The 68,835-nt window shown below is 34.1% G+C and overlaps 1 protein-coding gene, 2 long non-coding RNA genes and 1 pseudogene across 9 annotated transcripts; 1 reads left to right on the forward strand and 3 right to left on the reverse strand.

Moving 5' to 3' along the window:
- Nucleotides 1–4,897: 4,897 nt before the first annotated feature.
- Nucleotides 4,898–10,506, forward strand: LOC147384257 (uncharacterized). 5 transcript variants are annotated; one of them, XR_015172386.1, is made up of 6 exons: nt 4,898–5,137; nt 6,412–6,533; nt 8,788–8,855; nt 9,021–9,184; nt 9,299–9,867; nt 9,961–10,506. It is a non-coding gene; the product is annotated as an uncharacterized LOC147384257 (long non-coding RNA). The 5 variants fall into 5 exon arrangements; XR_015172385.1 differs by having other exon boundaries at nt 4,902–5,137; nt 9,313–9,867; XR_015172382.1 differs by lacking the exon at nt 9,299–9,867 and having other exon boundaries at nt 4,904–5,137.
- A 1,350-nt stretch (nt 10,507–11,856) lies between these two features.
- On the reverse strand, nt 11,857–59,275 carry LOC147384258 (LRR receptor-like serine/threonine-protein kinase EFR). Of its 2 annotated transcripts, none has more exons than XM_086425384.1 (2): nt 57,442–59,268; nt 11,857–12,405 (listed from the first exon to the last, which is right to left on the reverse strand). In XM_086425384.1, the coding sequence occupies exons 1-2, from the start codon at nt 59,201–59,203 to the stop codon at nt 12,011–12,013; spliced, it is 2,157 nt and encodes a 718-aa protein (XP_086281510.1). In that variant the 5' UTR covers nt 59,204–59,268; the 3' UTR covers nt 11,857–12,010. The 2 variants fall into 2 exon arrangements, with proteins under 2 accessions (XP_086281510.1, XP_086281511.1); XM_086425385.1 differs by lacking the exon at nt 11,857–12,405 and adding an exon at nt 56,784–57,345 and having other exon boundaries at nt 57,442–59,275.
- LOC147384259 (peptidyl-prolyl cis-trans isomerase CYP22-like) lies at nt 13,177–29,754 on the reverse strand (annotated as a pseudogene). Its single transcript, XR_015172860.1, has 8 exons — nt 29,746–29,754; nt 28,727–28,953; nt 26,115–26,138; nt 23,899–23,986; nt 18,550–18,642; nt 14,615–14,647; nt 13,537–13,593; nt 13,177–13,379 (listed from the first exon to the last, which is right to left on the reverse strand). The product of XR_015172860.1 is annotated as a peptidyl-prolyl cis-trans isomerase CYP22-like (transcript).
- Nucleotides 59,276–66,739: 7,464 nt separating the features above from the next.
- On the reverse strand, nt 66,740–68,729 carry LOC147384260 (uncharacterized). Its single transcript, XR_015172410.1, has 2 exons — nt 67,110–68,729; nt 66,740–66,956 (listed from the first exon to the last, which is right to left on the reverse strand). It is a non-coding gene; the product is annotated as an uncharacterized LOC147384260 (long non-coding RNA).
- Between the last annotated feature and the right edge of the window lie 106 nt (nt 68,730–68,835).

Consider the following 68,835-nt stretch of genomic DNA (forward strand, 5'->3'; position numbering starts at 1 on the left):
TCCTAGAGTATCTTCATGCGATTAAAGGATTGGCTAATGAGATCGCTCTCATCGATCACCCAATCTCCGACGATGACTTAACCCTATATGTTCTAAATGGGTTGGGTCCTGAATTTCGAGAGATTGCTGCACCTATTCGGACAAGGGAAAAATCACTTGCCTTTGAAGAACTCCATGACTTACTTGTTGGACATGAAAACTACTTGAGAAGGATGGAAGTTGCTACACAGCAACTTGTGGCAGCTGCGAACTTCACTAGTCGTTGACCTGGGTTCTCTAGAACTCAACAACAAAGGGGAAATAACAAAGCAAACGGCCCTTCACATCAACAAAGCCAATCTCGATCTCCAAATGGCCCACCTCGAGACCAAAGACGCAACAACAACTCGGGTCGCTCCAACTCAAATCAATGGAGATTTCAACCCAAATGTCAATTTTGTGACCAAGTAGGCCACATAGCTAAGTCATGTTCACAAATACAGTTTCATGAAATGACTGTTGACTGTGTAGCAACATCTGATGCACAAGAAAACAAATGGCTCATTGACTCTGTAGCTTCTCATAATATCACTGGTGATATACAAAATTTATCCATTCATTCTGAATATGACGGCACTGATGAAGTTATTCTTGGTGATGGTACATGTTTGGCGGTTACACATATTGGTTCTTTAACCTTACCCACATCGAATTTTTTTTTTCATTTACATGATACTTTATGTGTTCCAAATATTCACAAGAACCTCATTTCAGTTCATCACTTTACAAAACAGAATGATGTTTTTCTTGAGTTTCACCCATTTCATTTTCTTGTGAAGGAACGAGTCACGGGGGTGATACTTCTAAGAGGTGCGTGTGAGAATGGTGTCTACATATTTCTGAACTCAATGGTGGCTTCTCCAACTCCAAAAATGGTTGCTAATGTGCATGAACGAACCTCAATCGATGTGTGGCACAAGCATCTTGGACACCCATCGATTAAAGTTGTTCAAAACCTTGTTAATTCCTTTTCTCTTCCGCTTACCACAAATAAGCTATCTTCTTCATGTACTTCCTGCTCAATAAATAAAGCACATCAACAACCATTTGGTTCTACAACCTTTCAAAGTCATTCTCCACTTGAAATTATATACACTGATGTTTGGGGACCCGCTTATATCACTGGTCTAGATGGCTCACGCTATTATCTAATATTTGTGGATCATTATACCAAATACATGTGGTTTTTATCCAATGCCTACAAAATCACTTGTTTATGGCATTTTTCCTCAATTCAAAAAACTTGTTGAAACAAGGTTTAAATTCAAAATAAAAAGTTTTTATTCAGACAATGGTGGAGAATTTCTAAGATTAAGCAAATATTTGTCTGAAAATGGTATAAGCCACTACACTACTGCTCCCCACACCCCACAACAAAATGGTGTTTCTGAACGGCGTCATCGCCATCTTGTGAAAACCAGTCTCACCGTACTTCATGATGCTTCTTTACCCCTCTCTTATTGGCCCCATGCTTTTCAAACCGCTAGCTATCTCATAAATCGTCAACCAACTCCACTTCTCCAAAATAAGTCTCCTTTTAAGGCACTTTTTGGTCAAAAACCAAATTATCTCAAATTGAGAAAATTTGGATGTCTATGTTATCCCCTCACAAGGCCATATAACACTCACAAATTACAAGCAAAGTCTATACCATATTCTCGGGCGCTCAGACTAAAAGTCCAAACCCCCGAGAGGGGGTATTGTGGAGGATATTTCTTTCTAGGTACCAAAAGAGGACACGTAACACCTAGGGATTTGAGTCAAGTACAGAGATACAAGGGTAAGCTCGGTGACTCGGTTACAAACCAACCATGGGTTTGGGTCTCGGTTGGAGAAAAGTAGGGAATAAATCAAAATGGATAAAATTGTTCCTCATTTGGATCATCCATTTGCAATATCAACACATATTCCGAGGTAGACACGTGGCATTATTTGAAGATGGTTCTTTTTCTTTTTAATGTAATAACTAATTTAGGTAAGGGTAATCTGGTCAATTGTATCCTAGTAAGGGTTATAACTCTTTTAAGGCTTTTTTATAAATAGGCCTTGAGGCCATGGAAAAGTGGGGAGGAAGGTAGAGACAAAAAGGATGGAAAGAGGCCATGTAACCGTGAGTTTGATAGTGGAAAGGCTCCTCGAGCCCGTGGACATAGGCACGTTTGCCGAACCACGTAAAAAATCTGTCTTCTATTTCCTTTTTTATGTTTTTATTACCATTTTGTGAATAAAATGTGAAAATCGTGATGGAGGATGATTTATCCCAAAATCGGCCTCCACAAAAGATATGGGCTCACTACATTTCTTTCTTGGAGTGGAAGTAATACCAACTCATGCAGGACTATTTCTCTCACAACATAAATATGTTCGTGACATTTTGGAGAATACAAACATGGCTGGAGCAAAGGATGTCTCTACACCACTGTCAACAAGTCAATCACTTCAATTGGTGGATGGAACAACTACAGTAGACAGCACAGAGTATAGGCGAGTCATTGGCAGTTTACAATACCTAACCTTGACCAGTCTGGACATCTCTTTTGCAGTAAACAGGCTGTCCCAATTTATGCACAAGCCAACGGTCACACATTGGACAACCGCTAAAAGACTCCTTCGGTATCTCAAGAAAATAATATTCCACGGCATCCACCTAAAGAAATCAGCAGCACAATGTTTAACAACATATAGTGATGTTGACTGGGCTGGAAACATTGATGACAGAACCTCTACATCGGCATACATCACATTCCTAGGCTGCAATCCAATCTCATGGAGATAAAAAAAAAAAAAAAAAAAAGAGAGCAGTAGCACGCTCAACTACGGAAGCTGAATACCAAGCCCTGGCTAATGCAGCATCGGAAACCATGTGGTTACTTGCACTTTTTCAAGAACTTGGATTTTCATTAAAGCAGCCATCTTCTCTTCTATGTGATAATCTTAGAGCAACTCATCTTAGTTTCAATTTGATTCAACACTCATGAATGAAGCACATCCAAATAGATATTCACTTTGTGCGTGACCAAGTTCAGAACGGTACACTTAATGTGAGTCATGTACACACTCAAGATCAACTGGCGGATTTGCTGACCAAGCCATTGTCCCGGGAACGTACAGAATATTTAAGATCCAAAATTGGTCTTACTGATGGAAGCTCAATTTTGCGGGGGTGTATTAAGAAAGGTGACACAAAGGCAACATAAAAGTCAATATCATAAAGAAATCTGGAAATAATCTACAACACTAACCAAGCCTAAAATCATGCATAAATGATTCTCTGTTTTGAGATTTGTAACTGATGCATTGCTGTACATTTAATTAGGTAGATTTGTAACTGAAGTGTATATGTCAGTTTTGATAGCAGTATATTTCCTAAGATAGATTTACAAACCTGTATAAAATGTACTCAAGATATCAATAAGAATGTGTGTTGAAATTTTCCATTGTGAGCACTTGATACTTTTATTGTTCTATAGATGGTTCAGAGTGGGCTCAAATAATTGGGCAGAATTTCGAGCGCTTTCAGCAACGCTTGATACTTTGAATTTAAAAGATACCAGTTTACTAATTGAAACATATTCTATGCTATTGGTAAATGCCTTAAGTGGAGGAACGATTTCTTGGTGTTTAGAAACAGGACTTCATCGAATAAAAACTATTCTTTCTCTAATTACTTGGGAAGTGCAACATGCTTGGCGAGAGATGACTTTTACTATCAATGTGCTTGCAAATTTTTCCTTCAATTTTAGAAGTCCTTTGGGTTTAACGTTGTTAATAGCTTGCCAATCATTGTAAAAAAAATGTTTCTAGGGAGATAGGTTGGATCTTCCTATTGTCCGAGTTTTAAATTAAGGGCAAGGCCCTTGTAATTCTTCTAGTAATACATGGGAGAGTTGCTAAAATTTGGACTGATCCTTGGTTGTTGGATAAACAGCTGGTGGAAGTGTTTACACTCTTCAGCAGTTGAGAAATCTCGTGACAGGTTTTTCTTCGTTGGATTGGCCTATGTTTATTTGGCACAAATTTAGATATAACAAGTGTGCATGTTATGCTTGGTTAGCTTTGCAAAATAAACTTATGATTGGATAATCTGATGAAATCACTCCTCAAGTTGTTTCATTTGGATTTTTGTTACTCTCTCTCTCTCTCTCTCGGTTAGAATGTGAATATGTTGAACACTTATTTAAGTCTTCTTATTCTAGTTGGATTTAGAAATAACTCAGTTGGTTGGGGTTGGATTTCTAATGGTAGAGTTGGATAAGATTGTGATTTAATCTAAACCTTATGAAACTCTTGCTCCTTGGTTTTTAACCTTTAGTGTCTTTGACAGTTTGACATCTGTGGAAAAAACAATATAGTGGGATTTTTGAGAAATTTTTTTTTTTTACAAAAAAGAGTGTTGGTGTTTTGAATCCTAGTAAAATATAATGCGGAATTGTTTTTTTTTTTTTGGAAAATTATTAATTGGGGTTAGAACTAAGCAAATCATGGAAGTTGCAGAAAGATTGGGAATTTCAATCAACAATAAATTGATTACTAAAGTTCCTTATAGATGGAAACCCCCTCATTTGGGTTTCAATATACTAAATTGTGATGGGCTATCCATGAAGGAAGATCAATATTTGGTTGGATTTTATTTGATAGCCAAGGATTCATAAGTGAAACTTTTTGATCTTGCTCGTACACTACGTCATATCGCGTTTTTCACAATTCGACAATTGCATTAAAAACGACTATTAAAGCCTGTCGTTAATTGCGACAATTTTTATCAGTTGTTTAATCATCGTTTCTACTCTTAATATACACATTATTACGTATATCAACAATATTATATCAAATCTCTCTCTCTCTCTCTCGCGCAACTTGACCTGCATCTCTGTTTCTAGCTCTCTCGCACTCATTTCTCTCTCTTTCAAATATCTGGATCACACTCTTGCTCTCTTGCATGCACACACACACTCTTTCTCTCTCTCTCTCTCGCTCTCGCTCTCTCGCACTCTCTCTCAAATTCTCTCAATCTCTTTGTCTTTGTATCTGTCTCTCGCACGCAATCTCTCTCTGCAGCATCAAGATTTAGGGTTTTCCTCAAAGATCGCCACTTTAAGTACGTTTCTCCTCAAAGATCTGCTAGAGTTTTATACAATTTTTCTGCCTGCCACTTAATTTTTGTTTGAAATTCCTCTTTGTAATCATAGTGTTTTCCTCAATTTATGGATTTAGTGATCATCCTCACCTTTTTTTCCTAATTTTCGAATTGAAGTGAGGGTTTAATCTTTTTAAGGCTTATTATTTTTCCTAATTTCTTGAGACTCAAACCCAAAAGGCCTTGTAAGTTCAGAAAATTGTTCGAAGAGAGATCTATCACTCTCTTTACCATCTCTGAGAAAGAGAGAGCACAAACCCTAACACCATGGATGGATCCTGGAGAAATCGCAGATCTTTGATTAAGTTAGTAATCATTGTCTGCAGTAAATGTTGTTGTTTTCTCAGATCTGATAGATCTAGCTCCAGTAGTTATGGTTTTGAGTATCAATTTCGTCATCTTTGATATATTTATATTTCTTCCCTGTTTTTCTTTGATGATAAAGGTTCTCTTTAGGTTAGATGATCATGATAATAGATTTTTTTTATCTTTTATAAGTAGATTATAATAGGTTCCGACCATTTTTAAACTGTCTTAATCTGGAGTTCTTAGGAGCTCTTTTTGTGTTAAACTAGATCAGAGATCCATTATATTAAAATTCGATTATTTTAGGAATTTTTTTTAACTCCATTTCGTTTGTTATTTATATAATTTTTGGTACAATGTAGGTTGGATAGATACGTACTATAATAGTAGATATATGATATTCTGCTTCATGTATTCAAATTCTTTATGCTCTGGGTTGGAAATTTAAAGGATTTCAATCTCATGAAAAAGATACTTGCCTATAGAAGATCTTCATGGAATTTCTTGCAGTCTCAAAATTCATTATTCTAGGATTGTGCATTGAGAATCATGCAATGCAAATGGATTTAGCAGATACCAATGCTTTTTTTCTTTTTAATTTTGTAATCCTGTGTTAAGAGAAAAAAATCTGGCATGTTATTGATTCTTAATCATTCTACTTTTCATTTTCTTTTTTGCATTTATATATACTGAAAATCATTGAGTTATTTGTGGAAATAATTTTAAGTCATGCTTGCTTTAGTTTTTAAGTTATTTTTTGGAATTATTATGATCCTCAATTTCCACAAGTGTATCCTTTATGTAGTGAATGTTTGAAAGTGTATTCTCTCCTGAATTCATCTTTCTTGATGTAGACCTTTTCTTTTCCAACAAGTACTTTAAGTTGTTGAAGGTTTCAGTGAACTTAAAGTTCTTCTGATTTTTTATAGATATGGAAGACCTTAAGAATTTCTCTAGAGACCAGGGTGCGATAGAAGCTAATGATTTGAACCACTGGGACATTAACTTTTGGAGTGAGAGACTTTGTGAATCAAAGTATGACATAAATGAGGTAGGCCTCACGACTTCTCACCTGCAAGCATGCGTGCATATGTGGAAAATTCCAATTTTATTATAAAACCTTCTTTACTTCTAGTAGTATTGGTAGTTCAGAGTGAAAATGCTAAGAAAGTGTTAATTGTTGATTGGTAATACTGAAAACTAGATATAGAGCCTGAGTTGCTTTAGTAATTTCTATTTGGTTTATAGGTAGCATTGAGTGCAGGCACAATGTCTGTGTTGTTGTAGCACAAACTATTTTGACTTGCATTAGTCATTTCTATTTGACCTTCCGACCGCTCCTAATTTGATGGGACTTGGCTTTGGTGACTTTTAATGTGAGAATATGTTGTAGTTATCATATAGGAAAATTTGCAACCTGTTGCATCTTATGAATTTCTACAATCAAGTTTGGGATCTTAGGGGCTTAGCAATGAAAATTTGCAAGCTTGATTGGTATTTAAATCTATGTAATTTATTTTTTGGCCTGAAATATGATAGCATATTACATTTAATTCTTTTGGCCTGAAATATGGAGAGGATACTATTGTTCTTTCTTTCTTACTTTTTTCCATGGTATAAAACTTTTTCCTGTGCCTAATCAATTTTCAAGGCACATGAGAGCAATGGAGGAGTTGTGGTCAAAATATCACCAATTACACTTGCTGACAGTAGTATTGGAATGGTATGTCAAGAACTAATATGATAGTTTTTGTGATTTTTGTTGAGTTTAGTCCCACATCAGACACTCATTGCTTTGTCTCTCTCTCCTTATAAGCTCTTGAGCCTAGACTCACTGCCAATTGGTTTTGAGTTGGACCCCCAAACGTATCAATTTTCACTTAGCAATCGTTTTTGTAGGCCACGATTAATTACTGAACTCAACATGCCATGTATTGAGAATTGATTGAGGTTAAAATTGTTAAGAATTGGACCCCCAAACTTATCAATTACTCTTGCTGGCAGTAGGAGTGGAATGGTATGTTAGGAACTAATGGCGATGGTTTTTAGCGGTCGTTTTTAGGCTAATGACTGTGGTTTTAGATCAGACTTTACTCCAATATCATCGAAGCCTATCATCAATTGTTATTTGTGAAAGATTGTAACCGTCGAAACATTAGACAACTCTCAAACCTGTGATCAATGAAATTAACCCACAAACTGCTTGTACTTTAGCTATGGCAAGCGTTTGTGGTTTAGCTCTAAATGGTTAGATAATTACACAATCTAAGAAGAGAAACTTCTCATAGATTTATTGTGTCCATTAAGAAAATAAATTTGGGTCGCAATTTATTAAAATGGATTTGTGTTAGACAACAAAGAATAATTCAAACATTATTTTAAGTTGGTTTATCAAATTCTTCTCTTTGTGTATTTGATCCTCTTTGGATTAATTTGTAGAGAGGTAGAGAACAAAAGAAATGTTGTCTATTCTGTTCTTGTTGAATGACAAATCGTTGTACCTATAAATTCACACATATCTGGGTGTTCAAGATCATACAGTAGAAAACCTATAGGTCATGATTGGACCTCTTTCCATGCTCTTTACTTTAGTTTATTATTTGTCTTCCACTGCAATGTCCCATGCGACCGTGAGCTTGAAAATCAACTGCATTTTTACTAATCAAATTGAAAAAGGCAAAAGTTATATGGAGAACAGTCCAACTTACAGCGTTTTCCATGAGACATGATGATAGAGTTCTTCTATCATCATGTCTCAATCAAGTTCTCTTTGGTAAGTCTTCCAATGAACCCAATGTAAATTTTTCTATACTTGTTTTGGTACCCAGTTTCCTGACTTCTTTGGTACTGAACTATTAAGTTACAATCCCAAACATCTAAATTTTTTTCGAATTTTTGGAATAGATTTACATGTGGATTGAGTGTTTTTTTTACGGGTGCCAAGAACATGCTACTAGATTTCAATATGAAATTCTGCTAGATCCCAATGTCAAGAAGGTTATAAATTGAAATTCTGGATTGTACTTATTTTCTTTTTCTCTAGTATACATGTTGCAAGATTTCAATATTAACAAAGTTCTCTTTTACAGCCAGAGGTACATAATTTTTCATATGTTAATTGTCCTGTTTTTCTTCTTTCTACTATTTGGGACTCTCTGCTGTTATTTTTTCCTAGTTGTGTTACACCTCACAATGTAATTCTTCACATATATAAGCAGGGATACAATGATATTCCAAGAGAGATAACAGATCCTGATATCAAGAAGACAAGTAAATGATCTACTTACAACTTTTTTTTTTGACAGATTTCAAAGATGATCCAGATTTATATGTATTCCCCAACTTGAAGTATGTTGCAATTGAGTTGTGGCAGGTAATAATTTCTTCTAACATGCTTTCTTATTTTTTTAATTACAGTTTAGAATTCTCACTGTAATTACTATTTTGCTGAATTGATTATTACAATTTACACCCTCTCTTCCTCAATTCCTAAATCCTTATTTATCAATGATTTGTTTCATTAACTCTTGACTTTCAGCTTTTGACGATTCTTTCCTTCAATGAGTCCATTGCTGCTTGGAGTTCAACAGGGTGGTAACTTTCATATTGATCCTACTCACAGATGACAAGAGATCAGACTTTAAACTTCATATTGATTGATGGTACTTGGAATAACTCAGCTGCAATTTCAGGCGTTTGAAGGTAATACTTTCAACTACCATTTGGTTAGGTAATTTGAAGGTTGATGCAACTGTTACAATGAACCATGTATTAACCAATTTGCGAACCCAACCTGCACAAATCCAACCATTTCAGTTTGCTGGATGTAGGTAGATTAAATAATCTCCTAATAAAGGCTAAAAACAAGGAAACAGCAATGGACAGATTAAAGAGTGAAGTATATTTTCTAGAGTAATTCTGTCTTAATTTTCTCTCAAAATTCCATTTGGTTTTGTTTTAGATCATAAACACAGAACTTTTCAAGTGTGTACACCAAACCCATGGAAAACCCTACCAAGATTTCATGTTGAGCAAGCTAGTTCCTGTAGTGGGAAATATTTGTGAATCCAATCTTGGAATTGAAACAGAATTAGTTGATGAAATTGCGAATTAAGTCGATGTAACCTTTGATGAAAGGTCCTTCACGTCCTTGAATATGTTCTGTTTTCTTCAAATCATTTAGTTTTTAGCCTCAAATTGGTTCTTATAAAACTGTAGGTATGACATTGCTCTCGATATAAACACAGATAGCATCAGTGGTTCTTAAGCTACTCATCGCAGTCAATTTTTTTATATCTCAAGGATACCCTTGATGGGACAATCCATTTATTTCCATGACACATTCCATGAACTTGCCTACCTCCAATCCTACAAAAATTGACAATGTCAGTCATCGTGCCCTCTACTGTTATTATAGACATAAAGATAATTAATTTATACAAATGATCCTGAACTATTTTCTTGTCTTCTTACATAAGGGAAAAATAAAGCCTATGCACGTAGTTGATGTTCCTGGGCACTCTCGCCTTCGACCCAAGCTTGATGAGTACTTGCCACAAGCAGTAGGCCTTGTTTTTGTTGTGGATGCACTAGACTTCTTGCCAAACTGCAGTGCAGATGCAAAGTACTTCCTAGTTACTAAGCATTTTCTTTTTGGGTTCTTTTTGCTTGCTTTTCTGTCGTGTGTATAGAAGCAGACTCGGTTTGTGACATTTTGTGTTTTTTGATGTGGAAAGTACCTGTATGATATCTTGACAAAGGCAAGCATTGTGAAGAAGAAGATCCCAGTGCTCATATTGTGCAACAAGACTGACAAAGTGACTGCACACACCAAGGAATTCATCTGAAAACAACTAGAGAAGGAAATGTAAGACTTAAAACTTACTTTCATCTATGAGTGGGTATGCTGGATTTTACTTATAACTTTGCTTCTTGATAGCCAGGGCATGAGGCTCAAACGAATTGTATATTCAGAATGTTAGAAACACCTATAATATCAGTCCCAGAAGATTGGCACTTTGTCATGCCTTCTCTTTCCTTTAAGGGACATTTGTTGATCTGTGAAATTTTTGTGCAAGATTATGCTTAATTTTTATCAGAGTTCTATTTTATTTTTAATTTTTTTTTTAAAAATTCCCACACCACCAGCAGTTGAAGTGTGCAACCCAGAAGAGCAGATTTTCTGATGGATGGGTTGAAGAATATTCAACATTGGGGGTTCTTGCACTCGATAAAATTAGATTCTCAATAGAATTCTTCGTAGATGTGTGCAAAGGAAGCATGGAAACATGGAATTCAGGTTCTTTTTATGAGACACTGGTGTTAGGAGGTAAAAAACATAGTCCCATTGCAAAGCTTGTCTTCTGCATGTACAGGTTTTTGGAGTCTTGCATTGAAACACTCGATGAAGCCAATGCCATTACTTCCAAATACATCACAGTGTGAAGCTTCTGGTTGAAACCATTCATACAAATAGCTTATTTAATCATGACATGTGTGCGATTTACTCGCTTTTATTGCGTTCTCATGTCATGTGGAGGGAAACCTGCAATGTTGACACATGCTTAGACATATCTCATTGTGACTATTGGATCGAGCAGGAAAGGGTTACTCTTGAGTTTACAAAGATGATGATGGAAAGAAGGGAAAATTGGGCAGCCTACAGAGTTGCAAAACGGGCAGAAAAATAATTTTTTTAATGATCCATTTTTTTAATTTATAAATTTAGAAAAATAATTTAATTTATAAATTTAGAAAAATAATTTATAAATTATAAATCTAGAAAAACAACTGTCTAAGACCGTTGTTTTTTACGACTATCTGAGACCGTTGTTTTTTACGACAGTCATCAACTGTCGCCTTTAACCGCGACTCCTTTTAAAACGACTGTCCAAGACAATCGTTTATTGCAAATATGACGTAGTGGTATAAAGAAAAAAATAAAATAAAAAGTAGAATTATATGCCATTATGGATGGGTTGCAATACATTCAAGGAAGAAGTATTCATCGGTTAAAAATTTCTCCGATTCAGAGATAGTTATCAAGTGTTTATTAAAAGAAATACATGTGCCTTGGAGATACAATAAATTGATCAATAAGATTGAATAAGCAAGAATTTTGAACAAGTAAGCTTCAAGCATCATTGGAAGGAGACCAATCAATGTGCTGATTACTTATCTAAGTTGGGTCTACAAACTTCTACTGTAATTAGATGAGATAATTCTGAAGATATATCTTTAGAACTAAATATAAAATTGAAAGAGATTTGATATATACTCTTGAGGGAATTAATATAGGGTGAGGGCCCAACAACCTCAACGCTTAACCATAAAAAAAAAATAAAAAATAAATAAATGCTCCTCCACAATGAACATGATAAAGTAGAATACACCTTATAATTAAGTAAAGGAAATGCAATAGGAAGTCTACATACAAAAATTTACAATGACATGCCTAAATAATTCTAAAGAAGTACAAAATAATAATAATAATCATAATAGAAAAGATAAGAAAAACTGAACCTAAATCTATGAGTGGATTATGCCTTCATGAAACATTTTCTTAATCATATGCAACTCTGTGAGAACATCTTTGATTTCCATTCGGTCACCCAATGACTCTGTAGAACATAGAACTCCAATTTTGAATATGGAAATCAAGCATTCTTGCATTTTATCTGTTGCATTGTATCTTTGATGACTTTCAAAATCATTGGTAACTTCATTATGATCTTCTGAAAGTAAACGTGGATCCACTACTTCCATCACTCGCCCAGTCAGTGCCATTTTTGAAAACTCATGAAGGCTTAGACCATCCCTAAAAATTTCATCTGTTGGCCTCTTTCCCGTGAACATCTCCAACACAAGTATTCCATAGCTGTATACATCTCCTTGCTTAGAGATCTCAGCACCCATGCCATACTCTGCAATTAATGCATTGTTTAATCAATTGCCTTTTAGACCCAACTCTAATCAATTCTATTGGTTCAATTCCACTTTAGACCAGTTAAATAGGTATCCATACTAACTAGGCCATCAAGTTACCACCCAAAAGTTAGGGGTCATCTAGAATGAAATCCCAACCATTGGATTTCGTAATTACATGGTTGAGATCATGTGATTTTTTCATGAGTCTATCGGATCCTCAGTTTTCTTTAATGGCCTAATTAACAATTCAGAACAAGCTTACAACTATTGGAAATACGGAAGACAATGGCTGCTTCTTTTTCAATTGCTCCTTCAGTGGTGGCAAACAAAACATTTGTAACAAAAGGAATTCAGTTTCCTAGTAGAGTCGTGTATGTTGGCCTCAACTTTTGCACTTTGATTTATCCTATCTGCAAGGAAAGAAATTGGAGGATTTTTTATTTTATTTTATGAAATTGTTCTATATAATTGCTTCAACTCCAGGGAAGAGTAAGTTGTGGAGATGTCCGGATGTGAATATCATGAAGACGTCTGGAGAGTTGTTCCCATGTCTTAGGTTTAAACCCCTTGGACTCGTATGGAAGAATACAACATTGTGGAGCAGTGAACTACCTCCAATCCTAATGAGATCAGATTATAAGTACTAAAATCAATTGCATTAATGAGCTGTTTGATCCTTCTTTGAAATTTGTGGAGCAAATGAAGGAAATTGAGTTGCTAGCTTCATCATTACTACTTGCACTCATGAGTTCTTTCCGAGAGGCAGATTATGAGAGAAATATTTTCGTTGTTGGTATAAATTACCTGAATATCAACATTAGATTTATAAACTTTTCGTAATTAGTATCACAGCGGCATTTTACATTTCCTCACATTCAGCAATGACACATGCAAGTTTAGGACGGTTGTTAGGTCCAGTGGCCACATTCTCAATCTTCCTGACAACCAAAAGACCATCTCCAAGCACTCTCTACAAGAAATCAACATACATCATCATCTTCCACAATGCCTTCTTCAAACTATTTGGGATCGACAAGTCTAAAAGGTGAAAATGGATTTAAGGGGAAAAAATAATTCATATATATTACTTCACATGGAAGTAAAATTAGAACAGGAGTAGAGCTTACCCCAAAAACTACATGCTTATTGTCAAGCCAATCACATTTCGAGAACGTAATAAAGAACTACAGGGAAAGAAAGATATAATCAGGATTAGATGAAGAATAAAGTTGTTTAGAGGAAACATCACTAATGCAAACAACTCAATTTATAAAAATATACTCGAAAAATCAGAGCCAAATGGTTGAAGTGAAGAATAAAGAATGTTTCCCAACAGAATTAGAACCGAATGGTTGAAGAATATATGATCAATGCATTAACAATCATATAAGACAATGGCAAGACTAGGTATTCTTTATGTTGGGCATTCAAAAAATAATATTTTCTCGCATTAAGTGTAGCCAAGATGAGAATATTGAAATGGATGAGAAGAAAGATGTAATCAAGCATTCAAGAAAATTTAGTAGTCTCAGGTCATTTGGTCATGCGCAACAAAAATTTATCAGTGCCAGATGGAAAGAACACACTGTAGAATGTTCCAAATGAGGAGAATACCAAAAACACTTGAATTGATGTATAAACGTGGCTTTATAGAATTGAATGGGGACCAGGATTCATTCATCAGGATCCTAACAAGGGTTTGCCAAGTTAGCTAAGTTTGTGAGTGTTCATATTACCAACAACTGTGTTAAAAAGTCAACCTTCAACCACTAATTTCTAACAACTAATCCAACTGCATATTTTTAAAAAAAAAAGTTTTCATTAATGTCAATTGGGTTCTGTATCAGGCAGGACCCAATATTACAATCTTCAAAACAACTGAAATGAGGTATTGCATAATGCTGGGCTCCCTACAGATTATATTGTAAAAAATGTTTCAAAACAGGTTTCATAACGAAATTTGAGTTTTGAACAGAAGTAACAAAACTAGCTATAAAGTACTGGCCATGCGTGATAAAACCAGAAACCTGGAATCAAAACCCAACCTTCACACTTACACCTATCAAACATAATTGCACTTAACAAACATTTAAAAAGACAAGGGATGTCTATACCATGCTGGGAAAGGAAAATGCATATTGACTGATTCTGGAAAAGACCATGTGACAGCTAATGAAATCGACCAGAAATAATTTTGAAATTTACCTGACATCCATTAGTGTTTGGTCCGCTATTTGCCTGCAAGGGGTGAGGGGGTGGGGAACACGACATGCCTTTCAAATCTTCGAAATAGTTCCACTGGGCTGTAACTCAAACAAACAACAATAGTTTACAATACACTAGTATATATATATAGGGAAGCATTCGGAGGCCCTAAAGAGAGCCAAACATTTTTCAATATATGAGCTAGAAGTTTAGGAATGAGCTGATTTTTTGTGATGATCTCTATGGTGAGGGGATCATCCTAACAAAAAACCAGGCCATTTTGAAACTTCTAACCCCAGTTTACAAGTTGAAGAATCGTGGACAGTCGGTTATATGTAAACCACTTTTGAAGGGGCTTGAAGTTTCAAAATTGGCTGGTTTTTTGTGAGGATGATCTCCTCACCATAGAGATCATCCTCACAAAAAATCAGCCCATTCCAAAACTTCTAGCCTATATATTGAAAAATGTTTGGCTTTCTTTACGGCCTCCAAACGCTCCCCATATATATATAAATTTGTTTTTTAATACACTGGTGTGTGTATATATATATAAATAATGGGTGGCGTTCGGAGGCCCTAAAGAGAGCTAAACATTGTGCCAAACATTTTTCAATGTATGGGTTAGAAGTTTCAGAATGGGCTGATTTTTTTTGTGAGGATGATCTCTATGATGAGGAGATCATCCTCACAAAAAATCAGCCCATTCCGAAACTTCTAACCCCTATTTTGAAAAACGTTTGGCTCTCTTTAGGACCTCCAAATGCTTCCCATAGATAATACTTCAGACATTTATTATAGGTTTCCCATATATATTTTAAGAAAAAAACAAATATATATATATCGGAAATGTTTGGCACCAAACATTTTGGCAAAAAAAATTTCAAATTATGGGTTTGAAGTTTTGGAATTTGCTGATTTTTGGTGAGGATGATCTCTACGGTGAGGAGATCATCATCACCAAAAATCAGCCCATTCCAAAACTTATAACCCCATCAAAAATGGTTTACAAAAAATGGACGGTCCATGATTTTTCAACTTGTAAACATGGGGCTAGAAGTTTTGGAATGGGCTGAGTTTTGGTGAGGATGATCTCCTCACCGTAAGGATCATCCTCACCAAAAATCAACGTAGAGATCATCCTCACCGAAAATCAGCCCATTCCAAAACTTCTAACCCATGTAGGACAAAAATGGTTGGCCAAAATGTTTGGTGCTCAACGGGACCCTATATATATAGGGAAATGTTCAACACCCTACACTTTAACCTACGCTTTACCAAACGTGTTTTGTCCTACATGGGTTAGAAGTTTCGGAATGGGATAATTTTTGGTGAGGATGATCTCTACGATTAGAAGATCCTCCTCACCAAAAATCAGCCCATTCCGAAATTTCTAACACCATGTTTACAAGTTGAAAAATCGTGGACCGTCCATTTTTTGTAAACCATTTTTTATGGGGTTAGAAGTTTTGGAATGAGCTGATTTTTGGTGAGGATGATCTCCTCACCATAGAGATCATCCTCACAAAAAATCAGCCTATTCCAAAACTTCTAACCCATGTAGGACAAAACGCGTTGGGTAAAGCGTAGGGTGTTGAACGGGACCCATATATATATATATTGAAAAATGTTTGGCACAATGTTTGGCTCTCTTTAGGGCCTCCAAATGCTTCTCATAGATAATATTTCAAACATTTATTTTAAGTTTCCCATATATATTTTAAGAAGAAAAAAAAAAAAATATATATATATATATATGGGTCCCGTTCAACAACAAACATTTTGATAAACATTTTGGCAAAACATTTTTCAAAACATGGGTTAGAGGTTTTGGAATGAGCTGATTTTTGGTGAGGATGATCTCTATGGTGAGGAGATCATCCTCACAAAAATCAGCCCATTCCAAAACTTCTAGCCCCAGTTTACAAGTTGAAAAATCGTGGACCGTCCATTTTTTGTAAACCATTTTTGATGGGGTTAGAAGCTTTGGAATGGTTGATGATGATCTCCTCACTGTAGACATCATCCTCACCAAAAATCAGCCCATTCCAAAACCTCTAACCCATGTTTTGAAAAATGTTTTGCCAAAATGTTTGTCAAAATGTTTGTTGCTGAACATTTCCCTATATATATATATATATATATATATATATATATAGAGAGAGAGAGAGAGAGAGAGAGAGAGAGAGATGAGATGGGGTTAAATGGACTGAAGGACCATGCATCTCCATAGACCACATGTCAACGTGGCGCCCAAATACACCATCGGGTGCCACATATATGTAGAGCATAAATTTTTATGAACTCTCAAAAAAACAGAATTGAAAAAAGAGATTTTTTCACCGTTAGATTTAAATTGTAAATCTAGGAGTTCATTGACTGTCCATTTTTAAACCCAAGATTCAACACCAAAAAATATTTTTTTTGGGAGGATTTTATTTTCAAGCCCAATCTAAACGACAAACAAGAGGTTATCATTTGGACCAATGAGACAGTCCACATGACCTAAATGTGGACCTTGGTCTATGCAACCTTTTCCGATATTATATATATATGGGAAGCCTTTGGAGGCCTCAAAGAGAGCCAAACATTTTTCAAAATATGGGTTAGAAGTTTTGAAATGGGCTGATTTATGTGAGGATGAACTCTATGGTGAGGAAATCATCTTAACAAAAGTCTGCCCATCACAAAAAATCAGCCCATTATGTAACTTCCAACTCATATTTTGAAAAAATGTTTAGCTCTCTTTAGGGCCTCTGAATGCTCCCATACATATATATAGATATATTGAATGGACGAGTGACAACATGTTTCCATGCATCATTATATGTTAATCATCAACTTATCTTTTGAGCAAAACAATACACTATTGTAGAAATTAAAAAACCATAAGATCAAGACATTATCATCGAAGTCCATATTAAACAACATTTATAAACCAAGTCACAAACCACCATAAGGCCACAAAAATTAATCATAGGCGTACAAAAAAAAAAGTTACTTTCATTCTTTATGGAAAAATGTGTTTAAATGTAAAAAAACGCGTTTAAAATGTTAAAAAACACAGTTTTAAGAAAAATCATATATTTTTATCGTTTTAATCGTTGGAGTCACAAAACATGATTTAAACAAAACTTAAAAAAAGTAGTTTTTTGTAACTATGCACTATGCACTGGAGTGCAACCAAGAAAAAGAATGACCCACCAGCAATTCAATAGCACTATAGTGAAATATTCATTCTTATTTGAACACGAGCGGAGAAAGAAGAAACCATCAAATAACCGCATTTGTTACGAAAACCCGTGCTTCCATATTATCCTCAAGAAACTTGTGGTGAGATGCAAACCACAATTTAGAATTTTCTTAATTTCCAAAAATTTATCTTGAATTTACAAACAAGACTTTTAGCATAAAAAAATCCATAGGTTTATGGCAATGGAAAAGAAGGGTCACTTCTGTTTTAATACTCAAAATAGGAGAGTTTGCTACAGTAACTCATGGTCTTTGACAAAAATGCCCTCGCCTATAATTTCTGTAATAAACCCTCGAAAAATAATTTTTTAAGTGCAACTCACACCTTTCCAACATTTTATACTATCGAAAGAGAGACAGAGAGAGATTCATTCTCTCTACCAAAGCCTAAGCCATTGGAGTTCACCAAAGAGGCTCTAGATTTGAGGAACAATGGTGAACCTTATAGATCTACGCATTCTCATGCTCGATTCACGGTTTATTGAAGGCGCGCCGGAGTAAGCCTCACATGCCTCTAAAAACACCGAGACATACAACATACATGTACAAATACATGATAAACAAAAAGAAAGAGAAATAGTGACTAGTATCTCCTATTAAAATAAATGGAAAAAAGCAAACACTAGAGATAAAAGAACTGTTCTAGCATAAAACTGATTGAGGTTAATTCAAGGGGCAACCCATACCATTGACAATAAGCCAGGGCCAATATGTTTTGCAATGAAATTTTCATCTTCGAGATTGCTTCCATAGATGGATACACACCCACTACCGTTACCCTGAAAAACAATTATCACTAATGTTAAATGGCAGGAAATGAAATCTTCACATGGTAAGAAAAATTCGCAGAAGTAACCATGATACTGCTATGACAAGCATAATTTTCTATGAAGTTAATAAATGATATCTATCAAATATTAGAAGAATTTACTTGTCAAAAAAACAATATTAGAAGAATTTCAAATGATCAAAAGTTGGCGTTGCAACTGTGGATGGAGAAACTGTTGTTTCAAGTAGGTTTCAATTGGCCCTTACCAAAAAAAAAAAGACCATTTAATAGGTAGGGTCCTTAAGCTGAACTTTGGTGGTGGAATGATGAGCAAACTACCCTCTTCAAGAACTGCCCCCTATGCAGGGATAACAATGGTGAGGTAAGAACATTCATATCAGTTACATGACAAATAAAAGGTTGGCTTGTATTAGGCTAAGTTCATCAACTTTGACAATCACAAAACCTTCCTCTGACATGAGGTCATTTACTGCAAAGGTGGTGTTCTTAATGGAAGCAGAGTGATGTGTTTATCCTGGATATCAGCAGATGGTGTTAGGTGAGGTATACCCATGTGTCCATAAGAAGGAAAACAATATTGCAGATTCCTTATTCTAGGAAGAGACTTGATTATGAGCTTATTTGTCCATTGCATGCTCTAACTCACCTAAAGAGTTTCCTTCAAAAAAAAAAAAATTTGCTTCCAATATTTTATACTATTTTATCATGGTCTATAAATTATCAAAACTATTTAAGATAAATATTACAGCATTTGTAGCTTATCAAATTACTTCTACACATAGATCGGTTTTTTCTTTAACAATGATTTATATTGGAAATAATATAGTTATTTTAGTCCTAATTGTTTAGTTATAGATTTTATTTTCATATTTCTTATTGTAAGGGCTTTTTAGTCTTTTTTAGTCTTTGATTATTATAAATTCCGGCCAAGTTCTCTAATTGAGACTTGATGATTTCTATTCCCTTAGTCTTCTTGGTATCAGAGGCTCTAGAGGACATCCCCCTTTGGGTTCACCCTTTCGGGTTGTTCGGATCTTAAAGTCCCTTCTTACCTCTTCTCTTCTTTTCTCTTTTCTTCCCTCATCAATCTTCTAGTTCTTGAGATCTAATAACCTAGCAGCCTCGTTGTTAGATCTCCTTTTTTTTTTCTCCCTTAATCGCATGTTGCATTAGAGATTTTTCTTTAGTTATCACATGCTGTGATAGGGTTTCTACGTTGTGATTCTACCCTACGTCAGGGTTTGTTTCTTCACTAAGGCTGTCGGTGTACTATTAGGTACCCTACGATAAACTGGACTGCTGTTTTCTGCCCTTGTGACAGCAATAAATTGGTTTCTGGGTGCTGCAGCAAGACTGCTGCCCATCTTTTTGCAATTCTAGGTATTGTAGCAAGACTACTGACCCCTTTTCTCCCCTGCGACAACAATAGGATCACTCTTGAGTGTTGCGGAAAGGCTGTTAGCCTCTTTCTTGCCCTATGACAACACTTGGAACATCTGCAACAAAGTTTTTTTTTTGTCTTTTTCTACACTTCTGGATACTACGGCAAGGTTGTTTGCCCTTTTTTTTTTAATAATTGAAGGTTGTTTGCCCTTTTTCTGTCCTACAACAATAATAGGAACAATTTTGGCAAATTGTTAGACTAATTTCTTCCCTGTGACAGCAACAGGGGGTTTTGTTGTGAGCTAAACAAAAGGTTGAGGTTCTTTTTTGACTGTTTTGAAGGACTAGAAGACTACCCTTTCTTCTCGTGATTTATTACATATTGGGTTTAAGTTATAAGAAATCTCCCTTCAAGCCAAAGTTATTAATTTCTACGATGACATTGAATAAAGAGATCAAGGATTCCAACACTGCACTTGGGGCTAATTCTTCAGCCCAATGTATTACCATTGCTCTTCTCGATGGTCGGAACTTTCAGTCATGGTCTCAATTCTGTACAACTTCATCTAGGTAGTAGAGAAAAATCTGGATGGCTCTCTGGCACCGTCACTAAGCCACCCCTTACTAATCCCAAATTTGAATCATAGGAGATCGATAACTGCACTATCCTTAGGTGGCTATTCAACTCCATGGAGCAATGCATCTAGACCATGTTCATGTACCATGAAATTGTCTCCTCTTTGTGGTCAACACTTACTCAGACATATGCACATACCAGGAATAACTCGAGAATTTACGAGCTCTATCGAGACATTGCCCAAGCTATCCAAAAGACTTAGAGTGTAGTTGATTACTTCGGATTTCTTTAGTCATGTTGGGAGAAACTTTCTCATTATGAGTCTATGGCTAAATTGTCTTAAAAAATAATCAATTATGTGGTTAAGAGAATTACTTGATATCAGACCTACCAGTTTCTTATGGGTCTATATTTTGAGTTTGAGGTTATTCAAACACAGATCCTCAACACCACCCCTTTACCTTCTCTATTTGAAATATTAACCGCATCCCAGGTCGCATATTTGAGGGACACTCTTCATGTTTTTCAACCTGATAGCATACTTTTCCCCATTACACCTTGAGTATTTGGGTGCACGTGCTTTGTTCAAGACAAAACTCCTAATTGTATAAAACTGGATGATAAAGCTATTGGGTGCGTTTTCTTAGGTTACTCCTCTATGTCAAAAGGGTATCGGTGTTATGATTCAAGTTCTCACCATGTCATATATGCCCTTGATGTTCTTTCTTTGAAAATGTCCCATACTTTAATGCCACATCTACTTTGCAAGAATCTTCTACTTTGTAGGATTTGTCTCCTATAGTATTGCATTCTCCAGTTTTTTCTCTATCTTTGTCAATGCTTAAGGTCTATGCTTGTCGGCCTCCTCCTCCTTTGCCAAGCTCTACCTTGGATTCAAATATATCAATCCTTATCCCTTTTATTTCTGACTCTCACTTGCATATTGCCATTCGCAAAGGTAAGCGGAGGTGTGTGACTAATCATCCTATTGCTCATTTGTTTCCTATCAAGGTTTTTCTTCCTCTTATCAGGCCTACCTTGCAGCCACTGATTCTATTTGCATTCCTAGATCTATATTAAAGGTTTTGCAAGATCTTCAATGAACTAGAGCTATGACTACTGAGATAGATGCTTTACAGAAAACTAATATCTGTGAGCTTGTTACCCTTCTATTTGGGGAGAGTACAGTTGGTTGCAAATAAGTCTTCACTATCAAATATCTCACTGATGGGACTGTTAATCGTCTCGTTACTAAGGTGTTTACACTGACTCCTGAAAAAGATTTTGATGCCACGTTTGCTCCAGTTGCCAAACTTTCCACAATTTAACTTATTATCTCTTTAGCTGCATGTCTTTCCTGGCCACTTCACCAACTCGATGTGAAGAACACCTTTGTAAATGGTGATTTGATTGAGGTTATTAATATAGACCCCCTTTTGGATTTTGTTTTCAGGGAAGGTATTTTACCTTAAATCTTTATATGGCCTGAAACAATCCTCACGAGCCTGATTTCAGCGTTTTTCTAAGGTTATTTTATCTATGGAGTTTTTTAGATACCACTCAGATCATACATACTTTATTCGTCGAAGAGTGGATGGTCGTTGTACCATTGTCTTGATTTATGTGGATATTATTGTGACTGGTGATGATGCATAGTGGATTGACAGAGTTAAAATGTTATTGGGTCGTGCTTTTGAGATTAAGGAATTGGGTCCACTCAAGTACTTCTTGGGGATAGATGTGGCCCATTCTAGTCGTGGTATTTTTCTATCTCAGCGTAAATAAACATTGAATCTTTTTCAGGACACTGAGATGCTTAGTTGTCGTCCTGCTTCGTCGCCTATGGATCAGAATCACCGCCTTCAGATAGACTCTGGTGATCTTTTATCGGATCCTTCTTATTAGAGCCTTGTAAGTCGTTTGATTTATTTAACTAACCCTAAACCGGACTTGTCCTTTACAGTTAGTGTGGTCAATCAGTTCATGCATATTTCACATATTTCTCATCTTAATGTCGTTTATTGTGTTTTTACTACTTAAAGTCGTGTCTTGGTCTTTGATTTTTCTACTCTTCTACTGCTCAGTCGCATTTGTCTTGTTTTACATATGTTGATCATGCTGATTCTCTTATAGATAGGAGATCTACCTCTGGTTTCTGTACTTTTTATGATAATAATCTTATCTCGTAGAAAAGTAAGAAACAGAATGTGGTTTCTCATTCTTCTGTTGAAGCTGAATATCATGTTATGACCCTTGGCACGTGTGAGCTAATTTGACTTCAATCTTTGCTAAAGGAGTTGGAATTTCCTATTTCTGGTTCATCTAATTTTTTCTATGACAACAAAGCTACTATCATGCTTACTTCTGACTTATTCCTTCACGAAAGAACTAAGCATACTGAGGTTAATGTTCATTTTCTCAGAGAGAAAGTTCAGTCTAGTGATCTTCAGACAGTCTTCGTCTCTTCTTTAGATTAGCTTGCCGATATGCTTACAAAATCTGTCGATCCTTCTATCATGAATTCTCACCTTGTCAAACTGGGTTTAGTTAATATATCTACCCCAGCTTGAGGGAGAGTATTGGAAATAATATAGTTATTTTACTCCTAATTGTTTAGTTATAAATTTTATTTTCATATTTCTTATTATAAGGGCTTTTTAGTCTTTTTGACTCTTTGATTATTATAAATTCCTGCAAGTTCTCTAATTGACTTGACGATTTCTACTCCATTATTCTTTTATTTATAAGACAAAGTAACTCCCCAAGCACTTGCATACACAAACCATTTGTTTGCAGCCATTCTGATATACAGTTTGATGAAATTAGTTACGGCTTATGTTAACTTAAAATATAGACACATGAGTCTGTGTCAAACGCATCCAGTGTTAGGCATGCCAAATTGGATAAGTTGATACATCCATACATTTAATTTAATATATAGATATATTTTCAAATTGATTGATGTTTGTAAATATTAAAAATCTAAAAAAAATTAATTTAAATAAATTAACCTGTTTATTAATTATACGATGGCAAGATATTTAATAAATTAAGATTTTCCCAATGATAGTGCCACCATGTGTTAAAGAAAGGTGCCCATCAGCATTATTCTCAAGAAAACAGAGTGTCTTTGACAAACAAGTTACAAGTAGTCACCACCAAACAAAAGAATGAACAATTTCAACTTCAATAAATGAAAAACCAGAAGAGCAAAATGATTTTGATTCAACTGACTCTAGATGATTAAACTACAACTGCACTTAAAATAAATGGACAACTACTGACCTTTATAAAATCACCAGCCTGAATCATGAAATCCTTAATCACCCTATGGAACTAACAGCCTTTGTACCCAACTGGTATTCCTGCTTTTCTGCAAATTAACTCAAACAAATGAAAGAGATTATCAACAAACATAAATATCTTTACCTATACAAACAATGACATGGACAAGTGTTGGTGTTCAACATAGATGCAAGTTATCTGACACAACACTTTCAGATCTCATGATCAAACATGTACCTATGCATGTATATAGCATTATACTTTAGCTCTATATGAATGAATAAGAAGGTTTTTCAAAATACAATAAGGGAAATTATGGGAAGTAAAAGAAAGCCTTTCCATGCACCATGGATTGGATTACAAAAGGGAGGCTATACAACAACTATAGGTGTGTTTAACAACTACATGAAGTCAATAATGGGGACCACAAGCATGAAGAATTAGATTCCTAGAGACCTCAGGAATCATACAAGTACCCATGAATGTCTATGGCATTATTCAAAATATAATAAAGGAAATTATGAGAAGTAAAAGAAAGCATTTCCATACACCATGGATTGGATTATACGAGGGGAGACTATCAAACAACCATAGCTATTTTTAACAACTATAGAAAGTCAAAATGATGGGGACCACAGGCATGAAGAATTAGATTCCTTTTAGGAGTTTATTTTTTGTTTTTATTAGAGAGTTTTGATGTTTTTTGGGTTTTTGGGTGAGCTACTTTATTTTTTCTCATTAATAAGTTGTGGGTGCAAGGTAGATATTTTTTTAAATTGATAAGTGGGCCAGCCACTTAATATTGTGGCCCAAAATTAGAGTTTGACAGCCACTTTTAGTTGTAGTTACTTGTTTTAAAAGTAATTAGGGTTTTAGAATGTTAAAAAAATAGAAAATAAAATTTTAGAAGGTTCCTTCCTTTTTTTTACTATTTAAACATTGCAATAAGATCTCTTCAGAGATGAATATGAAAAAGATTTATTTTTTTCAAGTTTTCTCTTATGAGAGTCCTCTTATAGTGTGAGGGGATTGAAATCCTTTGTCAGTTGTCAAGACCAATCTATCCTCCTTTTCTCCATCTCATCTTTGTAAGTTTGTTCTTGTACTTCAGGGGGGTCACCTCGTCCTCATAGTCTTGGAATAAAATTATACTTATGAGAAAATAAAATAAAATAAAACAACCCAATTCTTTCATTTTCCTAGTTCATCTGTATAGGGTCCGAAAATGCCCTCTCAAGTGGTTTTTCCATCAGTTTGCACATTTAGAAAAAAATCATAACAATTGACAAAGACATTCTGAGTTTTATCTCTGATGAAACTTTTAAGTTAGTGATGGTAATGAGACAATTATTATAAATATTTTGACATGGAAAATCGGATTTTGAGATTGACAATAATAGTTCTTTTCTGAGTAAATTATAAAGTCTTTTTCTTTCTACTCATCTAAATTCTCACCCAATTGTACATGGACAAATCTCGGTAGACTCTGTGTCATGTGTAAAGCTAGGGGGCGGAGGAGAGGGGGGAGGCGAATTTAATTATCTCTTGATCATTGCAATGACACCACTTGGATATGATCTCATTGCTTCTCTATATTCCATATGTATTGGGCCTTCACCAATTTAGTGTGCCTTAAAGTCAATTCGTGGGCTTGCTATGCTTTTCATACTAGAGGACGGATATGATGGAGAAAGCTCCCTTTTGCAATATGTGTTTGGAAAGAGAGCACCAATACATTGGTGCAAAATAAGCAATCCCATCATTTTAGTGCTCACAACCATAGTCACCAAAATCATCGACTTTTTCAAAAAAATCGTGTTTAAATCGTGATTTTAAAGACTGATGATTTAATCACGACTTTTTGAAGAAAAAAAATGCGATTTATTTATTTTTATTTTTTTTCCCAAGCAAGCTATTTTAAAAGGGATTTTTCAAAGACCATTTATTCTTAAGTTTAAAATAGGATTTGATAACATAAATGATAACATCGCTTAGTAGAAAAAATTATATTGTCTTAATACTATTTTGATTTTTTTCGTTTTTTTTTTTTTTTTTTTGACTTTTTCCCTAGTCAACTTTTTCCCGAACCCCGACTTGGTGACTATGCCCACAACTTTATTATATGATAGTAGTAATCTAGAATGCTATGAAATGAAAATTTCATCTAATCAAAAGTAGTTGAGTTATTGACAATGCAGATAAGAGAATTGACCTACCTGTATTCATCAGTACAGAACTACCTGCCAAACCAAAAAAAAAAAAAGATCAGTTTTAAGAAGTGAAGCTCTGGCAATTCTATGAAGCAAATAATTTAAACACAGAACCATAAAGAATTGCATGCTGTAATCAAAAGAATAGCAACTTATCAACAAAATTGTTATGAGAAAAGTAGAATACATCATTAACAAATTAGGTAAGCTTAACTAGGTACATAAAGGAAACACATTACATCACATATTGAGAATAATGGAGTTTATGGTTGTTTTTGTTTTATCTTGTATACGTATTTTATTTTACTTTTTTATTATTTTTTGCGGGGCCAGGGGGGCTATTTCGTATTTAGATGGGATCTTATTATTGGGTTTTAGTTTTTTAGTGTTTTTCACAGCTCTATTATATATTTCCTAGTAAGGTAATCTCGACCTCCTAGGTATTCCATAAGAGTCATTCTAAACCGACTAATCTGATGTGGCAATGTCCTTAGAACAATAGATTTTTTTCCTCAAGATACAAGGAAACACATTACATCAAATATTGAGAATAATTCTATTATAATGCTTCAAGAAGCTGCTGGATATACAGCCAGTGTCACCAAAGCACTTTGACATAGTTGAGAAAATTGGCTAAAATATAAAATCCTGATCTGCCATTCATATAAGTGAGGAAACGGATATACCATTAACAAAAGCTCGATTGCACCTAAAGCACATCTACGATGACGGATAATGCAAAAAAACTATTAGTCACAGGATGGGACAAAAGCACCCATGCAAAACCAGCATGTGCATAAGTTCATGCAAGAACAAGGTATACAAAAAGGCCATGAAACAAAGAATCCCCTATCATTTGGTGAAGTTTTACTTATCATTTTATCATAGTGATAAGCTATTAATTATACGAGTGCATAATTTTTTTATTGCAAAGATGAGAACACTTGGGACATTGTTATTAGCATTAAAACTTTAATGTTAAAGTGGTCCTCTTTACATATTTTAGACATGCCCCCTATATTTTGCTGAATATTAGAAATACCCTGCTTTTTTTAAACTGATGATGTGCATCCCTTGACCTCGGTCTTCTAAATAGAGTAAAGGGGAAAAGACTCATATGCCCTCTTCTTCAACCTCTAGACAAAAACTCATAGTTTTCTTCTCAAAATAAGCAATCCTCAAATTCTCCAACCTCCATGGTATATCTACTCAATTTATCTTCAATTCATCATTTTCAACCTAGAACTAGCCCTTTACATAAAACCCTAGATTTTTCTATCCAAAATCCCATCATGTTCAATTTCCTCAAAAATCTTATATATATTTTTAATTCCCAAAACCAGTCATCTTCAAGCTCTTCAACCTCTAGGGTAACTTTAATCTATTCGACCTTATTTGCATCCCTCATTTTCTAACTTGCGTCATTTGTAGAGTACTCTAGATTTTTCTACACAAAATTTTATCGTTTTATACGTTTTCAAAAATTGTATTTTGCCTTGAGATTTGAAGGTTGAAGACTTGAAGTAGATAAAAATCTTAAGATGATTGATGATGGTTAAAATTTTAATCCAAAGAGGTTGAAGATGAGGGCATTTGAGTATTTTCCCATTAGTCTATGTAGAAGATAGAGGTCAATAGATGCATGTCATCAGTTTCAAAACATAGGAGGGTATCTCTAATATTCAGCAAAATGTAGGTGGGCATGTCTAAATCATCCCATATTTTATGGTTTTTTTTTTTTCTCGTCTTTGTATTATTTTGTTTTTTTTTTCAAGGGGGAAAGCCATTCCATCTTTAGATGGGATCTTCTTATCAATGGAGGATTTTTAGTTTTTCAGTGCTTTTTGCAGCTCTCTTCTATATTTTCAAGCATAATCATATCGACCTCTTAGGTATTGCATATATTCGTGGCTAGTTTACATTCAAGCTACTTAATTAATTATTTTTAGCTTTTCACTGCTTTGTGTCTCTCTTTTGCATTTCCTAGGTAGGCAATCTTGACCTCGTAGATACCATGTATAATTGAAGAGTCTTGATTTTCTAACTAGAAAATCTTCACTCAGTCAATACTCGGCTGATGTGGCACGGACAGGAACCATAGATTCTGTCATCAGGATACACAACTGTACATCTCCATAAAATATGTGCAGTTGGGTATAATCTATGGTGCCATGTCCGTGCCACGTCAGCCAAGTATTGACCAAGTGAAGATTCTCTAGTTAGAAATCAATATTCATAATTGAATCAAATTTACATTCCAGCTAATTATAAAAATTAGTTTTTTTTTTTTTTTCATTTTCTTCCAAAGAAAAAAAAAAAAACAGATTTATTGCAAATGATGCAAATCAGCCCAAGTGTACAGGAAAGCAAGATTTTTACAATAAAAAAACAAATTAATGGTTCAGAAATGCAAGATTTTTTACCAATTAAGATAATCAAATAAGTCCATAAAAATGCAAATATTTACAACAATAATTGTGTAATACTACTACAAGTTACTATTTTGCTTCGAGTTTCGGTAACAAATCATGGAGAGATTGTCGAACTAGAAGAAACAAATTGGGGTCTTCATCGATCATAGAGTTAGGGTTTCGTAGGTAGAATGGTGAGAATCAAACCTGAAATTTTCAGCGGTTTTGGGAGTGATATCGGCGAAGAGTTCCACTCCACTGCTGCATTTCCTCCACCAGACGCCATGAAAATGGAGAGAGAGAGAGACTCCAAAAAGCTTTAACAATGTTTTAACACTAATGATTTCCTCCCAACTCTGACCTACGCTCCCAATCACATAACCTAGGGATACGCATAACCATAAATCTTTTCTGTGTATCCCGAGGCAAATGATCTACAGTTCTGTGATGAGAGCGTATGGCTGAGGAGGGCGGCATTTTATCACGACTCTTGTTTTAAAACCCAGTATCGTCGTCTCGTCTCGGCCACTCTGTGTACCGAATTGACTTGCCACTCTGTGTACCGAATTGACTTGTTGGAGTCACCGTGTCATATAATATTCAATGATTTAACTCGGTTATTGTCACAAAACCTTATTTTATAAAGATTTTTTATGAGGGCTGCTATTGGCACCACAACTTTTACTTATTACACTCCAATTTAAATTTGAAAAAATTTAAATAAAAATAGGATGAATCTCCATTTCGTGTGATGAATATGACAAAATTCCAAGTCCAATAGATTGTTCATTTCAATTCCCAAAACATGTTTTTCCATTGAATTCGGCACTTTTATAATCAACAAATTCGGTTATAAAATATCAACGATTTTGCCATATCAACAATCTCACTGATAATTTATCAACGAATTTTTTGCTATAAAAGTGATGAATTCCCTAGAAAAAACATGTTTTGGGAATAAAAATGAATAGTGGACCAGACCAGAATTTATTCCTAAGTTGCACACATTTTAGGAAATATCTCATAAAAATAAGTCAATTATTTTTAAGAGATAATCGCAAAACATTCGAACACTCATTTTTATTTTTTTGGGGTATAATGAAATAAAACTTCTCGATTGATAAACAATGAGCAAAACTTTATTAAACTCTAGTACTTGACGAAGATCATACCTCTCCTCTAATTAGATCAAAGACCTGTGGCAATGAACCATGCACCCCTTAGACCCTCATCATCACTGTAAATCTCAACCTATGTTCTCTTGCTAAAATGTTCATGCACCATTGTTCCTGAAACCGTAGATGTTTAGGGAAAGAATTTGTTTCAAAACCTTAGAAAGTAAGAGACAGATTACACACACACACAGATTACAAAGAGATAAAGATGATTTTTTGGGTGTTTGGAAGAAAAAAATTATTTGAATTTTCTGAGAAAAACACTGTAAGAGTAGTTTTGAACTTTTATGTTGTTGAAGGAGGGACTTCAAGATGAACAAATTACATGTTGAATAAAAAAAAATTGTACTCAAATCTAGTTGGGAAAGAAACAAAAAGGGGGTTGAGACTAAGAGAGTTGGAAGAAAAGGGACTGCAAGGATAGTGTTGTCAAAAGAGAGAGGACTTTGGTTGAATAAGTTCTTGGGTAAATTCGAAAACATTGGAAAGGGGCAAAGATCAAAGTTTTCTGCTAATGGTTAAACGTCGATTACTTCAAAGGATATTGTTCGTCGTGTAAAGATGTCTCTAAAAAGAACAATAACAAATATAAAATTATAAACCTACTTTAAATTAGCAAGTAGGGTCATTCCTTTAAGGACTGGGGGACTAATATTCTAAATTTTAGAAAATCAAAGGAAAAATAAATGATGTGATTTTCTAGAAAAACTAAATTTTATTGAAAATAATTAAAACTAAGAAAGACTTGCAACTTAAGAAATTCTAGGGAGAGTCGGTCCACAAAAATAACCTAATTAAATCTAATTTGAATATTCAAGTTCTTGACAATAGCTAAAATCAAGAATTCAACTACGGATCTTAACTCGAAATATTTTTCATTAAAAATTCTTGTAAACTAAATCTAATTAACTAGCTAAAATTTCTTCCCCTTAAAATATTTTACTGCCTAATGATCCTCTATCATGGTGAATATCTGATACAATAGATTTTTTTCAATAGTAACGGATCCACCGAGCATAGTGGTTAAAGATAAATAGGTGAAAAATACTTAGGATCCAAGGTTGTTGAAGAGAAATTTATTAAAAACCTTTAAAAACATATGCAAAAATAAAAATATTAGATTTAAACCTAACTAGTTTAACATAACTTCATCAATCTCCCTAAAAATAAAAATAAAAAGTAAAGCTAAAAAATGAAATAAGATATTAAAAGAGGAGATGAAAGAGAAATAGAAGACAGAGCCCAAAAACTAAAGAGTTAAGGTCTTTTTATAGACAAAAACTAAGATTTCCTTGATAATAAGTTTCTACCATTTTGTCGTCTGAATTGGTTCTCATTCGTAAAATAAAAATATCTTCTCTCAATTAGAGTTTCAATCTTAGTGATCTTGCCTCATTTTAGTAATCAAGTCAAAAGTTAAGTCCAAAATGGTAAACACATGATAGATTTGGAATATCTGACTTATCACACGTTTTTGACCAATTAAAATTCAAATTAGCTTTTCTTCATGAAATACTAATTTGTTCTACTCTGAATCAATTTTTCAACCCTATAGACCTTGTCTTAATTTGATAAGTAAGTAAAAAATTATGGACAAAATGGTGTAACATGACAAATTTGTAGTGAATGAAAATTTGATTATATCAATCCGGGACTATCGGATTTCTTAGACCGTGCTTTGAATTTGATCTTGACCTTTGACTTAAGTAGTTTTTCTACTTTCTAATTCTTCAATTTTCATTTATTTTGTCTGTAAGAAATAAATTTATAATTAAACCCTCAAAATTTGTGAAAATATATGTAATTTAGTCAGTAAAATGTAACTTATTATAAATTAACTATTATGCATGATTTCATGAAACAATCGTAGCTTTGTGTTAGAAAATACTACTAAGTACTCTATAAAACAATGGGAAATACACACTTTTAGGTACTTGAACACATACCCAAACCTAGATTTTGTTAGTCCCAAATAAAATGGAAAAATAAAAATAATAAAAGTAATGTCACTTTTGTAAGTCCCTTGATTATATTTAGCGAATGTAGCAAGCCCTTAAACCCCTATGTTACTCCTAGTAGACGAGTTTGACTCATGAGAGTTTGCAATGAATATACCCACAAAATTCAACACATGATATATGTTTAACAAAATTTAACTAAATTAATATTTGAAAATATTAAAGTAAACTTAATTTACTAGAAAATTAGTTGTAGATATGTATTTAAGGGTTTGAGGATATTAAACCTCAAATCTACAATGGGTTTAAGGTGTGAATGGGTACAAACTAGATATAAAGATTCGGTTGAAGGACAAAGGTGTTAGCTACCTTGTCTCACCCATCAAGTGATGCTTATCAAAAGATGGTCATAAGTGAAGTAAAAAAAAACTATTTTTTGTATTTTGAAATTAGAAGAATTAAGAGCAAAATGAACTATAGTTTGTCTTGGAAAATCGAGAAATACAGGCAATGAGCAAGTTAAACTTGAAAAGTTGTGCTTGCTGAAATTTTTATAGACTTGGGACTTGAATGTAAATCCACTTGAATTTCACTCTTTTGAGTCCTTAAGCGTTAACACACACTTACATACTCACTTGGGTACAACCTCGATGGAATTAGAACCTTTATTCATGAAGATATATTCATAAAAGATTGTTTTTGTTAGCTTAGAGAGTTAAGTGTAGGTCTAGGAAGGCATCCATTTTTGACTGCTAACCTTTTTTAACAATAAGCAAAGTGGTGGGTGCTCCAGGTGTATGCATGAATATTCCCAAAGAAACTTATTGTATGGACTTATGAAGAAGAAATTATCTCAATGAAGAGGGATTACTCTCTTCCTTCTTAGCCATTGAAGTAAATAAATTAAACTAAAAACTTGAATGTAAAGTGCTAGAAACATAAATGAAATAGAACACTTGTTTTGAACATTAAAAATAATCTTTAAGAGTTTATTTGTGGACTTAGAGAATGCAACACTGTTTCATAGTGAAGACTTACTCTCTTTTACCTTATGCTACTAACAAGAAAAGAAAAGATCTATATTATGTAAATTTTGAATTGCACTAACTGGATAGAAAATGGAGATAGAAAGTGGAGTTGAGGGGATTTAAGGACTCAAAAATAAGAAAAATAGTATCTCACACCCCACCTTAATATTTCTTTTTTGTTCTTTCTTTCTCTATTTCTTGCTTAAGACTTCTAGGATGGGTTAGGGAACAAATGGTAGACACCCCATTTTTGCATCTGCCTGATCCAACAATTCGTCACCCGATTGTTGTGGATTCCTAATGATGAGCGTAGAATATGCGAAGAATTCAAAAATTTATGAGAAATCCTCTTTCAATTCTCATTAATTCTTTTCTAGTCTTCGTGATTCCATTATTCATTATCTTGGCACACTCGATATAGAAATTATGCATGCTTAGGATCACTATACTCTACACTTGATTTAGGAAATACGTATGCTTAGGATCGCTATGCATTTTGATGACTTAGAAACCTCGCAATGTTAGGAAAATGGGACCTCGAGATTTGAAAATAATCATATTAGGACTAAAAGAAGTCTCTCGCCAACATTCACACAAATTTACCAAATGACCAAAATAACTCAAAACATTCAATTCATACTTAGAAATCTTGCCTTGTTAGGAAACTCGACTTCAAAATCTATAGATTTTTTATGCTTAGGAAAATCAAATCGATTACAAGGAATAAGGAATTTCGATCATGAAATGACATTTTTAATCACATAACATGATAAAATTCCAACCAATAATTGAAATATTAAATCAATTTTTTTTAAAATATATAATAAAATATCAAAACTTAAAATTTTATTAAATAGTCTTAGATGAACCAATTACAAATTTAACTAAAAAAAAAATCATAAATCACCAATCAAACTGATAAATTTACCTCGATCAATCTTACGTCTTTCGATCAACGAATTAAATTTCTAACCCTCAATCAACTAATAAAAATTAAATCTAATTAAATCTTAAGAACTTTGTCCGACCAATCAAATTGATCAATTTAACCAATTTAATAAGATGGGCTAATCAATCTTGACTGATAATAATTTTGACTAATGATTAACTCATTTAAATTAAAAATCCTCAAAAAAAAAAAAAAAAAAAATTGACCAATCATTTAATCAAGATAAAGAATTCAATCACATTTGATCAATAATTAGATCAAGTATAATGATATAAGTCACATAATTAGATCAAGTATAACAGATTTTAATATAAACTAAAGCCAATATTCCAACATGAGTGAGAAATTATCATCATCGAAAAAGAAAAGGATAATTGCTCCATTGATGCCTAGGTATTTTTGGAGCATTGGTTTGGGTCTTAACATTTGGTATCAAAGTCAACACCAGGTCAAAGGTTCAAGTCATGGGGAGGAAATTATGGAAAAGAAGAAAAAAATGAAAAGAAGAAGAAGAAGAAAGGGTTCCTTTGTAGTATGGGATATGAAATGGGTTCTAAAAAAAGAAAAAGGAAAATTGGCTCTTTTATAGTATGGGATATGGAAGAGGTTCTCGAAAAAAAAGGTCTCGCCATAGTATGGGATATGGATAGGCCATTGAAAGCGCCCTCGATCCGCGGAGTGCGCGGATCCGCTTTTGACCCTTGAGGTTTGGGAGTCGCCACCTAGTTATTGTGGTCTAGGAACCAAACTGACTCTAAAATGGATAAAAACTAATCTACTACAGAAAATCCGAATCCGAGGATCATGTTACGGGGTTGGAAGGTGTTAGGCACCAACCCCGCCCAGCCATTGCCGGTCTCTACTTATCCCAAATAAAGTTACATCGCTAATGAAAAACCTAGATTAAAAAAATAATAAAGAAAACTTACCTTCGATCTGCAAAAGTGTTATTCCCTCAGATCTGGTGAGAATGGCTCCTTGTACCGTATTCCTTACTTCGTTCTATCTCCGGATCTGATTCCTAATCTCCGAGGCAAGGTATCTCCTACTTGGATCTGGGTGCTTCGAATTTGTTGTAGATTTTTAGGATGTTTTTGAGAGGTTTTTGGATGTTTTTGAAGCTAAAATCGGAGTAGGTCTGTTAGGAAAGGAGTTGGGGCTCCAAAATTAGAGTTTTGGGGAGGCTATGGAGGCTTCTTTACCTATTTTTCCTAGGATTTTTTCTTTGATACGAAAATAGGGTGTGGAGGTTCTTATTTATAAAGTTTTTAGAAGCATTAGGGTTTGATTAGGGTTTCTTTTAAGGTTTCAATTAGGTTTTTGACTTAGTCTTTAGGGTTTTAATTTAGGGTTTTGACTTTAGTCTTATGAGATTGATTTGATTAATTTAGATTAGGGTTTTGATTTAGGGTTTTGACCTTGGTCTTTTAAGATTGACTTGATTAGATTAGGGTTTTGATTTAGGATTTTGACCTTAGTCTTATGAAATTGACTTGATTAGTATTTTGATTTAGGGTTTTGACTTTAGTCTTATGAGATTGACTTTAATACTTTGACTTTAGTCTTTCTTGGTTGACTTTAATGTTTTGACTTTAGCCTTACTTGACTTTAGTCTTACTTGATTGACCTTAATGTTTCTTTTTACATTTTTTAATGATTTATTTATTAATTTTAAAAATTTTAATTATTAAAGTTGTAAAATTACCATTTTGCCCTCGGAGAGGATTTTTTACGTTTTAAGTCATTTTTCAATATTCCAGGATGTTTTAGAATCAATTTTTCGTAAGGAATTCAATGGAAATGTTTATTTTTGTCATTTATGAAATTTTGTGTGTGAAATGATCATGAATTTTATGAGGGGTATTTTCGTAATTTTGTCAAATTTTGTGAAAATTGGTGAAGTGGTTTATTTGGTTTCGATTAGTTGTTTTATGTGTTTGAATGGGTTTTCCTAAGTGTAATGTAGGCTCTAGGATTGTTTTGACGTTAAGGGGTATTTTGGTAATTTGGTCATTTTTAGTGATTTTTATCGTGAAGCTTCTTTTTGGTCTGCAAGATGATGATTTCTATGTTTCTGGGGTCGTATTTTCCTAGCGTAGCGTGGTTTCTAAGTTTTGTCAGTTCGAGATACTTCATCCGAATTTCTGAAACATATCTGGTAACAAAATAAAGCATTGGAATAGACATCCATCATTGGGAACTTTTGCGATCGGGTTGACGACTTGATTAATCAGGCGGATGCAAAAATGGGGTGTCTACAGCCACTATGATAGTTTAGAAAGGGGTGACTTACGGAAAAAGTGAAAGGGGTACTTGGTGTAGACACCCCATTTTTGCATCCGCCTGATTAATCAACTCGTCAACCCGATCGCAATGATTCCCAATGATGGATGTTATTTCTATTGTTTTATTTTGTTACCAGATGTGTTTCAGAAATCCGAATGAGGTATCTCGAACTGACAAAACCTTAGAAACCATGCTATGCTAGGAAAATACGATCTCAGAAACATAGAAATCATCATCTTGCAGACCAAAAAGAAGCTTCACGATAAAAATCACTAAAAATTGACCAAATTACCAAAATACCCCTAACCACAAGACAACCCTAGAGCCTACGTTATGCTTAGGAAAACTCTCTCGAACACATAAAATAAAAAATTAGAACCAAATAAATCATTTCACCAATTTTAACAGAATTTGACAAAATTACGAAAATGCCCTCAAAAAGTTCACAATCATTTCACATAAAAATTTTCATAAATGACACAAACCAACATTCTCATTGAATTCCTTACGAAAAACCGATTCTAAAACATCATAGAACATTAAAAACCGACTTGAAACGTGAAAAGTCCTCTCTGGGGGTAAAACGATAATTTCACAATTTTCATAATTAAAAAATTCGAAATTAATAAATAAAATATTAAATAATTAAAGTGAAACATTGATGAAATTAATTTAAAAATTTGAACCAAAGAAATCGATCAATCGGGCTCTCAAGCAAAATTGTTGAGGGTTCGTGAGATATTTCTTTAAGGACCCCTCCATTTGGGGGTCCAAAGAATTAAAGAAATAATGGAAGGGGGTTCTCCAAAAATTAAAAGTAAATCAAGAAAGACTGAAGTCAAGGTATTAAAGTCAATTAAGTGAGACTGAAGTCAAAATTAAAGTCAATTAAGCAAGATTGAAGTCAAGATATTAAAGGTCAATCAATTAAGACTAAAGTCAAAACATTAAAAGTCAATCAAATAAGACCAAAAGTCATAATAGAATTCTAATTAAATAATAACTCTATCTGATAGAGTTCTAACTTAAAAACAATTCTACCTAAAACAATTCTAATTAAAACACAATTCTACCTAAAATAAGTCTAACTAAAACACAACTCTAATTAAAAAATCTCTAATTAAACACTAACTCTATCCAAATCAACCCCTAAAAACATCTATAAATAGAGGTGCTCACACCCTATTTTCGTATCAAATCATAAACCCTAGGAGAAGTAGGTCTAGAAGCTGCCCTAGCCCCCCATAAACCTTAGTTTTGGAGCCCCAACTCCTTACCTAACATCCCTCCTTCAATTTTAGTCTAGAAAACACCTAAAATCCCTCCAAAAACACCCCCAAATCCGCAACAAACTTGAAGAGTTCAGATTCAAAAACAAGGAGATACCTTGATCTAGGAGATCCGAAGTCAAATCCGGAGATATAACGAAGCAAGGGAGTACAGTACAAGGAGTTCTTTTTGTTAGATCTGAGGGAGCAAAATCCTTGTTATCGGAAAGGTATCAGTTTTTTTATTTTTATTTTTATTTCTATCTAGGTTTTTAGCAATGTGATTTACTTGGAAAGTTAGTAGAGACCGGCTTTGGCCGGGCGGGGTTGGTGCCTAACACCTTCTAACCCCGTAACGTGATCCCCGGACTCTTTTTCTCTTTCGTAGATTAGTTTGCCTTTTTTAGAGTCAGTTTGGTTCCTAGACCTTAACAACTAGGTGGCGACTCCCAAACCTCAAGGGTCAAAAGCGGATCCGCGCACCCCGCGGATCGAGGGCGCTTTCACTTGGTACTTGGAAAGAAGGTCAGGGGTAGGGGGGCTCTCCATAAAGTGGGCTAACGAGGGCGTTGACCTTGAAGCGTGGGAAATGTTATGATCCCTAGGTTAAGACTTAAACTTTTCGCTCCATTGACGCTTAATTATTTTTTGCCTAGGTATTTTTGGGGCATTGGTTTGGGTCTTAACAATAACATGGAACAACATGAGATTAAATAATATTTCAAGGCCATTGAGGTGTACAAGATAAATGAAGCTCAATGATCCGTTTCCATGCATAAATTGCTTTCTCATAGTATTTTTAAACAACTTTTGACTTAGCATCACTCTGTTATCCTTACGAAAGGTCCTAACCATGAATGAAGCAAGATAAAGATCAAATTTAAAAGAAATATAATGTTACCAGTACATAACCAGTCAAAAGATCATAGTAAGAAACATAATTTAAAAACAACACCCAAATGTATTTATTTATTTTTTCTTTCGAAGAAAAAATTTCACAGAAACCCCAAAAAAGTTTTGAAATTTTTTGTGACCATGAACCTATTAAGGGTCTAAATACCATTTTCTATCACCCTAACACCCTTCAACCTCCTAAAACTAATCTTTTACCACGTTTTCAGTTTAACTTTGAAGGTATAAACTTCACCCTCTACCTCAACTTGGACTGCCATTGGATAGGATCAGACATAAAATCCTATCCATTCCCATATTTTTGGATACGGATTGAGGACTTTTGTTTTGATAAGGTTTCGATTTGATAACTTATTTACTCGATTGATCCATCAACCATGTCCCAGTCTTATATATAGGGGGACATTGATAAAGATGAGAAAGTGTATAAATTATATTATAAATTTTGTTTAGTATACAAAGTTTATTTAGATTTTAGCAAAAATTCCCAAATGTGATCAACTTCGATTCTGGCTCATTATTTATTTTAATTCCCAAAACATGAAGGGAAAAATTGTAGATATTTCAAAGTGACGATATCCTTGATATAAAGTAGCAAAATCGTTAATATTTATTTGAAAAATGACAATCTCGCTAGTTTATAAAGTAAAAATCTCACAGGTTTACTACTTTTTAACGAGTTAGATTTTCACTTTTCAGATAAATATCAATGATCTTGCTACTTTATATTAACAAGATTATAAATTTGAAAATACCTAGGATCTCATTCTTTATATTTTGAAAATTAAAATGACCAGTGAGTCAGAATCGGGATTTCTTCCTATCAGATCCCGAAATAATAATTTACCCTAGATTTTATATATTAAATCACATTTGATCTTATCCACATCAGCTCCAATTGTTATTGGATGGGTTTTAGATCCCAATATTAATTAATAATTGATAAAAATTTGATCTAACAAGAATTCAATCTGATGTTAATCGGATCAGTTCTGAGTCAGATCGATTCTTACATGATTGGAACTAGATCAACCCCAATCTAATCCATCAAAGTACAATATTACCAATGCATGGGTTCCATGATTGCTAAGGAGGCCCCTTGATGCATCCAGATCCACAATTACACCACCCAAGAACTAAGCATGTGCACTGGAGATGATACGTGTCAGTCGATTAGGGCTCATCATTTGCATGATTCGTCTTATAATGACGAGAATAGTGTGATCATCTTCTAACTAAATGCATTAAAGTTCATGCGTCACGTGTGATCTTATACATCAGGAGTAATGACATTAAGTTCCACTCCCAGACACGTAAAAGGTTTGTTGGTTGCGTCCCGGAAATTATGACGGCCCAAGAAAGATAAGATAATGGCCTCATGGGTTGTTGTGCAGTTTAACGCCACCCCCGCAAATAACTGAAAGTTGCAACAGATTAACGTTAGTCCCTCACTTCACTTGTGTGTGAATATGATGATATGGTCATTAACTACTACAAGACATCCCCTGAAATAAGAAGAAAAATAAATAATCATATTTACAAAATACATTTATGATTTCCCTCTTTAATAATTTTTTTATTGCCAAATTTATGACAGAGTTGTGGTGGAGTGACCTCAAGATTGATCTCATTTCACACTTTTCTGACGTGGAGGCGCACACAAAACTACTGATGTTTTTCATTCGTATTTCGATGAAAATCATCTATGGTTGCTACACACTTCCACGTGAGAAAAGTGTGAAAGGAAGTCAATTTAGTGGTATTTTTTTTTATGAAAATACTTTAAAAAAAATAATAATAAAGTGAAGTGGAGGTGTGCCTAGAATCGTTGATGCTTTCACTTGTATCTCGATGAAGATAATTTATGATTTTATGCACATCTTCCATGCAGGGGTGATAGTCTTAACACAACTCGCAAACATGACTCGAAAAATGACACGAAATTAGTGGGTTTGGGTTCAACCTAATTGGGTTTGGGTCATAATAATGTCAACTCGTCTAACACGATACGAAATGGGTTGGGTCTGGTTTAGGTATATCAATTTTTTAAATTATCTATTTTTTTGATAGAATTTTGTAATACTTTTTCATAATACATGAAAAAATGCCTTCCAAAGACTAATCCACATTAAGAAAAAAAAAAAAAAAACCTCAAGATCTGTAACAAGTCAGGAGGATTTGTTTTGACGGCAGATGAGCCTTAATAAGGCCTTTTCCCTTACTAATTAAGTCAAGAAATTGCTTTTGTATTTTTAATTGAGGGTGTAATAGGTAAAAGTTGGTGTGCCAATAGCAAATCCCTATGTTCTTTTTTTTAACTTTTAACTTTTTTTTTAAGTCAAGAAATTGCTTTTGTATTTTTAATTGAGGGTGTAATAGGCTGACTTTTGACCGATGACCGGAGTAGCATATAAAGATGATCCCACCATCCTGATCCCATACTACACTGTACAATCCACAAGAATACAATTCTACACGTGTTTATAAGGTGAAGGCCTGCCTGCTGTTCTATCACACATAATTTAAAAGACTTGCACCACTATGGAATCACTTCTAGACTGACTTTAAAATCAATTTACATTTTGCTGATATGATATCGTTTCACACATTGCTGGCATTGAAAATTAATATCATTTCACTCATTGCTGATATGGATGTTTTCATTGAGAATAGAGTGAAAAGCATCTACGGTTCTGTGGGCACCTCTACGTCAGCAATGTGTGAAATGATGTTACTTTTAGTGTCACTCCAACATGACTCTTCTCTTGTACCTGGATGAAAAGCTATGGCTTCTGTATACATCCACAACAGCAAAGTGTGAATCAACATCAATTTTAAAGTCATTCCAACATTTTCATATTGAATTGTGATAAATTGACTCGAAAAAGGTCATTCAAAATTCACTCAATTGCACAAAACCATTTAGATATTTTTCTTGTATATCCCGAGGAAAGAAATCTACTGCCTAAGCACATCCTACATCAGTCGAGTGAATTTCAAGTATCCTTTTTCGAGTCAGTTTATGACTCTTTCCTATTTTAAAACCCGTGAGTTCAACCCTATTTGTATTAATATTAAGTTTGATGACTCCCCTGACGAGCCAGAACCATAGACTTTATGCCTTGGGATACACAACGTCATATCCCCATATGTACAACTACACAAATTTATGGGGATGTGTAGTTGTGTATCCCCAAGCATAAAGTCTATGGTTCTAGCAAACCCCACATCAAAGGAGTCGATTGGGTATATGCCACATGGGGGAGTCATATTATCACAACGCATTAGGTTTACAAGCATGATTGCCCTCTTTTCCTTCATTGCCAATCAATCGATCACATTTGTGGTGCGATTTCTTTAAGAAATCCATAGTTCCACACTCATGTGTGATCGAGTTATCACTCGTCGAGTTTTTACGTCCAACTATGTTAGACATTTTTGTCTTCAATGTATGGTTGAAATGGGAAGACATTCCTCATAGAAAGGAAAATGAATAGCGGGCCAGAATGAGAATGAGAATTTCGTCAAAAGTTGATCATGTTTTAAGAAATTTCTCTAAAGTATATTCAGTGGGTGCTTTTGGGAGCATGTAAACTAATTTTTTCTTGTTTAGCAGAACAAGTTCATCTATTAACCCACCTAAGGCCTATGGGGTCTTCTAATTATATATGTGATCAAAAAAAAATTTAACTGATTTTATTTATAAATTTTATACGGGATTGGATTAGTGAAATGGGTGCATATGTCAAATCCATAGATAGTAATCATCTCCTTGAGATAAGTCTAGAAGGATTTTATGGTGATTCAATGCTCGAAAAGAAGCAATTCAACCCGGGCTACCAAGGTGGAATGGACTTCATCTCCAATAATCAGATACTAGCAGTTGATTTTACCACTATTCACCTCTACCCAGATCAATGGTAATTAAAATAATACATGCATCTATCCTCCCAAGGGAGGAAAAAAATATCTAAACTTTTACCAACTTTAGTCAACTTTTATATATATATATGTGGGTCACGTTCAATGGCTAACTTTTTGGCAAAACATTTTTCAAAACATGAATTAGAAGTTTTGGAATGAGCTGATTTTTGGTGAGGATGATCTCTACGGTGAGGAGATCATCAGCACTAAAAATCAGCCCATTCCAAAACTTCTAACCCCATCAAAAATAGTTTACAAAAAATGGACGGTCCACGATTTTTCAACTTGTAAACATGGGTTAGAAGTTTTGGAATGGGCTGATTTTTGGTGAGGATGATCTCCTCACAGTAGAGATCATCCTCACCAAAAATCAGCCCACTCCAAAGCTTCTAACTCATGTTTTGAAAAATGTTTTGCCAAAAAGTTAGCCATTGAACGTGACCCTATATATATATCATGCGACATAGTAAAAACATATATAAAAAACTATGGTTTTTCAAAATATGGGTTAGAAGTTTCGGATTGAGCTGATTTTTTGTGAGGATGATCATGTGACATAAGTAAAAACATATGTAAAAAACAATGGTTTATCAAAATATGGGTTAGAAGTTTTGGATTGAGCTGATTTTTTGTGAGGATGATCATGTGACATAAGTAAAAACATATGTAAAAAACAATGGTTTATCAAAATATGGGTTAGAAGTTTTGGATTGAGCTGATTTTTTGTGAGGATGATCTCTATGATGAGAAGATCATTCTCACAAAAAATAAGCTCAGTCTGAACCTTCTAACTTCATCAAAAGTGATTTAAAATGTGGACCATCGACTTTTTACCAATAATTAATAACCACTTTTGATGGATTTCAAAGTTTCAAATTAGTTTGATTTTTTGTGAGGATGATCTTCTCATCATAGAGATCATCCTCACAAAAAATCAGCTCAATATATATGTTTTTCTTATGTAATTTTTATTTTGAAAAATGATTGTTTTTACATACCTTTTTTACTTATGTCCCATGAACTGCCCCCATATATGTATTCGCATTTTTCATCTATTAAAATTAAAATAATTAATATTTGATTGCACGATGTCAGGATCAAATGATCAAGCCCAAGCTACTTTTATAGATAGATGCGTACAAGCCCAAATTCAAGACTCAAATTCAGTCCTTGGAAAGCCGCTCCTCATTACTGAATTTGGCAAGTCATCCAAGTCTTCAGGGCAATGTTGGACAAAGGGATGCCTATTTTGGGAACCTATATGACACTATCTACGCAAGTGCTAGAAGTGGAGGAGCATGCGGTGGTGGGCTTTTTTGGCCCAAGGAATGGATAACTTAAATGATGGGTACGAAGTTGTATTGGCTGAGAGCCCTTCAACTGTAGGTGTCATCGCTCGACAATCTCATAGACTATCAACTCTAAGCTAGACTTTTCAATAGCTGATTAATTACTAGTTTGTTTGTCATGAAGTCTAAGTAACTAGGGTTGATCCATCATTCAGGACCACTTTTCAATAATATATAATGTAGGGTTGAGATTGTAGTATAGCACAAGTTTTAAAATAAAATTTTGTAGGTTTAAATTTTGATGTTTAATCATGCAACGAGCAATGACTCTGACGCTATCTGTTGATTGCTTTTGTATAATTGTGCCATAAATGCATAAATTCCTAAAAACTAGAGAATCCATTTTGTCTAACAATTCATGCTACTTGCTCTTGTATTCTTCTTCTAATCTTCTAAGCTCATAAATCTAACCACCTTGCCGGGTTCAATCTAATAAAATTTCTCATAAGAAATATTAAACCCCAATAATGCATAGATCTTCAAGTTTCACATTCAACCAATTTACAAGAAAACTGAACTCTAAACAAGAAATTGAACAATTTGGTGAGTCCTAATGGACATGAAACATATTTTAAACGAAGGGCCTTGAAAAGATCTTCGAATCAACTACACATGGGCTTCAATGGACGTGTAACGAGTCCGAAAACTTGAAATTAGTCGATTTATGTGAGTAGTCAAAGATTTTAACTTAACAAAACCTTGGTCAAAAATTGGAATCTGGTAAATAACCAATGAAGGATCAAAGTTTGTTTAGTCCATACTTGAAGGTTTCTGTTTGGGTACAATACTCATTCCTTTGCAAAATAGATTATTGTTCCATGCATAAAGAGGTCTTTAGTTTATTTGATTCTCACATGGATAAGTTCTGAAACCAAACAATGCTTAAGGAGAATCACTAACAAACATATTCTAAGAACAATGGTTTATTCATGTCACTCCAAACAGATCCCAAAAGTACTGATTTATAAATAATTTAACAGATATAGTATAACAGAATCAATGCACACAGTAAGTCAATTCTATTTGGACTCTAATCAAAACTGGTTCGAAAAAGTCTAGGTTTTTTTTATTATTGTGATTCTGTTCCAAAAAAATTCGAAATTTAGTTTAAAAACAAGTCTTATTGGCCGACGTCAACAAGAGAGAAGGTTTTTTATCACACATGTAACGAGCCAGGTTTAATGTATCCTACAAATTTTACGCTTGGACCTTAGGCTCAAATTGCACTTTTTCTTGTACTTCTTCAATCGAACTGAAAACAAACATGAACTGGACCCACACATGTGTAATGGGCCGAATCCCAACAACTTCAAATTCAATTTTTTTTAATGGTCCTTTGTCAAAATGTGAGTATGGGCTCTTGAGTCCAAGACTTCACTTTCCTCATTCAAATAACAGTAATGGTTTATAGTAAATCCTAATGTTGAAATAATGATTGTGTAAATGCTTAGGGCCCGTGTGGATACAGGAGTTAGAAGTACTTAGAACATAAATACTTTCATAAGTACTTTTTAAAGTATTGTCTGGAGTAGGTGGATAACTGTTGTGTGTTTGGATGCAGGTTCTGAAAAGTACTATCAGAAGTACTTTAGATAGAGTTTTGTGTTTGTAAACTATTTTAGATTCTGTTAAAATGACCAGAGTATCCTTATAAGTATCAATTATTATTTTTAACATTGTAACCCAACAAATTATTCTTCAAAAGAAATAAAAGTTATTGTTTTTATCCATAAAAACTAATATAACACCCAACACTTATAAACAAATAGAAGATATTGTGAGCAAATATATACAATCACTAAAAATATGAAGAAATTTTCACCACATCAATGGATAGTAAATTTGTATGTAATTGTTCACATCAATCTTGCAATAAGAAACTTTCAATCATGGTTGGAATGCTCATAGAAAAATCATTGAGTGAGCAATTGGGAGAGTTAGAAATCCAAATTCAAATGCTACACTAAAAGGCTACCACCATATCAATGGATAATAATAAAATATTATTTAATTGTATTTTTGAGGGTATGCTTGTAATTTTCAAAATTTATGAGGGGTATACTTGTCCCAAATATTACACCAAAAGGCTACCACCATATCAATGGATAGTTTTGAGGGTAGATTTGTAATTTTCAAAATTTATGATGGGCATACTTGTCCCAATTCCGTCATTTTGACAATGTTTTATGGCTTTGCGCAAGAGTAGTTTAGAGAAATAGTACTATCGATACTTTGTGAAAAAAAACTAAAATGACTCCACAGTAAAGTAGTTCTTTCCAGGAGTTATTTATTCAAACACCTTTAAAGTGCTTTTGACTCCCCCAAAAGTCAGAAGTACTTAGAAAAGTCAATCCACACAGGCCCCTAATTTTTTCATTTGCTTAATTGTAGACACCCCATTTTTGCACTTGCTTGATTAATCAACTCGTCAACCCGATCGCAACGATTTCCAATGATGGATGTTTATTCCAATGCTTTATTTTGTTACTAGATATGTTTCAAAAATCCGGATGAGGTATTTCGAACTGACAAAACTATAGAAACCACGCTACGCTAAGAAAATATAACCCCACAAACATAAAAATCATCTTGCAGACAAAAAGAAGCTTTACGATAAAAATCACTAAAAAATGACCAAATTACCAAAATATCCCTAGTATCAAAATATCCCTACAACCTACATTACGATTAGAAAAATCTTTTCAAACACATAAAACAACAAATCGAAATCAAATAAATTATTTCGTCAATTTTAACAAAATTTGACAAAATTATGAAAATGCCCCTCATAAAGTCCACGATCATTTCGCACAAAAAAATTTCATAAATGACACAAACTAATATTTACATTGAATTCCTTACAAAAAATCGATTCTAAAACATCCTAGAACATAAAAAATCGACTTGAAACACAAAAAGTCATCTCCAAGGGCAAAACGATAATTTTACAATTTTTATAATTAAAAATTTTGAAATTAATAAATAAAATATTAAATAATTAAAGTGAAATATTAATAAAATTAATTTAAAATTTTGAACCAAAAAAATCGATCAATCAGGGCAAAATTGTTGATGGTTGCCAAGATATTTATTCAAGGACCCCTCCATTTGGGGGTCCAAAGAATTAAAGATATAATACAGGGGGTTCTCCAAAAAATTAAATTCAATCAAGTAAGACTAAAGTCAAGATATTAAAGTCAATCAAGTAAGACTAAAGTCAAAATTAAAGTCAATCAAGTAAGACTAAAGTCAAGATATTAAAAGTCAACGAAGTAAGACTAAAGTCAAAATCTTATAAGACTAAAAGTCAAAACCCTAATAGAGTTTTAATTAAAGAATAATTCTATTTAAATCAATCATAACTAAATAATAACTATATTTAATAAAATTTTAACTAAATAATAACTCTTTCTAAGAGAATTATAATTAAACAATGATTCTCTCTAAAAAAATTATAATTAAACCTTAACTCTATCTAAAAGGCACTTAAAAAATTTATAAATAGGAGTCTCCACACCCTATTTTCGTATCCAAGAATAAATCTTAAGAGAAGTAGGTCAAGAAGCTTCCCTAGCCTCCCACAAACCCTAATTTTGAAGTTCCAACTCCTTACCTAACACCCATACTTCGATTTTAGCTTGAAAAACACCTAGAAGTCCTTCAAAAACATCCAGAAATCTGTAAATAAATCCGAAGAATCCAGATCTAAGAAAGAGATACCTTGCCTCAGAGATCAGAAATCAGATCTAAAGAAAGAACGAAGTGAGGAGTACTGTACAAGGAACGATTTTATCAGATCTGAGGGATTAGAATCGTTGTGTTCGAAGGTAAAATTCTTTTATTTTTTTTATCTAAATTTTTTTGTTAGCATTGTAGTTTTATTTGGGATAAGTAGAGACCGGCATTGGCCGGGCAGAGTTCGTGCATAACACCTTCCAACCCCGTAACGTGATCCCCAGACCCATATTTTTGTAGTAGTTTAGTTGATTTATCCGTTTCGAGTCTATATTCGATTCCTAGATCGTAATAACTAGGTGGCGACTCCCAAACCTCAAAGGTCAAAAGCGGATCCGTGCACCCGACGAATTGAGGGTGCTTTAATTAATTAATTAACTTGTCAACCTAATTATGACAATTCCCGATGATGGACAAATGTTCTAAAAGTGTTATTTCGTCATTCGATATGTTCTAGAGCTCGGATGAGATATTATATGCAAAAAAGCTTTAGAAACCACATTATGCTAGGAAAATGTGACTCAAAACCATGGTTTTATAACTTGTTTTGATGTCTCATCCATGAACAAGACCAAGTCGTCTCGAACAAAATGACCATGTGTATGCATAGCCTAAGCAAGTTAGCAGAACATCGAGACATCCCCACATTTTTTTTGGAATCTCATTCCTCATGACCATTTGCAAAACCCTTGTTAGAGGGAATTTCTTAACCCCAAAACCTAACAGTAATTCAGCATGCATTTCTTTCGGTAGCACCTGTCAATGCCACCCTTGCCATTGATAGAAAACTGCCTTCTAGAGGCATCTTCATGCACTTTGTCGGTACCACTGACAATGTGAAATTGTCACATAATTTGAATTTATGATTGTTATGTCTCCCTATGTGTGCCATCGACAGTAAAATGTTACCTTACACTTAATCTATATATTATAAGCATTTGACTTCATTTGGGCTTGATCAATCTTTGATAATCCGAGCTCCCAAGCGTCCCACACACATTGAAGCATTCTCAACCCCCATGTGAGCCTATTCAACCGTTGTAAAGTTCTCATTTGATCCCACTTCCTCCATCAAATTTTCCCTACACACACATTGGTAGATTCTTGGAGCAAGGTGCAAAAGGAGATGGAAGAAGTGAAGGCAATGACGTGAATAACTCAAAGAGCTTGATTGGAAGATCCGTTGGTTGAGTCGTCATTGTAATTTTTTTTTTTTTTTAATTTCAAAACCTTCTAAAGGAGTTTCTTATTTTTGCCTTGTCAAAGACCTAGTACTTGTTTGAGTCTAAGACTCTTATCAAGTGACAAAGTTTTAAGATTCCTAAGGATAAAAGTCAAATTTTGAGTGAGGAGTTGCCTTTTTCAAACCAGAAGGTTTTGGGATTTAGCCTAGGGAAGTGAATGGAAAACCTCTTTGATTAATGAAAACCAAGAACCTAGCATAAGTGATCTTGGGAGTGGACGTAGGAAATTTGTCAAACCACTATAAATCTTGTGTCTCTCGATTTATTACTTGTTTTCTTGTTAATGTATACTTGAATATTGGTTATATATGCCATGAATGTCATGCTGAAATTCTGAGAATTTAAGTGTATTTCCTTGTTAAGCATAACATAGAGAGACCTTGATTGCATTAGGTATATGAGAATAGCTCTAGGTTAGTAGATCATCACACGTGACCCACCTAGAGGACTTAGGATTAAACAGGAAATTTTTTATTTGTCCTGTTGACTCCCCTCCTTTGGGACTAGACACCTACGAAGTCCACATTTTTAGGACTTTGACTTGTAAATTTGGCTGGCTGGTTTAAAAGAAAAATAGAATTAGGTTGAATATACGTCTTGGAAAGCGACCAATGAATTAGATTGGGTACCTTGAAATGGACTACCTACTTTTCGATTCAAAAAGGACAAAAAAAATGTGAAGGAAGAAGATGAAATACTAAAATAAGTCCCAAAAGAAACTGAGGCTAAAAAATTCAAAAAGAAAAGAAGAAATAGTGGATTTAATAGGGTGAAAGCTGTCGAGTGTAAAAATATGAATAAGTTGGAATATCACAAATAAAACCCCTTAGATATATTAAAATGAACATCCACCGCTAACCTAGATGAAATGTTTAGTTTGGAGTTAGATCTTTAGGTCGACCCAACTATTCCTAGAAATTTGAAACAAACCTTATTCTAGGAGATCGAACCTTGGAGTTTGTAGTCAAAATTTCACTTTCAATCAAGGTTTAATTTATTTTTGGAATTTTTTAAGAGACGGATAATGATTGTATCTCTATTTCAAATATTGGAATAGTTGACTGATAAATGAAAATTAATCTGTGCTTTTGAATATTAACTTTAGTCTTGATTATTATGCATTAATGTTATTGAATTTTGTGGGTATATTTACTACAAACCCTCACAAGTCAAACTTATCCACTAGAAGTAACCTAGGGATTTAAAGGCATGTTGCATTTGTTAAATCCAATTGAGTTGGCTGGGAAAGTGGCATTCTACTTTATCTTTTCCTTTTTGCGCAAGACGAGAAAAATCTAGGTTTGCATATTTCATCATAGTTTCTCAGGGCAATTATGTAGCTTTTCTTATTATAACTCAAAATTTTCTTTAAAGTATAATATGTATTTATTTCACTGTCTTGTATATATTTGCATGCAATTATATATGTTTCAAAGATCTTAATTACGTGCATGCGTTTTTGTAAGAATTAATTCAATGACGTAAGGATCAGGAGAATAAAGTACACAATTAAGACTTCAATTGCAATTAGAAAACAAATAAATGATCACAGAGAAAAATGGAAGCCATGTTGAAGAACTTAACGACAACGTGGTGGAAATGTAAGGTGGTGTTGTAATGATAAGGTCCCAATAATTTGACTTTGGGACCGTAATTTCCCGGATTCTATCACATTTTAAATGTTAGTTCCCATGAATAATTGCAAAATTAAATTATTTGTCAAAATTAATAGAGCTAATGAGATATTATTGTTGATTGTAGATAAATAAAGCACACGTGGAAGTTATCAAATCGCGAAACAAAGATGGTTACAATACGTGAGCAAAAAGGAAGCATCCAACAAAATCTCGAGGAATTTGGGTGCCACGTCACCGCGCGGTGGTTAGGCCTTGGTGCTCCGTGGTGATTTCGAGGAATTTTTTCTCGAGATTTGTACAAGATGTTCTAGACACTTCGGTAGTTGTAACAGAATGGTTATTTTGAAGCAAATCATCCGGAAAATCAACCCAATGACCTGATTACGAATGCTATAAATTGGAGGGTTGATTTCAGAGAAATGGTCCTTCTCTTCTTCTGTAATTTTTCATTTTCTTTCTTTAATTCTCTGTAATTTTCTTCTTTGAGTGAGCTTTTGATTGTAGTGAGAACAATAAGAGTGATTTCATCCTTTATTTTCTTATTGTAAATCTTTTGGAGAACCATTCAAGAAGGAATCAAGTTGCATATTTATTTTACATCATCTTCTTCATCTATCATTTTCTGTATTTTCTTATTTCTGCAACTATAATCCTTGCGATGAGTGGCTAGAATCTCCTTAGAGAGTTCAATAATGCTAGAGCAAGTCCATCCATTTAATGTAGTTTTAAATTCATTATTCTTGCTTATCTTGTTAAACATTCTGTAAATTCTCCTTTGATTAGATCCCTTAGCTTATATTTCTGATTCAGCTTTGATAGCCATTACTTAGATAAGTTCAAGAACGGCTATGCTCTGTGAAGAATCGGAATATAGGTTAAGCAATCTCAATCAGATTAGGATTTTCATGAATAACTTTTAGTTATTTTCGTTGATTAAACGGCTCCACTTTCCGATCCATGAGCAATGACTTGCTACATGGATTGAGTTAAATTCAGAATTAATCTGCATTGTGGATGGTTTGCAAATGCTACATTGAACTCTCTAATCTCCCTTTCTTATATCTTCAATCTTTAGTTGCTGTTTTAATTTCAATTTCAAGTTGATTTCCATTTTAGTTTCTGCTACAACTCTGTTTTGTTTTTAAAACTAATCTGTTTTTGTTTTTAAATTCTGTTTTGGTTTTAATTCGAATAACCTTTTGAATCCAAACTGTCCCTGTGGAACGAATTCGACTTACCCAAAGTCTATCTTTTAATCTCTATTTTACACAACAAGTTTTACATACGATCAAAATGGCGTCGCTGCCGGGGACAGCGAGTTGATTCATTTTTCAATTCGGAAAGAATCTGAAATAGTTTTAGAAACAGAACCGAACTTGTTTTGTTTGCAACAGAAGCTAAACGAACAGAAAAAAATTTCAAAAAATTTTCATTACAATCCTCAGGACATCAGAAACCAATTCCAATTTGAAAAATCGATTTTCATCAAAATTTCACCGCTCAGCGGTAGCCCCCTAGTGCTCCGCGGTGAGGTGGCATTATTTTTTGTTGATTTTTGGTGAAAAAGTTTTTGACATCATGGACATTGTAATGGGCATATTGGTTTTTTCCTTAGCATTCTGATTGGAATAATTTTGTCATTTTCAGGTGAAGGACTCGACGAAAGTTGACGGAAGGCGACAGACACATGGAACTTTTATCCACTGAATTGGTTCCCTCACCAAGAAGATCAGCAATCTCCAATTTTCTTTTTAATTTTATTTGTTTTTAGAAAACAACTTGTATTAGGAATTTGAATTTGTATTAAATTTTTAATTGTATCCGAGAGGGCTCGGATTGTAATAGATTTAGGGACGGACGATAGTGGGACGAAATTTATAAATTGTGCATTTCAAGAAAAGAATAGGGATCAATTGGGGAAGAAAGGGATAATGGCTCTCGCAAGCTTTCGGCTATTTATATGGAGGATTGAAAGACTCATGGTACTTTCGGATGATCGTAAAGTTTCTAGGTGAATTAAAAAACATCTCAAGATTTCACTACGATCCAAGATCCAAAACAAGACCAAGGACCGAATTGTAGGCCCATTGGGCCCACATGGACCGTGGTTCCTTAGTCAACTTGACCAGTGCGGTAGTATCGGTGGAACATTGTTCGAGATTTATGCAGGATCTTAGTAGATACAAATACTTCATATTGAAGTGGGTGGGATTTGGAGGTAATTTTATTTAGGAAAAATTTTCAAACCCTAGTCTCAGATCAAGCTCTCTTCTTTTGTTCTTTTGTAGTTTTAGAGTTTTATATTTTTTTTATTTCGTTATTAGTTTCAAGATTGTAAGGAGACACTGCTAGTTTCAGATCAAGATCAATGTTAGAAGATAATTTTTCTTTCTCTCATCTCTTTTGTGTTTTTATTTATTTTTCTATGAAGCCAAATTATTGTTTTAATTAAAACTTGCATATGAACCTAGATCAATTTATGTTCTTATGTGTTTCACTTTTTATTAGTAATTATTAGAAACTATTTTAAATTATATTAAGTTCTGATGGTTTAATCATAGATAAAATCAAGTTAAATTTGCTTACTTTTCGGTACTTTGAATTAGAATTTTAATAGTTGTTTATTTAAAAGGAAATACTCAATATTTGATTATTATTTGTGCTAAATCAGATTCATTTTTCGATCAACGGGCATTAACTTTGTTTGAGTAGATTGAGATAAAAATGATTAAATACTTGTTTTATTTAAGGTTAATGCTATGGTGGATTTGACTGATCTAACCTTTTTTTTTATAGTTTATATAGTCCATTTTAGTTTAGTTTAAAATTATTCGTAAAATATTCTTGTTAATTTGTTAACTTAGTATCCCATTCGATTTTGAGTTGAAAGAATCGTTGGATCAACGTTTTCTTTGTGGGTCGATCCTTGTTGGCAAAGATTTATTTTTTGTTCATTATTTTATCATCAATTTAGTTCTAACAAATTAGTGCCACTACCAAGGACAACGATATGATCCAATAACTTTTATCCAAAATTTTGATTTGATTTTTTGTATTGTTGGGCTCAATCTGATAGGATGGCTGTGCGGATGGATGTGTAGATGGCTAATAGGATGGCTGTGCAGATGGCTATGTGGATAGTTGATTTATATGGCTGTATAGATGGCCGAGAAGATGGCTAATAGAATAGCTATAGTAATGGAAGATGGATCATTCCTTAAAAGAGACGGTTCAAATGATATGAATATCGATAAGCGACAATGCAACAAAAGTATTCTATAAAGTGAAAGACTATATATTTTATTAAATTTTATACAATACATTTTGATCTAATGTCAAAAGGAGCCTTCTGACATTGTTTATTGTTTGATAAATCTATTCAAATTTCTATTGTATCACGAGCATTTTCCTAAAGCTTATCAACAAAAAATATGAATATTTGATTATAAAAATTTTGTTTAATTAAATTTGGCCTCAGTTTAATATATATATATATATATATATATATATCATAAATCTTTCAAAAAAACTTGTGTGTAAATAATTATGTGGATGGCTGTGAGGATGGCCGATGAGATGACTGTGTATATAGCCTATAGGATGGTTGTACAGATGGTTGATAAGATGGTTGTGTGGATGGCTATGTGGATAACTGATTTATATAACTATGCTCTGGCTGTGAGGATGGCCGATAGAATAGCTGTGGTAATGAAAGATGGATTATTCCTTAAAAGAGATGGTCCAAATGATATGAACGTCGATGAACCACAATGCAACATAGATCTGTAAATAAATTGTTTCAAAGAGAACCAAAAACCACTGAACAGTTGAACAAACCAAGAAATTTTAGCATCCCCGCCTGAAAAAGATAGAAAAGCATAAATCAGAGCAAAATTACTCAAATTTTCGAAAAAGAATCTTTGTTACTTGAAAAAAAAACCAAAACTACCTCAAATCAACAAAATAAATCCTTCAAAATATCCAAAACAAATAGACGAACCTACAATGCTTCAAACCTAAGGAGAAATCACAAACACAGAACACCATAAGATAATCAATCACAAACAAAATACCTAAAACCCAAGACAACCATTACCAAACCCTAGAATCACCATTTCCTTGTAGGACCTGACCAACAAAACGGAATTCACAGAAGCTCTGAAACATTGTTACAAACATTCCAACTATTTACAGATTTAGTAGACGGATTTAATATAGAATTTCTTAAATTTAATTACAAAGCCATAAACCAGTGCCTGAAATCTTAGAAGAAAACACAAACTCCATGAATAAATTAGAAATCATAAGAGGAAAAACAAAAATTAAAGAGTGTTCATACCACTACGATCCGAACAACCAAGAAGATCGGGAGAAAATGAGAGAATCTAATAAAACGCCATTGAAGCTGAAATCCGAAACTTTTGGATGAAGAAAAGTAAAATCATGTTTTGATTTTTACCTAGAATTATAGATCTAGCAAATGGTTTTAATTCTTCTTCATCTTCCTTCTACCTCTGGTTTTCTTCTCTCGACTCTTTTGATTCGAAGTTTTTGAGAACATTGCTTTCGTGAGAGAGAGAGAGAGAGAGAGAGAGAGAGAGAGAGAGAGAGAGAGAGAGAGAAGTAAGGCTTTGAACATATTATATTATCTGATTTCGACGAATCTCCTACAAAACAAGGGTTTCGACGGCTAAGATCTGTCATAACTATGAGCTCTAACGACTGTTCAAATTCGGGAATATATACGACTAAATGGATTGACCGTTAAAACTGTCGTTAAACCCAAAACGAGTGTCAGAAATTGTGATATATTAATGGTTGATAGAGCCGATTATACTTATTTTCTAAGTTTTCTCTTTTATCTATAAAATGAGGTTTTAAAAATTATAATTAACTCCCTTACTTATAATTTACAATTATTACAGAATGCTCAATCACTTATAATTATTATAGAACATTCCATTCTAATTTTCTTTATAATTATTACAAAATAACTCTTCTCTTATAATTATTCTGAAGTACTCCCTTTTTCACTTACAATTATAATTATTTCAAAAAATTATTCAAATTATAAAAAATTTACAAAATCCCCCTTTCATTTACAAATACCCTCAATGAATCTATTAATAAAAATATAAACCAACCCAATTACATACCAAATATATGCGTGTCAATTTTATCCTATAACACTCATATCTCCACTACCTTCAAAATCTTCAAAAATCTGTTTTCTAATTCACTTATGATCATCCTTTGGTAACCATCACTTGATGGGTGAGACAATATTCCTAATACATTCATTGTCCTTCAATTGAATCTCCTTACCTAGTTCTTAGGTATACCTAACCTCTTATGCATTGATTGTAAATCATTACAAGAAAAAAAAGAAAAAAGAAAACAGATTTTTTAAAACTCATTTTAAGTGTCTATTTACACCTTAAACATTGAATGGTGGCAACTCCTAAACCTACGTAAAGTCAACTATTTTTTAACCCCACATATCTACCTCAACGATATGAGTTAGAAAATCTAATAAGTGCCTAAGATGAATTTTACTATCAATGTGAGATGAATTTTACTATCAATGTGCTTGCAAAATTTTCCCTTTAATCTTTAGAGTCCTTTGGGGTTTAATGATGTTAATAGCTTGCCAATCATTGTAAAATAAAAAATAAAAAATAAATCATTCTAGGGAGATAGGTGGGATCTTCTTATTGTCAGAGTTGTAAATTAAAGGCAAGGCCCTTGTAATTCTTCTATTAATACATCATTTGCTCATTTAGTTAAAAAAAAATAAAACTAGAAATTTAATCGACAATGGGAGAGTCGCTAAATTTTGGACTGATCCTTGGTTGTTGGATAAACAGCTGGTGGAAGTGTTTGGATAAAGAATGGTGTTTCAATTTGGAAGCAATTTCAACTCTTCAGTAGTTGAAGCTTTGCATTCAGATATTTTATCCCTTCAAAAAAGAAAAAAAACATGTACTTTTTTTTTTTTTTTTGCATTCGTTTGAAGATTCTACAGTTCGCTTTAGATTTCAAGTTCAATTTGGAACTTCTTCAGGTATGTTTTCCTTTAAATCAGTCAAGGAGAAATCTCATGATAGGTTTTCCTTCGTTGGATTGGCCTATGTATATTTGGCAAAAATTTAGATATAACAAGGGTGCGTGTTGTGCTTGGTTAGCTTTGCAAAATAAACTTATGATTGGATAATCTGATGAAATCACTCCTCGAGTTGTTTTATTTGGATTTTTTGTTACTATCTCTCTCGGTCAGAATGTGAATCTGTTGAACACTTATTTTTTAAGTCTTCTTATTCTAGTTGGATTTGGAAATCTCTCAGTTGCTTGGGTTGGATTTGTAATGGAAGAGTTGGATTTAATCTAAATCTTATGAAACTCTTGCTCCTTTGTTTTTAACCTTTGGTGTCTTCGACTGTTCGGCATAAATGGAAAAAACAAAATAGTGGGATTTTTGAGAAAAAAAATTTCTACAAAAAAGAGTGCTGGTGTATCGAATCCTAGAAAATATCGCATGGAATTGTTTGTTTGGAAAATCATTAATTGGGGTTAAAATTCAGCAAATCATGGAAGTTGCAGAAAGATTGGCAATTTCGATCAGCGATAAATAAATTATTAAAGTTCCTTACAGATGGAAACCCCCATATTCGGATTTTAATAAACTAAATTGTGATGGACTATCCATGAAGGAAGATCAAGATTTGGTTGGATTTTATGTGACGACCACGGATTCATAAGTGAAACTTTTGGATCTTGATCGTATAAAGACACTTGGGAGTACGAAAAAGTAAAATGTCTTGATTTGATTACTATTCTATTTCAGTAAGTAAAGGAAATGCAATAGGAAGTAATACATACAAAAATGTACAATGACATGCCTAAATAGTTCTAAAGAAGTACAAAATAACAATAATAATAATAAAAAGATAAGAAAAACTGAACCTAAATCTATGAGTGGATTATGCCTTCACGAAACATTTTCTTAATCATATGCAACTCTGTGAGAACATCTTTGATTTCCATTCGGTCACCCAGTGACTCTGTAGAACATAGAACTCCAATTTTAAATATGGAAATCAAACATTCTTGCATTTTATCTGTTGCATTGTATCTTTGAATTTCGAAATCATTGGTAACTTGATTATGATCTTCTGAAAGTAAACGGGGATCCACTACTTCCATCACTCGCCCAGTCAATGCCATTTTTGAAAACTCATGAAGGCTTAGACCATCCCTAAAAATTTCATCTGTCGGCCTCTTTCCCGTGAACATCTCCAACACAAGTATTCCATAGCTATATACATCTCCTTGCTTAGAGATCTCAGCCCCCAAACCATACTCTGCAATTCATGCATTGTTTAATCAATTTTTAAAAAATTAACATGTTATTGGGCCAATTAAAATTACCAGATGAACTTAAAAAGATTGATAAATACCTGGAGGAATATACCCAACTGAACCTTGTATAAGTACTGGATTGCTTTCAATTTCGCTGCTCTGAGAAAGAATCTTTACCAAACCAAAGTCACTCACGTGGGCTGTCATGTCATCGTCAAGAAGAATATTGCTTGGCTTTAGATCACAATGAATAATTGGTGTTTGGCCATGATTATGAAGATAATCCAATGCAGAAGCAATGTCAATCGTTATGCTTAGTCTCTGATGAAAGTTCAAAAGCCTCCTGTTTTCACTTGGGTGCAACAAGTCTTCAAGACTCCCATTACTCATGAACTCAAAAACGAGAGCTTTGAAATCATTACCACTGAAGTCGACACTGGAGCATGCAGTTATGATCTTGAGTAAATTTCGATGTCGGACTTTTCTTAAAGCTTTACACTCGTTCATAAAACTCCTCGAACCTCCTCGTACAGTAAGGTTGAATACCTTCACTGCAATAAGTTTTTCATCTGGATGAAGAACTCCTCTATACACAGAGCCAAAATTTCCAATTCCAATTAAGTTTGCTGAAGAAAATCCCTCTGTTGCTTTATGGAGTTCATTGTAAGAAACCCTTTCATACCAATCACCCAAGAAATTATTTGAAGAAGGTTTCATTCTTGGCTTTCTCCTCCAATATAGAACAAGAATAGATGCACCCACAATTGTAAATAGAATTGCACCAATTGTTACCTTGAAAGCAAGAGATAATCGTCTTTGCTTAGATTTCTGAATGAGGCATGGAGGTAACTGAAGTTGCGGTATGCCCCCACAAAGTTTACTATTTCCAAAGAGAGTAAATGCGCTTGTATTTTGAAAGACTCCCTTTATTGGTACATCACCCTCAAGATCATTTATGGACAGATTCAATTTTTTCAAGAAGGGAAGGTTTTCAAGATCTTTAGGAATTTTTCCAGATAAGTTATTTCGTGAAAGATCTACATCTTGAATAGTCTTCAAAACTGTAAAAGATGAGGGAATGGGTCCTTGAAAGAAATTACCTTGCAAATAAAGACGTTCCAAGCTCAAACAACTACCAAGTGTGCTAGGAATTTCTCCAGACATATTGTTCTCAGAAAGATTTAGTTCTGCAAGATTTTTCATGTTACCCACTTCCAAAGGTATTGACCCAGTAAATGAATTATAAGCTAAATTAAGGTAATTTAACTGTGAGGATGAACCAATGACCCATTTGGGTATAGTTCCATTAAGATTATTTTTAGAAAGATCCAAACTCCGTAAAAATTTAGAATTCTCAAAATTTGAAATGATGTTTCCTACTAAGGAATTATGCGATAAATCAAGATAAGAAATTTGAGTGATGTTGCCTAAGGAATTCGGAATATATCCTGAAAATCTATTTGCACTTAAATCTAGTACTTGCAGCTTCTGAAGCTTCCCAATTTCCTTGGGAATACTACCATCGAAAAAGTTAGCATACATATCCAATCCAATTAAGTTAATGAGATTCCCAATTTCAGATGGAATGATTCCGAATATTTGATTTTTTCCTAGATATAGTTGAGTGAGTTGGGTTGATAGATTGGCTATAGAGTTAGGTAGTTTACCTCCAAAATTATTGAAACTGAATTCCAACCACTCTAGATTGGAGCAGTTGGTCAATGAATTGAGGAATTTCAAATCATCAACTTTTCCACTTCCAAGATGATTGTAACTTAAAATTAGAGATTGAAGAACCTTTAGGTTTCCAACCTCAAGAGGGACATTTCCAGCAAAATTGTTTTCACCGATCTCAAGCATCTCAATTCTTGAAGCATTGAACAATGATATAGGAATGGATCCGAAAAAAGATTTCCTTCAATAAGAAAGTGACGGATATTCGGAAGACTGAGGCCTATCTCAAGTGGAAGACTCCCAATTAAGTGGTTATATGGTATAGAAATAATTTCTAAAGAAGAGATATTGTAGAGACAGGGAGGAAACACACCAGACAAAAGATTTGGACCAAGATCAAGAAACTCTAGATTTTTTAGTTGGCAAAGGGAACTTGGAATACCTCCTTCTATACTATTATCTCCTAGAGAAAGTATGTTAATAGATGAAAGATTACCAAAGGAAGTTGGAATCAAACCGGTTAGATTGTTCAGAGCAAGAGACAATACAATGAGCTTGGATAGAGAGCCAAACTCAATTGGTATATTCCCAACAAATTTGTTTCCGCGTAAACGAAGGATTCTGAGGTCAGAGCAATGGGACACATTGATTGGTAGTTTGCCAACAAAAGAATTATTGCTCATATTGAATTCTTGTAACCTGAACAAATGGCCAACTTCTTGGGGTATTTCGCCTTGGAAGCTGTTGTTTTCAAGATTTATGGACCTTAGGAAAGAAAGGTTCCCAATATACGGAGTTAGGGATCCTACTAACCTTTGGGAATCGAGTTTCAATATTAACACCCTTTGATGTCGATGACTGCATGTAATACCTTGCCATGCACAAAAATGGAGAGAATAGTTCCAAGAGGTCAGAACTCCCTGAGGATCGTCAGATATAAGATCCTTGAACGCAATCAAGGCAAGTCGATCTGTTTCATTCCCTTTTAGGATGATGCCAGATCCTATTGGTAAACCAATGGGCAAGAAAATGATGGAATACAGAAAAAAGAAACTAAATGCACTCATCATCATTATTAAAAATGTAAGCTCTCTTGTGGGTTTGCAATTGCGTGGTGACTTATATTTATAGAAAAAAGAGTGAGTGCCCGCTTTTGGCCCACCCACTTGACCGACTTTGGTGAAATGGATCAACCTTTTATGACCTACTTAAATATAATCAAAGTAGTAATTCTATATATATATAGGGAGCGGTTCGGCAGCCCTAAGTTTGCCAAGTTTAGTGCCAAACATTTTTTGTAAATCACTTTTGATGGGGTTAGAAGTTTTGAAATAGGATGATGTTTTGTGAGGATGATATCTATGGTGAAGAGATCATCCTCACAAAAAATCAGCTCATTTTGAAACTTCTAACCCTAGTTTACAAGTTGAAGAATCGTGGACCGTCCAATTTTTGTAAATCACTTTTGATGGGGTTAGAAGTTTTGGAATAGGCTGATTTTTTTGTGAGGATGATCTCCTCATCATAAAGATCATCCTCACAAAAAATCAGCTCATTCCAAAGCTTCTAACCCATATTTTGAAATGTTTGACACCAACTTGGCAAACTTTAGGGCTGCTGAATCGTCCCCATATTTATATATATATATATATATATATATATATATATTTATATATGGGAGTGGTTCGGCGGCCCTAACATCTACCCAGTTCCTTGCCAAGTTTTTATGGCCGTGAGATCTCAACGCATCTGACGGTTCGTAGCCCTAACCAGTTTTAAAGTTAAAAATTTCTCTAGATAATTAACGCCCCCTCTAACATCTTTTTATTCTGTTTTAAATCCCTCACAGCCTTCTCTCCTTCTCTTCTTCGAACTCTCTGTAACGAAAACCCACTACTCTATCCATCGAACTCTCTGTAACAAAAGCCCATCTCTCTTATAGGCAATTTGGGAAAAAAAAAAAACTTAACGGAACATTTGTAATCAAAACTCAAGAACAGAAGAAAAAGATAAAAATGAAGAGACGAGTGGGCACCAACTATGCCTTTCTCTCTCTCCTTTAGCTTTTTATCTCACCGTCTCTCTTTTGCTTCCCTCATCCTTAATAATTTTTCACCTTTTATTTCTCTCTCTCTGATTCTTGATCTCTAGATATCCTTCTAATAAGATCCCAAACAAGATCTCTCTCTCACTCTCTCTCTGGGTTTATTTTGAGAGACACCCATTTGAAGGAGAAGAAGAATTTAAAAGTTCAATCAATTGGGTATCATCCATGGAGCCTCCAAAACCAGAAGAAATAACTCACCTGCCAATGGATCAACTCCAAGGATTTGAATACTGTATCGACTCCAACCTTTCATGGGGTAATAATTTCTTCTTTATTTATTTATTTTAACTCTCCATATAATTGAAAGGGATGGAGAGAGTTTCGTTCCAAGGGGTTTCGATCTGAAACTTGAGAGAGAGATAGATAGAGGGAAGGACAAGGTTTCGTTCCAAGGGGGTTTCGATCCGAAACATGAGAGTTCGAACTGGGGTCGTTCGAAGTGAAACTTGTGAGAGAGAGAGAGAGTTTCAGTTCTGTGTCGTGAGGGAGACAAATGTTCGAAAGAAGAGGAGATTTTTGTGTTGTGAGGGATTTATTAAAGAATAATAATATTGATTAGGGAGTTTTTTTGTAAAAACGTAATGTTTTTACTTAAAACCGTAAGACTTTGTTAATCGTCGGATGCATTGATATCTTACGGCTGTAAAAACTTGGTAAAAAACTGGGTAGATGTTAGGGCCTCCGAACCACTCCCTATATATATTATATATATATATATATATATATATATACATATACATATAGTGGTATTCTTGATACCGTATATTGGGCTTTGATCTGACCCATGCAACCCTTTTGTCAGGTAAGTTTGGAGGTTTTTGGAGGTTCGAACACATGATCAAGGGCAAGTCCTGCTAGTGTCTTACCATCTCGCCACACCCTGGTGGGTGTGTATTGTAATAGATTTTCTTTATTAAATGATAGCATACTAATATTGCTAATATCATTGTATAAATGAAATGTTTTCAAACCATTGTCATAAACATGAAAATATAGCAATGTCGCAAATAATCCCTAAAATGTAAGGGGTGTTAAATTAACAAAAAAAAAAATTGAGAGGGGACAACTGCCCCCGCCACAACACCCACGCCCCACCCTGCCCCTGTCATATCATGTTGGGTTTGAGTTAATTGATTTGATAGTCTATTTAGGTCTCATCCCATATTATCAACAGTATGATTGAATGGCTTGTGGGTCATAAGGTCCCAAAATAAATGTCACTAGATCATACTAAGCATGTCACTAGATCATACTAAGCATGGAGCCGGGGACAAGTTTTAGTGAGCCGACACCCTAGGTTTCCAACAAACACACGTCTCATGTTGGCCTAATTTTAGATCATGTTTATCCTTGTTAATGTTTTCAAGCAAGATAATGCTTTTAAAACATGCTATCTAGTCTCGCTTGAACAAATTATCATTGAATTTGATTTAGACTAATGATAAATCGATGCAGCAAAACATTTGTAGTCTGTACGTGATTGAAAAAGGCATACATTGGAAATAAGTGAGGAGTCGTGATAAACCCGCTTTTGGCCCAGCCACTTGACCGACTTTGGCATGGATACACAGGGGTAGGGATACAGAACAGTGTGTCGTACCTAACAAAGGTCAGGTGGCACCCCATTTCATGCCACGTGGTATTTGTGGAACCCACTGACCGTATGGATATGTGGTCCATCCCTTGGTGAACCTATGTAACAAAAATCATAGTGTTTGATAACTTGTGTCCATTGGATCTAAGCTCTTGAAAAAGAGTTTGAATCCAACGATTCAAAATTATTCTTAAGACAATGCTAATATCAATGAATGCACATCACCAATTCACTAAGGGATGGACCACATATCCATACGGTTTAGCGGTCCCACAAATATCATGTGGCATGAAATGGGGTGCCACTTGACCTTTGTTAGGTATGACACAACGTTTTGGATCCCTACCCTTTGTATCTACATCAAAAGTGTGTCAAGTGCATGTGCCAAAAGCGTGTTAATTTATCACCACTTAAGTGAAATGTAATTCCAGCAAAACCAAGTGTTTCTTATCTTATGACTTGACTTCAGTGCTGGCCTCTTGGACAGTGATGTGTGTGATTATAAATCTACGTGATCTACATGTGAACCCCAACGTTTTATTGGGTGAACGGGGTGTAAACCTGTAATGTTACCTTTTTGATTGTTTGTTTATTGACTAATAATAATAATCTCACACCCTTTTTTTTCAGATGCCTTTACATTTATGAGAGTTTGTAAGTTGACTTCTCTAAATACAAAATTTTATTTAAATTTTTGCTGATATTTTTCTTTTTTAAAGGGGACTTTCAAATCTTTCCAATGATATATAAATCATCGAAAATGGATAAGTAAAGAGTCCTCAGCAAATTTTTCAAGTTAATCCTAAAAATCTGCCTCGAGTGACGAGAATCATAAATTCTTCAAAATGATGGTTTTTTTTTTTTAATATACTTTTTTTTTACAATAAAATAATAGATTTTTGGTTTAAAACTACAATGCATAGAAATCTTAGACTATTAGAAGATTTAGAAGTTCTTTACCTTAAATTTACACAAAAAAATATCCGAAGCCCACAGAAAATTGAGTTGGGTCGAAGGTCTTGAATCGGATGTTGTCTAAAATCTTAGCTTTTTATTTTTTATTTTTCAAAATTGCGATAATCTGATCGTTTTTCTTTTTTACATTGACGTCCAACGGAGGCTCGAAATAGATGTAAACCTAAGTTAAAGATGGAGGGAGGTTAAGGTTTCTCTAGGGTTTTGTTCTAGATGATTTTGTTATTTTATAAAAGGTTTGTTTTGTTAATAACTTCAGTTATAAAAGTCAAAATAATGCATTGTCGATTCTCCTTTACTTTTATGGTTAAGCAGTATATATTTCCATGCTTAGATCTTTTTTACTATGATAGTTTTTCTTATTTTGACTATTTTGTATTTTTCTAGGAATAAGCTTATTTTTTATAAATAGTATTGTAACTCAAATACAAGAAATATCTTTGGATTAATAAAATTTATATTTTTAGATAATTTTCTCTTTATTTCTAATTTCTTGGTATTTTGTGTAAATCAACAAGTTTTCGGTACCCAATTGTTCGGTATTTTTTTTAAATCAATGAACCAATTGGAAGATTGTTCTTCGCCTTACATCACTTTTGGGTTCCTAGTCTTGACTAAAATGCCGTGTTGATTAGGCCAATTAACTAAACCAAATTTCTCTTGCCATCAATTGGTCTTAATCCAAAGAGGGTTTTAGGTATCCTATTTAACCCCTGAGAGAGGAACCTCTTTCTAAATATTAGTGGATTTTTTTTTCTTTATTAGTGACCCGCACGCCATTTTCCTCTTATAAAGATTGATATAAATCATTTTGGATGAGAAAATGATCGAGATTGACAATTTGTAGTCCTTAATCAACAATCGTAGACCTATATCAACAATTTAATCGTTGAGGTTGATCTCGACTATTAGATGTCAAAAGGTCAAGATCAACCATTTTGGATGAGAAAGTGGTTGAAATCAACCATTTGTTGGTATATCCACCATTAAATCGTCAAGATTCCATGGAAAAAGTTGGGCTTTTGGCTCCATCCTTCATATTCCAAGATTCCATGGAAAAAAGTACTGAAGGTGAAGGGTGAGTAAAGCAAAACTGAGGGTAACTTATCTTGTGAATACCTGGTCTTGACAAAAATGCCGTGTCGTTTGGGTCAATGAATAAAACCAATTTCTGTCAACATCACTTGGTATATAGATCTAGCAAAAACTTCCTATTGAGTGGAGTAAGAGTAGGGGAAAATTATTGATGTACCCATCGAACTCCTTTTCCCTCTTAGGGTCTTTGTTGTCATATATAATATGACTAAAATGCTGTGTTGATTAGGCCAATTAACTAAACCAAATTTCTCTTATCATCAATTGGTCTTTAATCCAGAGAGGTTTTCAGGTTTCCTATTTAACCCTGAGGGAGGGACCTCTTTCTAAATATTAGTGAATTTTTTTTCTTTATTAGTGACCCTCACACCCTTTTCCTCTTTATATAGATTGATATAAATCATTTTAGATGAGAAAATGATCGAGATTGACAATTTATAGTCCTAAATCGACAATTGTAGACCCATATCGACAATTTAAATCGTTGAGGTCGATCTCGACTGTTAGATGTCAAAAGGTCAAGATCAACCATTTTGGATGAGAAAGTGATCGAAATCAACCATTCGTTGGTGTATCCACCATTTAAATCGTCAAGATTAACACTTGTAAAATGGTCCAACCATTTAAAGTTGGTTTTTGGCTCCGTCTTTATCAAGATTCCATGGAAAAAGATAATGAAGGTGAAGGGTGAGTTTAGCAAAACCAAGGGTTTCTTATCTTGTGAATACCTGGTCTTGACAAAAATGCCGTGCCATTTGGGTCAGGGAATAAAACCAATTTCTCTCAACATTAATTGGTACATAGACCTAGCAAAAACTTCCTATTGAGTTGGGTAAGAGTAGGGGAAAATTATTAATCTACCCTTCGAATTTTTGTCTTTCTTAATGCCCCCCTCATCTCTTTTCCCTCTTACCGTCGAGATCGACCTTTTGTTGTCATATAGGATATGGGTACCCATATAACCTAGTTCTCAAGAATTGAATGAGAAAAAATATTTTGCCTGTTGTGATTTTTTTTTTATTCAAAAAATTATCAACTTAGCTACAACTTGTTATAGTAAAGATATGAGTTAATAGTTTTCCAAAAATCAAAATTTATCTTCTTTGCAAGCTATAATTATTTAGACTCATTTTATTAAGTTTTAATGCATAGTTTATATGATAAATTAAATGAACTTCATGCCATAGAAACTAATGGTTTTGATTCCTATTGGTTCAATTGCATTGTAGACCCAACTCTAATCAATTCCATCAAAAAGGAAACCCAACTGTGATTTTCGAATTTCCATCAAATTACCACCCAAAAGTTAGGGGTTATTTAGAATGAAATCCCAACCATTGGATTTCTTAATTACATGGTTGAGATCATGTGATTTTTTCATGAGTCATCGGATCCTCAGTTTTCTTTTTTGATTTCTCCTTTAATGGAGGATTTTTATTTTTTTATTTTTTTATTTTTTATAAAATTGTTCTATATAATTGCTTGAACCCCAGGGAAGAGTAAGTTCTGGAGATGTCTGGATGTGAATATCATGAAGACGTGTGGAGAGTTGTTCCCATGTCTTAGGTTCAAACCCCTTGAACCCATGCTTCTTATACTAACCACTAACCCGTCTTTACCAATCCTTCAAAAAAACAAAAAATTAACACCGTGGACTGGTATGGAGGAAGCCACGAAGTTCACAAGGAGAAGTGAAATATCTCAGATCCTAATGAGATCAGATTACATGAACTAAAATCAATTGCATTAATGGGTTGTTTGATCCTTCTTTGAAATTTGTGGAGCTAATGAAGGAAATCTAGTTGCTAGCTTCATCATTCACTACTTGCACTAATGAGTTCTTTCTGAGAGGTAGATTATGAGAGATTTTTATTGTTGGTGATAGTTCTACCATTCCTCATGAGCTTGTGAAAATTATTTTCAATGATGTTACAACTACATTCCCGAGTAATTGGTTTTCAGTAAAGATAATGATTAGGAGAATTACATCGATATAAATTACCTGAATATCAACATTAGATTCATAAACTTTTTGTAATTAGTATCATGACGGCATTTTACATTTCCCCACATTCAGCAATGACACATGCAAGTTTAGGACGGTTGTTAGGTCCAGTGGCCACATTCTCAATCTTCCTGACAACCAAAAGACCATCTCCAAGCACTCTCTACAAGAAATCAACATACATCATCATCCACAATGCCTTCTTCAAACTATTTGGGATCAACAATTCTAAAAGGTGAAAATGGCTTTAAGGGGGAAAAATAATTCAAATATATTCTTCACATTGAAGTAAAATTACACCAGAAGTAGAGCTTACCCCAAAAACTACATGCTTATTGTCAAGCCAATCACATTTCGAGCACGTAATAAAGAACTACAGGGAAAGAAATATATAATCAGGATTAGATGAAGAATAAAGTTGTTTAGAGGAAACATCACCAATGCAACTCAATTTATAAAAATATATTCGAAAAATCAAACGTTAGATGTGCTTGAACAGGAATGAATATGAGCTAAGACTTGTTTCTATCTTGTAAAGACTACCATTTCTCACTGATTTTGTTGCTGGCCCAAAAACACGGTAAAATCAAGTCTTCATTCATCATTTTTTTTTTCTAGTCATAAATGAAATAATTGCGCACTCAAGAGGGGGTCCATTAGTGCAGATAACATAAAGTTAGTTTAACAGACTAGAGCTTCTTAAGAATGTAGGGGCTTTAGAATAAATCGGACCAAAAATCAGAGTAGGTGAGTGCAACTTTAGCAAGGATATACACATCGTAAAATTAATAGACGTTAAAAACTTAGAAGATATACCATTTGTGTTGTCTTGGTTATATTATCAGTAAGGTTTTAAAGATTAATTAGAATGTTTCCCGACAGAATTAGAACCAAATGGTTGAAGCGAAGATTAACTTCTGCAGTAATATATCATCAATGCATTAACAATCATATAAGACAATGGTATTCTTTATGTTGGGCAATCAAAAAATGTTAAAGGTTGCATGTTTTTGAAAAATGTTTGGCACAAACATAGAGATCATCCCCACAAAAAAAATCAGCCCATTCTGAATCTTCTAACCCCTATTTTGAAAAATGTTTGGCACAAACATAGAGATCATCCCCACACAAAAAATCAGCCCATTCCGAATCTTCTAACCCCTATTTTGAAAAATGTTTGGCACAAACATAGAGATCATCCCCACAAAAAAAATCAGCCCATTCCGAATCTTCTAACCCCTATTTTGAAAAATGTTTGGCACAATGTTTGGTGCTTTTTAGGGCTTCCGAAGAGAGAGATGAGATGGGGTTATATGGACTAAAGGACCATGCATCTCTATGACCCACATGTCAACATGGCGCCCAAATACACCATTGGGTGCCACAAGTACGTAGAGCATAAATTTTTATGAACTCTCAACAAAACAGAATTGAAAAAAGAGATTTTTTTCACCGTTGGATTTAAATTGTAAATCTAGGAGTTCAATGACCGTCCATTTTTAAACTCAAGATTTAATGCCAAAAAATACTTTTTTTGGGAGGATTTTATTTTCAGCCCAATCTAGATGACAAACAAGAGGTTGAGTTATCATTTGGACCAATGTGACAGTTTACGTGGCCCAAATGTGGACCTTGGTCCATGCAACCTTTTCCGATATTATATTAAATGGGAAGCGTTTGGAGGCCCCAAAGAGAGCCAAGCATTTTTCAAAATATGGATTAGAAGTTTCGGAACGGGCTGATTTCTTGTGAGGATGAACTCTATGGTGAGGAAATCATCCTAACAAAAGTCAGCCCGTCACAAAAAATCAGCCCATTCTGTAACTTCTAACCCATATTTGAAAAAAATGTTTAGCTCTCTTTAGGGCCTCCGAATGCTCCCCTGTATATATATATATATATATAGGGAGCGGTTCGGAGGCCCTAAAGTTGTACAAGTTTTAAGCCAAGGTTTTTGGATTGTTAGATCTGGACAGATCCGACGGTTTGCAAGTGTCTAAGGTTTTAAAGATAAAACAGTAAAAAATTAAAGTTACCCCTTG

The sequence above is a fragment of the Akebia trifoliata genome, chromosome 15, assembly GCF_017979445.1.
Source record: "Akebia trifoliata isolate Shusen 1 chromosome 15, ASM1797944v1, whole genome shotgun sequence".
Lineage (NCBI taxonomy): Eukaryota > Viridiplantae > Streptophyta > Magnoliopsida > Ranunculales > Lardizabalaceae > Akebia > Akebia trifoliata.

Bases quoted from the DNA above. Each gene is read 5' to 3' on its own strand.
- LOC147384258 (XM_086425384.1), bottom strand. From the start codon at position 59,203: ATGCTTGAGATCGGTGAAAACAATTTTGCTGGAAATGTCCCTCTTGAG. The intron at 12,406-57,441 runs GTATTTATCAAT...CATTAATTGCAG, and splicing joins AGTTGGGTATATTCCTCCAG to AGTATGGCATGGGTGCTGAG.